The 51,503-nt window shown below is 36.0% G+C and overlaps 1 protein-coding gene across 2 annotated transcripts; it reads right to left on the minus strand.

The window, feature by feature from the left end:
• Positions 1-281: 281 nt before the first annotated feature.
• Positions 282-27,699, minus strand: LOC123559886 (monocarboxylate transporter 14-like). Of its 2 annotated transcripts, none has more exons than XM_045352010.2 (7): positions 27,537-27,699; positions 13,685-14,005; positions 9,455-9,598; positions 8,369-9,100; positions 2,795-3,064; positions 1,986-2,111; positions 282-1,349 (listed from the first exon to the last, which is right to left on the minus strand). In XM_045352010.2, the coding sequence occupies exons 1-7, from the start codon at positions 27,610-27,612 to the stop codon at positions 1,183-1,185; spliced, it is 1,836 nt and encodes a 611-aa protein (XP_045207945.1). In that variant the 5' UTR covers positions 27,613-27,699; the 3' UTR covers positions 282-1,182. The 2 variants fall into 2 exon arrangements, with proteins under 2 accessions (XP_045207945.1, XP_045207947.1); XM_045352012.2 differs by lacking the exon at positions 27,537-27,699 and adding an exon at positions 15,278-15,424.
• Between the last annotated feature and the right edge of the window lie 23,804 nt (positions 27,700-51,503).

Genomic DNA, 51,503 nt, shown 5'->3' on the forward strand with positions numbered 1-51,503 from the left:
TGAACGACTTTTGCTTGCATTCGTTTCTTGTAAAGTGTGAAACGTTGTGGGTATTGTTCATAACATGGCAGTAATAGCTGTAGTACAGGGACACCTGCCGTGACAAATTATGTACACACAAAGGAATTAATTCTACTCAAATGTACCTGTACCAGACATTGATATCGAAATATATTACTACCTAAGTATACTAAAATAGTATTTGGAAACCAGTGAAAATACTCGAGAAGAAATGTGTTCTACTGAACAGATTTTTTTGAAGAAATCGGTGAAAAAACACATTATATTTAACCAGGAGTTTTTAATACTTCACTAAAACGTATATTTCATATCAATTCAATGAAAAACAACTGTTTTTACAACTGATAAAACAGTAAAATGAAATTGCGAAGGGATTATATATATGCATAAAATATATATGAAACATTAAATTCAAATGAACAATAATTGGAATAAATAAATTATCTTCTTCCACTCTTCCTCATTTTCTTCTTTCAGCTGTATGTTTCTGATGAAGGTACAAGTTTATGGCCAGATATAAATGTACAATGGACGCATACTAATGCTTAGTATAGTCACATATTAATAGATAATGCTGATGATGATACAACATACCGACAACAAACTAATATTGTAACATAAAGGTTGAAATCTCCACATAGCGAAGCGTTGAAACAAACGGACATAGACACTGAAACAACATAGACCTGCCCTCATTAAAACGTTGTAACACAACAGTTAGTATAGCTCAATATAAAGCGTCCTCCACCCGCCGATATGTCATTTATCAAGTAGATTCAAATTAAGACTTGCATGTTTTAAACACCACCAAGCCGTTACACCTTATACTCAAGTGACAATTAGTTCGTGTCTACTACTAGTACTCGACACCAATCTTCTTCCAACACAAGCATATAACAGACACCAATTCCGACTCGACCTCTGTAACATAAACTGGCACTGGCCATGGCATCTGTACAATGCCTCGACTTGTAATCAGGAATTGTTTCTTTTTTCAGCAACATTTTGTTGCTTTTACAGAAATCTGTAGACAACTTGGCGTGATGCAGACGCAAGTTAATCGTGTGTTTGACATCACGTGACTTTTACAGTTTGACATACACATTTTGTTGGCACTGTTTGCCTAACTATATATCAATCAAATGTAAAGCCGTGTGGTGGTTAATCTTCCGGCACTTTTTCTATTTTAATGATGATTTCTTCATCTCGTCTGCTTTTACCATGATCAACGCAGAGTAACGCTAAGCAGAAGATGCCGGACAGGAAATACATCCCACCAGCGAAGCTGAATGGCATCAAGTAAGAACTGAACTTCTCATACAGGTAACCTGTAACATAAAATACAATGTACATGTATAAATGAACGCTATATGATAGAAATGTGTCGTTTGGTCCGTCAAGAACAGAAATTTCTTAGTGTTAGTTTTGTCACGAACTATGTATCCCACTGTGCCCCTTAACTGTGACGTCACTGTGTTTTACTTTGTGTATGTATTTTTGTATGCATATCTATTTCATACACTACTACAAAGCTTCGACTGATGGGGCTCTGTCTTGGAGTGTGTAAATGCTATTTTGTTCTAATGCATTAAGAAGTTTATACAGCCTAAACTAGTTTGTGACATGAAATGAGATATCTCAGTTAGTTGAGAACTACGCCAGCAACTCCCACAAAAAAATGTAATCGAAAAATTGGTGCTTATGTATGGGAAAGATTCAAATCTAGTCTTACGGTTTTGTTTTTTTTTTATCTCAACAAGTACTATCTTTCTATAAGAACAAGAAAATGTTTCATTACGTTTATCACAAAAAAAAGAATTTTGTACTTCAACAAAAGCCGCCATCTGAAAGTACAAATGTGACAAGTCACACAGCCAAATGTTTACTCTACTGTAAAGCAGTAGTTATTGAGTGCCATTTAATGATATCAAACATGTTAATTGAACAACCACATATATATTTACCTGCTAATGGAGCGTTTGTGAGAAAGGCAACACCTTGAAACATAGCTACCATTCCAAAACTCTGGGTCAGTTGTTCAATGCCGAGATGGTCTGCCAACACAATTGTTCTCATTGACACTACCGTGGCTGTAGGTAAATGAAATATACATTTCACTTTTATACTGTCGGTAACCGTAAGTATGTACAATGTACTTACTTTTGAACTTGATTGCTATAGCATTTTATAAATAGATTCCGAAATATATGGTACGTATTAAAAAGGATTTGTATCGCTATAGTTTTGCCGTTATCAGCATATTAATTTTGTGTAAGTTTTTCTAATAACAGTCCGCTTGCAATATAAAATTAGTCTACGTTTAAAAAGCTAATTTGACCATGACCATACTTTCAACAAATCTCATCTATTCCATTTGTTTAAATGTTAAATGTTTTTCTATCAATAAGTGGCGATCAAAGGGATCTACTACTTTTATCGAGAAAGAAGATTTGCAATACGTTTATAAATAAGTCTATATTTGTTTTGTTTTTGTTGGGATTAGTGTCACACCAACACAGTGTCTTTTCCAGTGTTTAATGGTGGAGGAAGACCCCAGGTGTCCCTCCGGACATTATTTCTTCACGAGCGAGCACCTAGGTAGAACCACCGACCTTCCGTAAGCTAGCTGGATGGCTTCCTCGCATGAAGAATTCTTCATCCTAAGCGAGGTTTCGAACTCACATCGATGGTTTTCAAGTGATTCGAAGCCATTGACCTTAACCATTCGGCCAATGAGGCCCCTTATTAGTATACATGGAGCCATAAGACATACCCATGCACAAGCCAAATATAGCGCCACATGTAGCAAGGGCGACAAATCCATCACACCAAGGCATCAGAAAGTTCACAACGGACGCTGTAAACAATGCAACTGTATACGTCACAGAACTTCGGATTCGGAACATATCGGTGATTATCCCAGAAATAATTCGACCAAATATGTTTGTAATACCAACGATTGAGATTAGAGTTGCAGCTTGGGCGCTTGGTAGACCCTTAGAGATGGCAAGATCTGGTATGTAGGTCAACGGAACTGATTGTACTGAAAACAAGACAAAAGTGTTCGTTAACAAACATACAAATTACCAATTTCTTTCCTCATAAATTATTAAATTACAATTCGTTTAAAATGATTATTTAATTGTTAAACTTGATACGTAAAAAACCGTTTAAATCCACTAGAAATACAAGAAGTAAATACAAAGATAAGAGTAATGAATGTTTCTTGTTGCGTGTGCAGCTACTTGAGACCGGCCTATATTTTATTTGAAATAATATCCTTGCAACATAACACTACATTTCTTCCCCTTTGTTTGATTGACCAAAGTCCAATGAAATTTCTAACCAAACAGAGATTGGTTGTTTTTTATGCTTTCAACGGTCCTTATAGATTTGATCAATTGATTTTTTTATAAAAACGCTTATAAAAATAATTCTTATGTGTATTCCGTTTGAAACATTGCCCTTAAAGAGGCGATGTGAGAAATAATGTTCATGTATAAATTACTGCCGCATGTTGGCTCCAAGAAACAAACATATCAAATACAAGGTTGAGCCTATACATGTAAATGAAAACTAAAGTATTTAAATAATAATTAATTATCTCAATGTTATTATATTTTCATCAATTTCAAAGTCCCAAAGAATTATTCAGAATGTTCTCCAACTGTTATACCTTTGCAATTCTTTGTAATATTCATTTTAATAATATGTGCTATATATCACTATTAATCAGGCACAGTCTCAAAGTAAACCAATAATTTATTTCTTACCTAAAAATTAAAACATTTATTTTCAATTGTTAAAATACCCTGAGAATGTTACCCATAAAATCGTAAATACACTGATCAAAACTTATAATCAGTCACTTTCAGTACGCAGATATTTTTTCTTACTATTTACTCAAATTTAAACTCTGTATCACATAGAACGCAATCCACTTTTCAGAAATGATCACCATTGCCATGGCGTCAACATCTTTTTGATAAATTATATTACATGTGAGGTGGCTGATTATAAATTTTGCTCACAGTATATTTACTTGTCTGGACATTGAAATTATGCATGATGAAATAAATCACTGTTCAGGGATATTACAAATACTTCTAACATACTAAAATAATAGCATATTTTAAATTGAGAGTTACAATTACTTCAATTCTGTAAAAGTATGGCGCTTCAAAAAAATTAAAAATGATACTCCGGGTGCTGGCTCTAGGTATTCAAACGTCTGATTATTATTATTGTAAAAAGGCATGATGCTTCAAAAATAGTAAAAAGAATGCATATACTTTACTTTGACACCTGATAACGTAAACATAATATGTTTACTGTAATTAACAAATTTGCGCAAGGCAGAAAAATAAAAATTAACATTACTTAAACAAAAACCTTCCGTTTTCATTTTCTTCCTAACAAGAACGTTACTACTGCGGAACCTTAAAAATCAAGAACTTAACTTGAACAGTGATTTATCTTAGCTGCTGAAAACAGTCGAAAGCAAACTTTAGTGAAATTTCATTTAACATAGTTAACCACAGCATTAAATTATCTCCCTTTACATATACCTCATAGAAACCTACAACAAAATCTCGCGGCCCATCCACGTGACCTTGTGAGTGGCCCGGCCTGAAAAAAGAATGCATTGTAACGATATGAGGAGTGATCGATGTCCAAGTGCTAATCTAACATGTGTGCATAAATATGATTGGGTGTAAAAAGTTTCTTATTTTAGATAAGTACCCTACGTATTTTTTTATTTACTAAACGCCAGTTTTTACATAAAGGATCGGTCGTGAACCAGTTCTGATTTATGCAAACTGCGTCCGTTTGTTAGTTCATTCAGTATATTCACGAAAAGGTCATTATATTCACGAAAAGGACGTAAAACGCGGAAATACCCTAAACTTTCTAGGGTCATATTAAACATGTGCAGGTCTCTTGAAAAATGCTTTTGTTTAGAAATTCTTTATATGACGAATCAAGATGGTAAACCGTCTTAAAATGACCAGTATTTGACGAGATTTATCGATCCTGAAACATAGAACTTAAAGAGTATAAAGTATAATATAACACGGCTTGCCTATGACTGATACAGTCCTGAACCAAACCAGGTGCTTTGGTCAGAGAAGTATGTCATAAAGCACTTGTTAGGTTGTCAAGAAAATAACTCTGCGTTGTCAATTTGTATTCCAATGATAAATAGAAACACGAATGCTCCTAAAGACCGGAAAACCACGTGACAAGAAAACCACGTGCTGGACAGAATGAAAAAAACACAACTTTTTAACAGTTTTATACGTTTGTGTAGCATATGTTTACCATCCAGCATCGTTAATATGCAAACAATTATACTTTATTTCAATGGCACTTTTATCCTGATTCAATTTTACTTTCGTAGCGATATTGAGATAAACATAAAACGTGATTTTAACCACTGATTATTACATTATCTAATCTACAGAAAATGTATTTCGTTTGGATGAACAAGCAAAAAGAGTTATATCAAGCTTGCTCATGTTTTACTTTTGTAAGTATTAAGGGTAGATAAATCTCATATCTAAAATAATCTAAAATATTGGTCATTTGGAAATGACTTACCAACTTAAGTCATCTAAAGGAATCCTATTAAAAGCTAATAGCATATTTCTTTTTCAAAGATGCGACCTTGTTAAAAATATTTAGCAGGCATAGGAGAAATTTAAACATGAAGTCAAATTTTGAAACGAACCTGTAGTCAAACATATAATATTTATGTGCTGGACTATGTGATACGTACAGGTTTATTTTACACTATGACGGACAATTATAACATGCAGACACTATCTTTACATGCTTCAATGTCGGTCAACCTTGTGAATTTCAAGGCTGAACTATAGTTAAATGATATAAGTGCAATTTTATTCATAATGAAACGTTACGCTAAACATATTTCCATTGAAATGTTAGTATTGTTTCTAGTCCCCTTTGCAAAACTAACACAGTTCTGAACAAAAAAATTAAATAGAACGGTCAAATGTACTGCTCACTACTATTTCAAACTGTATGTGACAAATTTTGATGTTTCTTATGCTATATGCACTTTAAATAGTGATGTAAATAGGCTTCTCACTAATGGTTTACAAAGAAAATATATGACAGAGCATGCGTTTAATGGTGTCGGGATCTCGCTATGATATATGAGCCGCACCATGAGAAAACCAACATAGTGCATTTGCGACCAGCATGGATCCAGACCAGCCTGCGCATCCGCGCAGTCTGGTCAGGATCCATACTGATCGCTAACAGTTTCTCTAATTGCAATATGGTTTGGAAGCGAACAGCATGGATCCTGACCAGACTGCGCGGATGCGCAGGCTGGTCTGGATCCATGCTGGTCGCAAATGCACTATGTTGGTTTTCTCATGGTGCGGCTCATATCTGAAACTGAAAACGCACGAGTCTTACATATACGGGAATGAAAAACGTTTGAAACTTTTTTCTGTATGAGATCAGGATGTACTTATCGAGTCTAGCACAAATATACTTGGCAATACTTCAACTTTAAACACGACCATGCAGTTGTATAACCATTTTTAAGACAGACTTGATAACTTAAACACTATGATCAACGTGACACTCATTTTTGTCACAGGGTTTGCTTTTGAAACCCTTCATAACGCCTTGACTGAGATTCTGAGAAGGCTAAACTCAGTGAAAATAGATTAACATCTAAACTAAATGACTGGATCCTGCGGTAATGAGTCCTTCTGGAACTTATGGTCCCTCATTTTGAAGAATTGTCCAAAAACAGACGTGAAATGAAGAGAAAAGTAAGGGTTATGCACCTTATAAAAGAGGTTTTTCGTGTCACATTTGCTTCATGCAAAATCACGTCAAAATCATACCACTGTGGCCTGGTATTATTACTCATACTAAATTCACCAAACACAACATTCTCCCTTACTTCTACCAAAATATCAAACAAAACAAAAACATCAGTCGAGCAAAATGAATCAAGTCTAAATATTTTTCAAGTCCTAGGTAAATAAATATGTTGATGAAAATAGACAGTTTTATGCATGGATAAATACATATTTAGATAAACATTTTACTTGTTAGTGTTGTTATGAAAACCAAACGTCCAAGGTTTAGATACATAGGTCACTAACTTGAAGTAGTTCAGACTTAAACAATATATGAGTCAGAACATTATATTTCAAAACAGTCATTACTTCCGACTTGTAACTAAGCTGAGATATTTATCCATGTAGATTGTAACAGGAAATTGAAGTAGATTATCCATAAAGACAGACGCCTTAATACTTTAGAATTTAGGAAAGAATTTATCGCCCCAATTAAACAAAAAAAGGTTACAAGCTGAAATTGTAAAATTATACGAGGTTTACTGAAGTATGATTTCAATTCCACTTCACACATGTGTTCTTAGCGTTTAACACTAGATCACGAAGCGACTGGTGTTTCACTGGCAAACAAACAAATGAACTACCTGGTCTTAACGGTAATACCACTCAGGAGATAATAACGATAATACCACCCAGGAGATAATAACGATAATACAACCTATGAGATCATAACGATAATACCACCCAGGAGATAATAACGATAATACCACCCAGGAGATAATAACGATAATACCACCTATGAGATCATAACGATAATACCTCCCATGAGATCATAACGATAATACTACCCAGATGGTCATAACGATAATACCACCTATGAGATCATAACGATAATACCACCCAGGAGATCATAACGATAATACCACCAAGGAGATCATAACGATAATACCACCCAGGAGATCATAATGATAATACCACCAAGGAGATCATAACAATAATACCACCCTGGACATCATAACGATAATACTACCCAGGAAATCATAACGATAATACAACCGAGGTAATCAAGACGATAATACCACCCAGGGGTGCTGAACTTCTTATTTATGTAGTTGGCCTTTGTGCTGTTAAAACGGTATAAGTAATGGGCTATTAACGAATGTTACACATGTATTGTTTGTGTACTTGTTACATCAGTTTCATATCAGACGTTTCTAACCCCCATATTTATCTAATAAACGTGTGCAAATGACAATTTCCTAACTATGAACCTGCATAATATAACATGACATGTTACATGAAAATGAACAGAATGAACAAAAAGGTTTTCACCTAATATCGGTGATAAATGACAACAAAACACACATTAAAGTATAAATTAGCTTCTACGGCAACTGTATAGTAATAAAAAATGCCAGTCTTGGATGGTATTTTATAAATAAATATGTATTCTAATCTTGCAATGAGTACTATATTGTTTCTGAGTAGATTAAAAATATTACCTGTCCAACAAACATTTGTCAATAGCAGCAAGACGAACACTTTGTTACTAAACAAGGCAAAGTTTCTCTTCAGGACGTCTATAACCATGCGGACTCGAGTCCTCTCCATGTCGTACACCTCTCCCACTGAGCTACTCGCAACATCTTCGTGTGATGAGTCTGTCGTTGAACTACAGTGGTGTGGTAATCGTGCTAACGAACCACTGTAGAAAATATCTTTTCTGGACATTTGATTTGAATCTGGCTTCAAATTATTTCTAAAGTCATGTTGACTCATAAATGTCTTTGCTTTGTTCTCTTCTGCAAGAAGTCTATCTTTGTGAATACACGCAAACTCCGTGCTCATAGCAAGTCGAGGAGGCAAAGCGCTAGTCCGCAAGTAATTAAATGGAGTTTCTTTTTTTGAAAGGAGTGACTTGATTTCTACTACGTCTATTGCTTCAAATGAATTATTAGATGAAGCTTCCTCAGATCTAGAATGTTGAAGTTTAGGTCTCGGAAGAGGGCGAAATAAGGCCCCGCAAACAATACCGTTAAGCAGTATACCGCCGAGTATCAGTATCGTTCCCCTCCAATCATATTTAGAGATAAGAATGTTTGTTAGATATGCATATGCAAATGTTCCTAAGCCACTCCCACTCATGGCTATGCCTGTCGCTATCGCCCTCTTGCGTCTAAAGTACGTTCCAACAACAATGATGGCGGAGACGAAAGACATGCAGAAACCAATACCTGCAAGAAAATTGTTTACAATGTTAGCGCTTTATAAAGCAAGACAGCGGCCCATTTATTATGCTAATGTTCAACATAACTGGGACTGAAAGATCTGTGGTCTTTGTGTTTACATATTGCAATAGCTGAACGCATTTATAATTGCTCGAACAGAACGTAAGACGTGACTTGTCGGGATTTATATGATTGCAATAAAAGGTGTTTAATAACATGTTTATGTTTAATAACACGTAAAAGTACAATAATATGTTTCAAGTTTCTCTATCATTTCTAAATATTAGCTATTATTTGCTGTATTCCTTGGCAGAAGTTGTATAAATTGAATCTTTTGTGCACTGTAAAGTGAAGTCTTACCTCCGATGATACCATAGGTAATTATGAGGATTTCCACGTTTGGAGAAAATGAGCTGATTATGAATCCGACGACAGATAATACTGTTCCAGCTATAGTGATCTGGCGACAACTATACCGCTCTAGTAGCATGCTCACTATTGGTCCTACAATATAAGAGGGACTGATAATGAATCCGATGACAGATAATACTGTTCCAGCTATAGTGATCTGGCGACAACTATACCGCTCTAGTAGCATGCTCACTATTGGTCCTACAATATAAGAGGGACTGATAATGAATCCGATGACAGATAATACTGTTCCAGCTATAGTGATCTGGCGACAACAATACCGCTCTAGCAGCACGCTCACTATTGGTCCTACAATATAAGAAGGACTGATAATAAATCCGACGACACATAATACTATTCTACAGTGATATGGTGACAACTTTACCGCTCTAGTAGCATGCTCACTATTGGTTAGGACTGATAATGAATCCGACGACAGATAATACTGTTTCAGCTATAGTGATCTGGCGACAACTATATCGACGACAAATAATATTGTTCCAACTATAGTGATCTGGCGGCAATTATATACCGCTCTAGTAGCATGCTCACTATTGGTCCTACAATATAAGAAGGACTGAAAATGAATCCGACGACAGATAATACTGTTCCAGCTATAGTGATATAGTGACAACCATACCGCTCTAGTAGCATGCTCACTATTGGTCCTACAATATAAGAAGGACTGATAATGAATCCGACGACAGAAAATACTGTCCCAGCTTTAGTGATCTGGCGGCACCTATACCGCTATAATAGCATGCTTACTATTGGCCCTCCAATACAAAAAGAGCTGATAAAGAAGCCGACGACAGATAATATTATTGTGACCAACACGTGCGTACTCCAATAGCTCGTGATTAAAAGAAATGAACCAATTATGAAAGCAAGGGTAGGAGTTAACGACAAAGAAGTATGCTGCCCCAGTTGGTACTAAAATACGCGGATTGCAAGTATAATGTATAATAAAGTATAATGGGAAAAAAACGACAGAAAACGGTGTCCAATCAGTACATATCTGACTTGACCAGTAAATTGTTCAAAAATATCAATCGTTTTAGTTATTTGATCTTAAAGGATCGCCCTATCCATCAAACTTCGCAATATTGTTATAATACTTTTAAAATGTGATTATGAACAAAACTGCTACCGGACCAGACGCTTGACGGCTGGCTGGTGTGAAGGACGAAGTATCAAATCCTAATACTGTTGCTCATGCTAAGAATGCAATTTCTATTTGTTGATAGGAGAATTCTTAATGTATGTACGGTAGTTTAAGCCACATTTCTGGAACATAGCGTAATTTTCCAGTTAACAATAGTGCAACATGACATTATTCTGTCAAATGTTGGGATGATTCAGGTAAAACCCACATCATAGAATCTGACTCGAGACAGAAAAAAATTCTTCTGAAATAATGCGCAGCGGACAAGCACTGCCTGTGTTCTAGTTTCGCTGATATTTTTGTAAATCAATACCCGCTCAGCAAATGCTGCTTTATCTATGGCGTACCATCTGGGTCAACAGTAAATAGACAAGAGCTCCGCCAAGCGGGGCAATATACGCCCAAAGGGTTACATCAGAGGATTGGAGAAAAAATTAGAGATCTTGACTGTTGAAGCCAAAAGGGCAGGAACAACAAAGGGAAGAAATTCGAAAAAAAATTCTAAGTCTACAAAAAAATCCTTACCAGTTACAGGTATGTCAAAATACACCTAAAAAATGAAGGTATCATCCATGTTGTACCACAGAAAAGTGGCCTCGGTTTTTCCCTGCGGCCAAAAATAAAAAAGTTTCAAAATAAGCTATTTATAGTAACATAAAAGGGAAGTAATTCAAAAACAAATTATTGTAAGTGAACAAAAATAGGATCTGCCGAATAAAAACAACAGCACTGTAATGCAGAGCAATATACACAAAGCAAAGTCATATATGACGTTTGACCCCTAAGAGTGACCTTGACCTTGAAGCGAGTCATCTGAAACATGCGCTCTATACGTCGTCTCAGTGTGGTGAACATTTGTGCCAAGTTTCTTTGAAATCCTTCAAGCAGTTCAAGAGTTAGAGAGCGGACACGAAACAAACTGATATGACCTTTGACCCCTAAGTGTGACCTTGACCTTGAAGCGAGATATCCAAAACATACACTCTGCAAGTCATCTCGGTGTGGTGAACTTTTGTGTCAAGTTTCTTTGAAATCCTTCAAGGGGTTAAAAAGTTACAAAGAGGATACGAAATTGCTAACGGACGGACGGACGGACGGACGGACGTTCCTACATATGGGTATTTATGTGGCTACTCTTTTGTTCTCTCTATTGTTCTTTTAGCCACGTAAAAGAAAAATAGTCACATAAAAGCCTTACGGAATTAATGACATCAAAGAAAAAGTACAGTTACTATTGTTCCTACAGCCACTTAAGTATGCAAATGTGGGCTCAGACAGACGGACGGCAGACGAACACCGGGAGTATAACATAGTACGTCCCTTCGGGCGTATAATAAAACAGAGAGTATTAGAATTGTACATGCAGGTTAAATTTTATGTGCAGGTATAATTTTACAACTGAATATATAAAATATACCAACAAATACAAATCAGAAATATACCTGCATGTAAAAAAAGTATACATTACACCTGTTCGTACAAAATACCTGCATGTACAATTTTATACCTGTAGGTATAGACTTTCAAAGTAACACTACTATCCCCATATGTTTGTTAGCCTAATAATTTTAGTAAATAAACTTTAAAGCTAAATTTTGAAACTATAAAATTATACCTGCACGTACAATTTTTATCTGCAGGTACAAAAACATTTATACATGTAGGTACAAGTGCACTTATTCGACCTCCACACGGATATTTATTCATTATAGCAAACGAAACATGAAAAATAAGCAGTGTTTATTTCACTGATTTTCTCATTTAGAAGGCCGTAAGTATCTATTTCACGAACGGTGAAAGTTTATCTTAATTTTGTAATCTACACGAGTCTGGCATCCAACAAGAAACCCACCTTGTTTAAAAAATCTTACTTGGCTAATCCAATAAAATAGTGTTGCAGATAACATCTTAGACTTACAAAGTCTGTTGAGATCAAATAGTCTGTAATAATATTAATTTCTTCACACTGACACTAAATTATTTTCTCAGAAAAAACATTTTCTCTCTAGGCTCATCTCAGAGACAGAGGAAAGAGATATTGTAAAATTTTTTAGAAAGTGGTATCAGAGAGGATTGATTTTATGGCCAGGTGCTTTACATTCAATGACTCTAACGACTGATGCCAGTCTAATAACATCTTTGGCACACATATTAACTAGTACATTTTCTATCAGGTAACTGTGCCACTGAGCCAGATGAACAAGCGTGATCATTTACTTGTCATGTTTCCTACTATTAACAGTGGCATGAGTATGTTCCAGCGAGTTAAGATATCATATAACAGGAAAGATGCTTCCGGGTTAAAGATTCTTTCTTTAAAGACTTAGATCCGCTTCTGTGTAAGTGTCCACCAAACTCCGCCACCCCTTTCTCCCCGCCCCCGCCTCCTAAAAGACTCCAATATACATATATACAACCCTATCCTTATTTGCTGCTTATCAACAATGATTGTGATAATAATTGTAAATTGTAGGGTAATTATCTGAGAACTGTTTCCAGGTAAAAACGTTATTTTTAGGGCGTATGTCCGCTTCTATAATAAGAGTCTATCCAGCACCGCAAACCCTCTACCCGCCTCACCCCTACCCCCACCCTCAAAAGGATCCAGTGCATACACAAGTTCACCCTTTTCAGACATTGTGGTAATAAGTGTTAATTGTAAGGCAAATACCTCAGATGTGCTTCCGGGTAAAAAAGTCTTTCTTTAAATGCGTAGACCCGCTTCCACCTAACATTGTTTGGTAATTGAGAGAGACAAGTACAACTCATCCATAAACATGCTTGGTACTTGAAATAATAGACGAGTTCAACTCATTCATAAGTATGCTTGGTACTTGAAATAAGAGACGAGTATACTAACCTATGGCTATGAACGTACCTATGAACATGTTTGTAACTTGGGATAAGAGACGAATACAACTCGCCCATAAGTATGCTTGATACTTGAAATAAGGGAAGAGTACAACTCATCTATGAACATACTTGGTACTTAAAAAGAGACGAGAACAACTCACCCATAAACATGCTCATTCCTAACAGAGACGATCCTATCCATGCTGTTTTCGCTTTCCCTTCTCCAAAATAGTCCAGCAATTCGATCAGTAGCACACCAAATGAGAACATGGTACCGTCAAGTATAAAGTTTATTAGAAAGGAGCCGAAGCAAACTGCCCAGCCCCATCCACCATCTGGGGTGTTGTCATCCTCACCCTCAGAACTCACAGAACTACTTTCCGGGCTCTCGTCATTCTTGAGAACTTTTCCCATTTCCTGTATTTTTCTCCACACGTGTTTAACTTTCCGCTGCTGTTCTCCTAACTGCTCACAGATACATTCTGAAAAATAGTTCCGTCACTTTCAGTATACCTGTCATAGGTAACTGTAGTTGAAATGTATGGTGTACCATTTGGGTCAAACGTACAGAGAGAAAACAAGGAGTGTTGATTAATATTGTACTTGAAGGTACAGCTTTATACGTGCCGGTATATTTTACCTTGTAGGTATAAATCAGAAATATACCTGCACGTACAATTTTATACCTTCACGTACAAAAATACCAGCACGAAACCTGCACGTGCAGAAATACCTGCACGTATAACTTAAACATGTAGGTATAAAAATACGTGCGCGTAAAATTAATTTTATACCTATATGTATAAACTTTCAAAAATGCGTACAGGTAAAAATTGTACCAGCACGTGTAAAAATATTCATACCTGCAGGATTAAATTATACCTCCGCATATATTTCTGCTTTGAAGTGTTCTAGGAAGTACAAAAATACACCTGCAGCTACAGCTGTATTACTTCTTGGTATATCTGTTTATTTTTTTACCCAAATGGTACACCATAGAAATGCAAAAACAAATATTAGTATAGTGATCACCCCGTGCTCTAAATTTTCTAGGTACATACCGCGAATCAATTAACGACGGTCTAAAACCAGAACCACTATAGCAACATTTTACCGTTTTAGATTTCATACACCAGAACTGATAACTACATCGTTCTTGAAGAGTGTCAATGGTGGTGTTTTTTTTACATTAATATTCACGTATTATTTTTTGCGTAATTTGTCTGAGGCAATTAGTTCAAGGTTGGAACATATGTTGGTTTCATTATGCTGACTAATAGGCTAGTGCGCAATTACAATACATAACTTTACAAAAAAAATCATACTGCAATACAAAGATGCAACCGTATTCCAATAACAGTGTGATAATACGTTTGATGAGAAAATCATTTTACCATTTGTTTATAAGTATTGTGTATCAAATACTGAGGTTGCTATGACATTTTTCATCATTCTGATCTTGGCAGATATTGATTGCCAATAAAAACAAATTATCCAAGTTTCACTTTTTTATATAGATAGTACTGCAACTCAGTCAAAAATACGCTTAATTGTAACGATAGACTTGAATTAGAACAGTTCGTGTTTTAAGACAAGTTCACTGGATCGAAACAAAATTATACAACATTTTAACATACTTAATAGTGATGTAAAGAAAAAACATGAAACTTGATCAGCTTAGTTGTAAACTAATAAAATCAAACATGTACGTACTTCAAATGCATACGAAAAAGAATAATTTGACAAAAACTCACTCAATTATATATCAGTCCAGGAAATAATTTAGCCACTATTCCAGCAGACGAATGCATTGTTTATTATCAAGGATCTTTATATAAATAGCAAACTCAAACTGACTGGATAAAACCGGCAAAATCAAGAAAATGTAAACATCATAATGGTTTTCATGCTCCATAAACTCTTATGTTAGTACATCATTTATAAGTATATTTTGCGCATTTTATAATAAAAATATTTCCATGCTAAACACCATGTGAAGACACGAAGATAATTATCTACTCGAAGACATTAACATACGTTGCTACGACGTGGTCATTAATCGCACTTTCGCAATTTGCATATTGCCGCTGACATTGTGCCTTCGCATCGTGTTCTCGGGTCTTCGACTTTTAGGCGGTATTGCGAAAGAACGATAATACATCAGACTTTCATACCATACTTTGGTAATTGATCGCGGCCTGTGCGATCATTTTGAATAGGACAAGTATATACGCGCTGGGGAAAATATTTCATGATGGATCTGTGAATTCTTTACTTATGGGTGAAACAGGTCTCATAAGCGTAAATACGACTAGCTTTTACTGATTATAAAACATACCGTACGATTTGTTGTGAATTAACTGTTGTTGTACTTTTAGTAGTTCAACCGCTACCCTTGTTTAAGAGCAACATTTAAAAAACACGTTTTTTCATCCTCAAGTAATAAGTAAGTAGACTCGCCCAGTTTAATCAATCTAGACGCACAATCTAATTTTATACATAGAGCGCGTACTTCACCCGATTTACATTCGGAACATTTCCACGCGTTTCGGGCTTTATCGTATGTTTAACATGGGATTTTTGAACCGTCCAAAGATGTTGGAAATGTTTGTCTCATTGTTTATTTTTTTAATAAAACTGTTACTGCTTTCATTGTCTACCACTTTTTTTCCACCCTTGCCTGAAAAAGCAGTAATGAGTTTGTACACTGTTCAGACAATTGTGCTCTGTTGAATTTTAACCAAACACAAGTTTACCTGCATAAACAGAAAGCATGATATGTCACCATGCGCGGATCCAGAAGGGGGGGTGGGGGGGGACCGGGGGTCCGGACCCCCTCTGGAAAATCTTTAAAAAAGGAAAGAAGACAAGAAGGAAAGAAAATGTTTTTCGAAAAAAAAGCAACATTAGGACTGCATGTAAAGTATATGCGGCTGCTGCTACATACGACCCCGACATAATTCATATTATTTATCTAAAAGAAACTAAGAATTTTACCTTCAAGAAAGCTTGATTTTATCATTTTCCCAAATTTAACAGGTGAGTCCATAAAACTGTCCCAGAATGCAAGTGCTAAATTTCAAAATTAATTTCCAGGGGGGGGGGGGGGGGGGGGGGGGGGGGGGGGCAGGGGATCGGACCCCCTCTGAGAAAATTGGCTGGGTCCGTGCATGGTCACTATACCTGTCCAGTACTGGACATGCCAATTTCGCAACTTCTGTCTGGTTTCTACAAATTTCTGGCCGCGATAAACCATTTGACTTGTTTTACACTTACATTGGGTGTATCATGCTAGCACGATCTAATCATAGACCTAATAATCGAATGCTGACGGATCGCGCTCTCGCGATTCAGTTCCTGCGATACTGAACTCTGACCCGTTGAAAAACACGCACAGGTTTTGTTTATTTGACAAATACATGTATATTGTAATAATATATTAGCTTTGAGATAGAAGCATTTAAGCTCAGGATTTTTTCAATTTGTTCGACTTGATGGACATATCTTGGGTAAGTCAATGGAGATGACAAAATTGAGCCGCGCCATGAGAAAACCAACATAGTGGGTTTGCGACCAGCATGGATCCAGACCAGCCTGCGCATCCGCGCAGTCTGGTCAGGATCCATGCTGTTCGCTAACAGTTTCTCTAATTCAAATAGGCTTTGAAAGCGAACAGCATGGATCCTGACCAGGCTGCGCAGGCTGGTCTGGATCCATGCTGGTCGCAAACCCACTATGTTGGTTTTCCCATGGCGCGGCTCAAATGTTGTTGATGCGTTTATCTTAGTAACTTATGTCACCCAAGGTCATTGCAAATTTTTGTAACAAATAACTCGTACACGTGTAAACTCTTACCATATACCTTCCAAAATCATAGTCGACCTTGCGTTTAATAAACATCAACATGTTTGCCATGGCTGTATAATTGTGACAAACATAGGTGAAAATGTCAAGCTATTTGTAATCTGCTATGAAAAGCATGTATATCTGAAACAGTTTATATTATGTTATTGTATATCTCAATGAAATATTATCGTTCTGCGTTAATTTCAAAACTGTTTTAAATGTATTGATTTACTTAAATATTAGCTAAAAACGTTTTTTTTTTCATATTTACAAGAAAAGTACACACTAAAATAACATAAGGTTTCAGAATTTTGATATCAATGACATCGCAAAAATGTCCAGTGTCTTTGCATTATCCGTGAGTAGTAGTCACAAGTGTTACAATAACAAGATCAAACCCTGAAAGGACTGATAGCCAGTGCTTTTTATTGAGTGATATTTCAACCGATACACCTGAAGAATCAACATTTCATTGTGCATAGACCGGTCATGATTTAACAATGTTGGTAGAGGTGCACTAGACAATATCTAAGCTCTGTGCATTGTGGTTGAAGACAAGAAGATTTTTAAAGGCTTTCCCTATACAACTCTAAAACTCTGTAAAACTAAGTTTGCCCCAGGGTGGGGCCAATTTCAACCTTACCCCTAACCCCTAAAACCTAACCCTAATCCTAACCCTAGAACGGAGTGATTCCGAATATTTCGCAAGTGTATATAAAGTTCATAATTATTCTAGAATCCGTTGCTGCTCGTTTTTGTTGTTAAAAACAATAGTCCTCAGTTGCTCAAACACTCACACAATACCAGTATTATAAAAAACAAATATAGGACTATTTTTTTTACACGTCCAGAATATTTGTGTGATACGGCCACATAGCAATAGAAGGAAAATTCAAACGACGCGGTTTAGAGCTATAGCCAGTTGCTAAAACACTGGCTAAAATAGAGCGTATAGAGCTGATAAAGAGAATCATGCAAGATAACTTGGATTTTCAAAGATACTTCTAGTCAAACAAATCACTATAAAAAAAGGGTACAGTATCCAATTATTCTAACGATTTGAAAGAGAGAAATATTGTAGATCATTTTTAAAAATGTTCCAGGCCTTGGGCTGCATTTTGTCAATGTTGCTAAATCGACATCAGAGTTCTCTTGAAGGAACCTCATGAAAGAGATATAAATAGTTTCAAGACATATCTGTATCAAGAACTAATTTACATATTTACATTTTTTATGATTTTGATGGGTTGCCATTGTTTCGCTTTGATGTTTTCAAGGTGATGGATTCCAAGTGACGCAGTTGGGAAATGTGATTGCAGTAAGTATTTAAATATCTAAATCGTCTGCGTTTTGAAAGTGTGTGTGTGCGAGGGGTGGGGGCGGGGGAGGGGTACCAAAGGGTTATAAACTTTTTAAGAATTTAGATAATGATTCAATTTCACTAAGATATTAATGTAACCGTCTTCAATTTTGAACTCAAAATATTAATAGCGATTAAAGGCTTTGGTAAACAGTTGAGAAGAAGACTTGATATCATAAGCAATGTCATTTATGTAGACAACAAGAAGGGGGTCACACAACTGAATCATGTGTAACATCAAATTTCATTCTTATTCCTACGCCTTGAATTCTTACTGACTGACAAATGAAAATAGTTTAAAAAAAGACTCCATGCTTTGCTTTGTAAAACATATGTAAGCAAGAACTACAAATAGTTTAACTAACAGACTTGATATTTCGTTTTGAAAAATGCATAGGAACTGAAACAGCTAGTAATCATGTCATGCTCTCAGGTTTATTTATCAGCACTATTGGTTGGGTACTTAGTAACTTTGGAGCACTTGTTTATTGGCCTTGTCAAATTTGTATTATCTAACACTATCATACGAATCCAGGAATTGCTACCCTAAATACTTGACCCATGGGTGGTGAGTATTAGATAACAAGTGCGTGAAGTCATTTTATTCTGTTTGAATTTGCACACGTAACATACATTCGTACAGTGAACCAACATGCCACAGTATTCAAGGTACAACATCATTATCTAATCAGTAAGAAACATACGATATTATGTCATTAGATTATCGAATGCACTTTTAAAATCATTATACAGCTGTATGAAATGAGTCGCGCCATGAGAAAACCAACATAGTGCGTTTGCGACCAGCATGGAACCAGACCAGCCTGCGCATCCGCGCAGTCTGGTCTGGATCCATGCTGTTCGATGTTAAAGCCTATTGCAATTAGAGAAACCGTTAGCGAACAGCATGGATCCTGACCAGACTGCGCGGACGCGCAGGCTAGTCTGGATCCATGCTGGTCGCAAACGCACTATGTTGGTTTTCTCATGGCACGGCTCAAATATTTCTGTTGAGATAAAGCTTGCTGAAGAAACAAATGAAATTCGACATGAAAAAAGCAAGAAAAGTATTATGAAACGCATCAGGATTTTAGCTGAAGACATTTTCTATCAAATTCTTAGTTAGTCTTACTAGTTCTACCTTCGTGATGGCTTATTTCTGTGTTGTGTCATCCCTGGTGATCAGAATTAATGTACTATTACATATTATTTGGACAATCAGTGGAGAAGAATGCAAATCGAAGTTCATGGCAACGTCAACCTTCAATCCGATCTCATAACACATGGCAGCTACAGACTGTTATTTATTTATCTATTTATTCATTCATTCATTCGTTTCTTTATTTATTTATTTATATTGAAATAACACTGATGATATCACACAAAAGGGAGAAAAAGTGGTTTTACCAAGCGGCTGTCAGAATGACTAATCAAACAAAGAACTGCTTAACTGGATGTTCCTACATAGAAGATACAAATGTTGCAGGACGCATGTGACGTTATTCAACAATGACGAGGATAAGTAGTGATGACGCCGGAAGGACCGACGACGGTAACGGTCGTAGATTTAACGTTAACGCTAGTGAACGCCGCGAAAGTTAATATCAAATACAGTGCCGTGCTTTATCTATAACATTCATACAGTTTTAGGTGAGGAGTTTATCCATTGGGTGTACTGTCTAGAAATGGATGCTTTAAGAGAAATGTTTTGAAAAGGGCAAAACCCATTTATTGATGATCAGTTGGAAACAACAGCTAGCTAGGTTTCTTCATACAATTTAGTGTAAAATACACTTCTTCATGCTAAATTTTACACTCATGTAGAATTTCTATGATTTTGCTATCACCGGGTACACATATCTTTGAAAGAACTTACCCTTGACTTATTTGATAAAACATTTCACCTGTAAATGATAATTTAACTGTTTGCAATATACCGCTGACTACGTATTTTATCATTTGACCTTGATAAAAAACTTTTTTTTTCATATTGGATTACATTCTATATATTAGTAAAGCTTGTTGATTGACTACGAAAGAAAGCTGGTGAAGCTTGGAATGCTGTTGACAATTTTATCTCTCCTGTCTTGATATTCCTTACTAAAGTGGAAGTGCAATTGCATGCATGACCATAAGGACTTCTAGGTGAGTACATATCGTCTGCCTCTCCATATAGTCTGCCTGAACGATATATTATTTAACCTCGGAACGCTCAATATATAATGCCAATGAAGAAAATCTATTTTAACCTTTTAAGGGTACCATGACATGCGAGAAAATGCGATTATTATAAGAATGTTGAACACAAAATTATTCATAGCGTGATAAACAAAAAGCAATAGACTAAGAAAAAACATTAACCCTTATCATGCTGGACACGACTGATTCTGCCTTTGCGACCAGTGTAGATTATGATGATCAGCCTGCACATCGGTGTAGTCTGAACAAGATCTGCACTGTTCGCCATTCAGTCAGTATCTTTTTGGTAAACACCCATTTTAACAGTTAATGGTACTGTCCAAATTGAAAGATGGATAAGTTCATTATAGAAATGTAGCAGGGTAAGGGTTAAATTATCAGTAAACGTGCATATACATTACTCAAGCGGTTGTACAATATGAAGGCATATTACACAGGCTGTGATTCAACATGAAAACTTACTACACAGCTAGTGGTTCGATCAGTTTGAAAACAAGTTACTCAAGTCTTGGTTTCATATGAAGACAGCATATGTCCTGTTCTTTTCATCTTTCAATTTATCAGTTTAAACACAACGATGTCTTTCGCAATAATTTTAGCATGTTCACACGGCAGACAGGTTTGGCCGAGCCTGTTCGTAAGAGGTAATGAACTTAATAACTGTTCAACATCCTTCACACACCTAGCTAGCACTGAGTAAAACGGAACTCTTTTTTTCACAGAAACATTGAATGGACTGCATGTTCACAAAGGGAAGGACCAGAACATTTGATAGTACGGAGACAGAAAAAATAAACCCTCAAAACCAATAATTGTGTCTAGCAATAAATCCACGTACGAATTGCCAGATCTACATGAACACGTCTCTGAGTTTGTTCCCCTTATAACTATACCATAACTGAAGAAAATAGTCAACCACGAATCACTCCACATGGCAATTACTATAAAGGTACGAGTAGATGTATACACATACACACCGACTAAGCACGTGTATACGTAAATACTAACGAATGTAAAAATGCAAGTTTACACCGAAGTAACAAACAGAAACATGACTTGCAATAAGGAGGAACACAGTGGAACAGCCAGTAGCAGAATCATCACTGTGAAGCTAAATGCAATTTCCTGGTGCCAGTCCCACTCCTCACCTCACCCCACCCACCCATCGGTCCTGTATAACTAAATTTACTCCCACCAGGCGAATTACACGCACACGCAACAGCAACCGTCAACTACTACCTTGAAACTCAAATAAGCTCATGGAACCGAAAGCTCTAAAACTTCAGCGAAGCCAGAGCAACAAAAGATTTAAGAGCAAGCGAAAGGTTACCAAACCAGTCCTTCATCTGAGAGGTGTTTAAGAGTATATGCTTTGTACTATAATTATTAGAAGTTGCATACTATTACCTAAATGCAGTATAAACCTAATACCTCTATATCGGAAACACTTTCATCTTTATCCAAAATAGTTCATCACAAAGATACGTACGTACTTGACTGAAGTCCTGCCTCTTAGGTTTTAAATTATTTTATTTTTCAATGACAACACATGAATCACTCTAATGAAAACAAGTGTTTCTTCTGTTGTGTTGTTATAATAATCAACCATTTCTGAAACGTCATCGGTCCATGTCACGTGTCACTTTAAAGGTAGCAAATCAGGCAATGCTGTTTTAGTATCAAGTATCATTTGCGGCTATCAAATATTCGTTGAACACTTGATGCATGTTAGCTATTGAATTGAAATATTTCTATGATTTGATTTTATGGCCTAATTGCCGAACCAAGACAGAGCTTTTTACATAAGCATAAATTTGATAAAACATATTTGCATACGATTCACTATAGTATGAGAACAATTTACTTTATATCTCTCAGGGTTTTGCGTTGTATTTTTAAATTTAGCAGCCAACCAACAGAAATACGTACTTTATGTCACTTTGTATTTTTTGATTTGACTGTAAATCATTAATTCTAAAGTTGTCAGCAATTCAAAAGTTGCCTATTGTTTTCAGATTGTTGAAATATCACAGCAAACATTATATCAAATAGAAATGCGAAACAAGAAATTTAAGACGAAATAACATTAAAATCTTCGTAGAGGACTTGCTGTGTGATGGAATATATGTAAAATGAAAGTCATTATCTCTTAGCTTACTAGCGGCAATTGTATCTGCCTTTGTGACCAGTGCAGATAAATATCAGCCTGCACATCCATGCAGTCTGATCATGATCTGCACTGTTCGCTGTCCAGTCAGTAAGTATTCAGTAAATACCCCTTTGAACTATAAATGGTTATGTCCAAATTGAAAGATAGAGTAGTCCATTTTAGAAACTTAGCAGGGTAAGCGTTAAAATTGATGTTGAAAAAAATACAGTCGACCACCTTTAAAGGGGAGATCTTATAGTTACTAGTAAATGTATATTCAAGCTGTTGATTGCTAAGATAACACTATCATTATCAACTGATGCACACATCATGAACAATTTACTGGTCGAATAATTTATTATTCATATGAACGTGAAGTTGAAAAGTTCATACATAAGTGCCGCTTGAAAGTAGCGACATAGCATTAAATTCTAATCAGCACAGTCACCAAAACATCATCTGACTAACACAGTAAATAAATAAATAAATAAATAACAACGAAATTATTGTAAGCCAATGAATAAACGACTGCTGGTCCAAATTTTACCAAATTTTAAGAAAAAGCTTAAAGTTAAATTTGTTATTTCAAATGCTTGTTATTTGCCCTTTTGCGTCTTCAATGTTGACTTTTTCACCTGTGTCAGAACCGTATATAACTATTTCATAGATCAAAACACAACAATTCTGAATTTTACACAAAACGATGTGAAGGAATAAGGAATATACTTAAGCAAATACTAAATGTTCAATATATCGTGCTTAAATGGATGACTGAAATAAGAACTGCAGACAAATAGTACTAATCACAGGATAATTAAGCTATAAATACATTGCTACAGAAAAAAATCAACAATAAATGCCATAGCACATTTTTAGAATAACAGACTTAAATTTGGGCCAAATGACATTCCTAATGAACTGCATAATGTATAAAAAAATGACACAACAAATAGGAAAAAATTATCTCTTATTTCGATTGTTGTCCACTTTCTTCATTTTTTTTTCCATTATTGCCCACTGTCTGGTAAACAAATCATTTTTTCTAGATTTTAAAGATTTTTATGCAAATTTCTAAATTTCCCAAAAGTAATTGTACATCTAGTAAATTTACCTGTAATATAAATAAATTATCGCCGGTCCAAAATTTGTGAGACAAACTTAAGTTTTTTTCTGCACTCATCAGTTACCTGAATATAGGTATATATGAGCCGCGCCATGAGAAAACCAACATAGTGGCTTTGCGACCAGCATGGATCCAGACCAGCTTGCGCATCCGCGCAGTCTGGTCAGGATCCATGCTGTTCGCTAACAGTTTCTCTAATTGCAATAGGCTTTGAAAGCGAACAGCATGGATCCTGACCAGACTGCACGGATGCGCAGGCTGGTCTGGATCCATGCTGGTCGCAAAGCCACTATGTTGGTTTTCTCATGGCACGGCTCATATACATTTTTTTAGGTAAACGGTGACCTAGGTCAGGACATTTTTATTGCCATTCCGACCATATGCAGCTGGGTTTTGTTATCAAAATAAGAAAGTAAACAGCTTATTATTGTGACATAATATATTTATCGTGTACAATACAGTATTGTGCACAAATAAATAACACCCGGACCAATGTGAAAGCTACAAAATTCGGGGCTATGTTTTCGAGTCCTGTGTATGAACATATTTTTTATTCCATCTTTAAACTAAAAAAAACGGAAAATTGCCACATTGCCATGATTTATCGTTCATACATTGAAAGAAATATTCTACTTTTCAGCATTTTTCAACGTATATGTCAGTAAACCGTTCTACAGAATGTCGACTAAAATATCTTCTGGATCTGACAAGTGTTAATTCAACGGACAATTCAAGGAACTGGAGTCAGTGATACTAAATAATATGAGCCACGCCATGAGAAAACCAACATAGTGGCATTGCGACCAGCATGGATCCAGACCAGTCTGCGCATCAGCGCAGTCTGGTCAGGATCCATGCTGTTCGCTTTCAAAGTCTATTGCAATTAGAGAAACTGTTAGCGAACAGCATGGATCCTGAACAGACTGCGCGGATGCGCAGGCTGGTCTGGATTCATGCTGGTCGCAAACCCACTATGTTGGTTTTCACATGGCACGGCTCAATTATAAGAGTACATTTAAGTAATATTCATGCAATTATATTTAAAGTCTCCTCTGAATTCAAATCATGGTAACGTGCGTAGAAGTCGGGGAGCTTACCCCTACGCCATCGTGCCATTGGTAAACTATATATCAGCTAATGAGTGCCAGGTCAATATTTACGGACAATACATACATAAAGAAAACATATTATCTGACGTCATGACGTCATACATATGATTGTATACATTGTGTTTGCCTGAAGAAGTATTTTAATACGAACTGCGTTGCAAACTTGAGTTGTCTTCTTTCTTTAACCATATACCGTAAATTCTATAAAATACACAACAAATAGTGTATACATGTTTCAAACAAACAATGAAAAATCTTTAACCGGTCAAACAGTATAATGTATAATAATAATGAAACGGTTCAATATGATATATAACAGCTCAGAGTGTCTACTGTGCCAGGTCAGATGTCTGAAATTTTAATAGTTACTTACATGTGCATGTGCATCATATATTTAGTTTATTTAGTTTGTGTAGAATTAATGTTACATCTCTTCTTCCTCATTATTTACCATTACCTCAACTGAACAGGCTATTTTATCATTTTGAAAAAAGTGAGGTTATATAATAAATTATATACATATATGCCGATCGTGATAATTTTCCGTTTTGGTTAAAATGTAGAATTTAATGAACTGTAAATAAAGTGTTATAATTGCAGGCAACGGCAGACTTTGCCAACGACTGAGCTTTTAAACACAGCTTTCTTCAGCATGTGTAAGGTCCAAGTATTTTGATTGGACCTTGTCCATGATGCTTTCTTCATTGGCGAACTATATAAAACATTGAACTTTGCAGTACTGATCACTTACCACAATATGACGAAACGTTACATTTTTTCATCGTAATTATTTGTTATTGTGAATGCAAATGAGTAGTGATCTTTTTATGAAGTCTCTTATTAACATTTACCTGTATGGAATCTAAAAATCAGTTACGAACAACGTAAAAATGGGCTAAACTCGACAGCATGTCTGTCTGGCATTTAAACTGAATTTTATTTATTTGCAATACACATGTTAAATCCAGTTTCTATTTCTAGATATCGATATTTAGATATTTATTTTTATATATCGATATCTGTACACGATATCGGTAATAATATGAATATTACAGTTTAATACTTGTTAAAGAAATACCTGAATGCTCCGTGGCTCCCAGTGAAAACAATGTCTTTTGGAACCATATGACAAGAGTGGAACAACGGTTAGAATTTTATACTACTGTTAAATATAACCTCTTGGTTGGCTATGATCTTACTTTAACGGCATGTGCATAAAAAAGACACATGTATAGTATACACCTGTATCCAGATATAATAAAAATATAACTATGGTGCTCCATGCCGAAACGGATAGTGCAAATGCCGGTGTCTTGGACCCATTCCACAAACAGGATAAGAACTTTATTTGGAAAGAATCTCTTTCATTTAAGCATTAAAAATGACCTGAATATGACCACTTGGAACAACATTTCACTGCGAATAAAAGGTCAAACAACAATGCAGTCTGATACATGACATCCATTGAACATTGATTTTAAGAGAAATACTGTAATAAAGAAGGGTTAAATGGTGACAGTTCGTTTTCAAATATCGCCTGTGAATAACAAAGGCTTACCTAATTACGATTGAGTCTGCAATAACTACACCATGCTAAGAGGACACGAGAATGCTCATAGTAAACATTTTGAAGTTTTACGGCCTAACTGTAGTTTTAGGGGCTGTCTAAGCGTAAGAACAGTTAAAAACTACAAGGTACTTAAAAGTTTGATCCCAATTAAAAACGAATTCACCCATTCACGCTAAACGTTTTTCAGAGATATACGTCTCAAAAACAGTATGGCGGACGAAAAATAAAACAATATATGTGAGCAATAAATCATTACCGGCATTAAGTATTTGTCATATTACATGCATCTGCATGACTAAAGCATTTCTGGATTCGTCCGATCCAGATACATAATAATGTATAGCAAAGTTAGTGCAAATAAATTGGAAATGAATCATTAGTGTTAAAATTATTAAAATATAAAGGAAGCATTAACCTTTACCATGCTGGACACGATTGATTCTGCCTTTGTGACCTCTGTAGATCATGATCAGCCTGCACATCCGTACAGTCTGATCATGATCTGCACTGTTCGCTATTCAGCCAGTATCTTTTTGGTAAGCACCCCTTTTAACAGTTACTGGTACTGTCCAAACTGGAAGATGGACAAGTTCATTATAGAAATTTAGCATGGTAAGGGTTAAAATTCCAATACAAAAGGCAATATAAATAATTAACCTGGAATTCCGTCACAGTTCGATCCATTATCCTGTATACAAACACAGCACGCAGCCTTTGTAGAATATGCTGACATCACTAAAATCGCACACTGTAAGTTAGTTTAATGTTCGAATTAATAGCCACAGATACTGAACAATCTAAAGATGACCTTAAATGCTGGCCTATATAATGTACAGGAGAAATTGAATGATAGACTTGGTTTATATAAGGCTAAAGTCCCTGCTTTGATATCATAGGGTTAACATCCTAAGTGCGCACGCAGACGCGTGGATGTTTCAATGGGATAAAAAAGAATTTAGGCAAAGCAAAAACATAATTTTGTCACACACTTGTTTGTTGATCTCTCTTTTTATTTTATTTTATGTTTAAATATAGTTGATGCTGTTTATTTAACTTATAATCAATACGATGATACTTTATTTTAACGAAAATGGGAATACGACGTTATATGAATACATGGTATTAAAGTACATACTGTGGCATGAATGATAAATAATTAATTTGCTGGATTTTGAAAGGTAAACAAAAATTCATAGAAAACGTTCGTCAAAGATTTGGTGGCTAATCTAATTACTTATTATATTTATTTCCATTACTATATTTCAGAATATGGTAATGGAAATAAATATATTGTTTGTTTTTCAAGTTTATTTATAGACAACACCGGTTGTCCATGAGCTACTCCTCCAGAAAACTGAGGGAGGATAGTGTAAGACACAGAAGACGCTCAAATTCTAGACGTTTCCCCGGTTCTTTAGAATGCCAGGTGTAAAACACCAACACTGGGGACTCTTTTTCCCAATGTTAGTATTTTTAGTTCAAGGAGCGGAGGCTCGAACACACGACCGCTTGTTTCGCAGTCAAGCAGTGTTACCATTGAACCATTGTGTCCGCTTTCTTGATGCTCTGTGACGATCATGAAGTTAGATATAGAATACAGCTATTTTCATTTCTGATGACATGTTTCATTCTGACATGAAGCGCATAAAAAATTACCATGTCATCTACATAAAAACCGCCTTTCATTTCAGCACGAAATTATCATTTTTGTCTTACGTGACTGCATTGGTAATAACATAACAATGTAACAATTAAATGATACAACATTATATATTTCCTGATAACATATCATGCAATGTGTACATAATTAAACAAACGTCATATCCTATGGAAACAAAATACAAAAACAAAAAACTAAAAACAAAAAAAATAGACAAATTTATATACATAGTGTCTTTTGTATCTCTAGTATTTTTATTTTCACTTTCATGTTGCTTTTGTGAATGAAACAGACCGTAAACCCATTCAAGATTGTCAAGGGTTCCGATTATTCATATTTCCCGTACTGCCATTGGAAATTCATTGCCCTCTGCTATTTGGGGCAGCGTTCTAGAATCTATTGACCGCAGATGATCTATATTGAAGCCCGACGGAATAGTCACGTGATAAATCATAATTACTACAACAGGAAGTTACGTCATGGTTCCTTCGGATTTCTCTAAAATTTTAAAATGTAAATGAAATAAACAGTGTCGCTTGCGTTTTAGCTCGATGAACTTTGATGATGACGTTACCTTAGGATAAGAAGAACGTATACAAGCAGTAATAAAGTCAATGAACAATTTTCGCAACTTTACAAGTTATCAACAATGGTATTTTATCTATCAGAACAAACGTTAACAAAATATGATGAAAGGAATCCCAAATGCAATAGCAGGTCCACCTAAGGTGACACTTGAACGTTGTTTGCCGCGAAAGCACTGACCCCTTGGTCAGTGACCTTTCCTTATGTCTAATGCTCTCCGTTCTGGCGTAAGTTTGCAAGTCTTTTTTTTTCTTCTCTGTCAAGACAGGGCGGGTCATTTCTTATAAGGAATATTAGAAAAGGCAGATACAAAATATTCACGAAATTTGATTTTCATGCAATTCACTTTAAAGCACGTGCTGTAAAACCAACTCATATGCGGAAATCTTTCAAAGATGACATGGACTGCGTCCTATGCGCTAAAATATATTTCCACCAGACACATATATGGATAGGTTATCCTAATGGACTTTGCTAAATGGTCGATAAACATGTTTGTCTCCGCACAAAAACAACCATTCTTCGTATTAGCTACCTCTAGTTTTACAGAAGGCAAAACACTTTAAACGTAAGCTGGATCGGAAGTGGCGTGATTCAGTCTAACAATTACAGCTTATCTGTAAACATTGTGCTAACGTAGGTACTTTTCAAACAGGTTGTAATTGATTATGTAACAGGCCCGGTACCCACCCTTTATCTTAATCTGTACGGATGACACATGTTTCGTCTTAAACCGGTTATGTTCATTCTGGTTTTTGTCATCTGCTACTACGGTGCATTTGGTTGGAAGAACGCTCACCGCTAATAACCAATCGTTCTTACTTATGTCATCTTGTGTATGGTTGGTCAGTTGCAAATACGGAAAGTTACGAAGTCTTGTTTATAATCAGTTCCCTAGGACCAATGCAAAATTTATAATATTTATCATTTAAGAAGCAAAGTGTGCATAAATGGGAAAATGACGAGTGTTGGGGAGGGTCCTTCTCTCGCTTCCAGCACAGGTGTCGAGTTCCCTCACTTAATGCAAAATATGTAGGGTTCATAAATCTTAGTTAGTCTCCGAGCCGGAATTGAACACTGAAATCGTATTTTCTATCTAAAACTAGATCTGTCCCCTAAACCGCGGCTTAGAAAGGCGAAGCCCTTTGCACTGATTATTCCGTCTGGTTGTAACCATGAACTCTTGTCCAAGATAACCATCAAGCTTCTAGGAGACAGTAGAGATGCTGTCCGTCTCTCTCAGGAATTTACACGTAAAATAAGTGATTTTTTCATCCAAAAAATGGAAAGGAAAACACCAGGAATAGGCCAGAATGACTTAGATCCTGTAGAGTTAAATTGTACACGATATCATGAAAGAGTGAAATGTCTTGTTCAGTTGTCTCCTTAAGGTAAAACAAATCATGTCCTCTGAATAAATGTCTTGATGCACTCTTACTATTGATTACAAACATAATTAAATCAGTGGAGCTGCGATATATTTCAAAAGAGTGTAAGAATGCGAGAATGAGAAAAAAACTCGTCTTAAAACAATGTTTTCAAATATTAACAGGCTCGTTTCCAGTCTGGAGCTGCATCTATTCATGAACGATACGAGTCTGCATACAAAACAATTCACTCAGATGAGATGGCTTTAGAGGCACTGACCTCCAGATTCTGGTTAAAAGTGATCTTTCTTTAAAGACCCACCACAACCGAGTGACCTACTTTTTCCTTCCACATCGTGCAAATCATTCTGATAACACCGGTAAAATACAGCTATTCTACAAGATAGCATGTGGACAATTTAGGCCCTCCCTGAATTTATGTGTTCTTACAACTTCATCTACAAACTTATTCGGTCATTGACTTTTCAGTATAGTTTTGAAAACATAGAATAATAACTATCTTACACTGTAGAACCAAAGTGTGGTCTAAACTCAAATTAATACATCAAGTACTGTGCATACTGCTACTATAGCCTCTGTAGTGAAACACATTAGGAATACAGTTATTTTGTGGCGCGTCTTTAATTTTTTTTTTTTATTTGTCAATAGTAGGTTACAGCATATAGCATATAGTATAAGAAATATTCTATAAGCAGGTAATTACATAATGAGTTGTTTGAAAAAGATTGTATTATATAGAACTCGTATAAAGCCCTGACCCTTGCCATGTTAGATTTCTTTAATTCGAACAGTACTATGGAGATTACAAGATGTTTACCGAAAAAATCTGACCAATAGGCGTAAAAAAACAGCACAGATCTTGATCAGACTGCACTGCAGTGCAGGCTAATCAAGATCTACACTGGTCTCAATAACAGAAACCAATTATATTAAACAAAACAAGGGTCAAAGCAATACCATAGTGTAATAAGTACTATTGAGCTACATAAAGGGAAATAATTCTTACAAGTATAATAAGCTAATCAAAACACAGTTATTCATCTTTCTTGTTTGTAATACCTACTTCTTATAACCTTAAAGGCGTACTGGTCCGTGGGCCAAGGCCAAAAAATTTGAAAGTCGTAACCCTGAAATTAGGCAAAGGTTGAGCTATACCATGATGTTATACTATCATTCAGGAAACTTCTAAGGGTGGATGTCGGTCTGAGCGACATGTCAGTAAAATTAAATGACGATTTTAAAAACGTTGGTGTCTAATAAATACGATTTAGCATTGCATAGGGATATCGCCGATTTGGATGGTAAAAGAGACATTTATGCGACATTTCTTATAACAAATCTTATCTTTTAATGTCTGAAATAATCAATAATTTACTTTTGTTGTCAAAGAATGCTACGATATGTATTATATACTGAATAAAATGTAAAAAGTAGGGGTTGATGTACCCCACCCACCACATTAGTACATATATTTAAGCGGGAAATCTTTAGAACTTTTAATCCTTTATAAAGGAACAGAATCCTAATGTTTACAGTAATGAAAACGAAATGAATGAATAATTAACATAAATTTCAGACACCTTTACACTTTAATATCAGTTGGCTAAACCTATGGTTACCTATGTTTATGTTTTATTTCTGAGCGAATTGCATACTGACAGACCTATTCTTTGCTAGTGCAGTAAAAATAATGAAAGTATTGCAAAAACTAAAACGACCGCAAACGTTTTATGGAAGTTCCCTATGGAGAACATCAAAATGGAAGCAGATCCAGCAATATAAGTCTTTATTCAAGATGACAGCTATTTCAAATTAATCCAAAATTATTATACATATGAGTTAATGCAACAAAAGTTTTTATATTTTGATGACTTTAGTTCTCTTCTAGCTTAGGTCTTCTTAGTAGTCATTTTGTACGTAGTTATTAAATCACCCAAAATTTATGTTTGTTAAACTATACAAATTTAGACGGCCACCACTTTCCAAATTTCCAAATAACTGCTTTAAATTTGATCACACATGCACATATGAAAGAGGCGTAGCTCTTTAAAAGTCAAAACTATAACACGAATCACTTGATATTGATTGAAACATGTTACAGAGGATTTTACCGCTCACAAAATGACCACCTGAAATCGGCTGCATGTACAAATATTGATGAGCTACTACTGTTTAGATATTCAGTATTATAAAACAAACCAAATAAGTTTCCAAGGATTGAAGTTTGGTTATCCAGATCAATCTAATAAAGATACTGTCCTGTCATTTTCAAACTGGTCGCCAAAAGTAAGTTTGCAAACATACATATGGATAAGATTTAAGTAATCATTGCTGTAATAGAAGTTAAAATAATTTCAATTGAAAACTTCGCAGCTATAAATTGAGCAAGTCCTGGAATCAAAAAGTCGTGTATCGTATCTGTTTTTTTTTGTTGTATTAGCAATAATTATTGGTATTGTTGTAATTAATATTTAAAGTAACGTATGTTTCAATCCCTTTTAGGATGTAGCTTAATGATTTTACTACGGAATAAAGCACTTAACTAAAAAGAGTTTTTACAGATATGTCATGAAGATATCAAATTACCACTGGCGTTTTCCAAGCAAATAGTACAGACTCTGTATGTACATATGCATTTATATGTGTATGATGAACTTATTCTGATACTGATACCGAAAAGTGACTTCCACGCAACCTCTCATATCAAAATTTAGAGTATATTTCTGTCATATGGTGTACATAGGTGTTATAATGTGTCCTCTTGTGTAGTTCTGAAACATACGTTACCGAAATTAGATTAAGGTAGTTACTAGACTTAATGGTTGAAACACATTTACATACCAAGGTAATCTAAATGTAACAGTTGAAATACACCAATTTTTGAACGAACTAGTTTCTTTGTATTTGTTAATAGTTTTGAAAATAGAATATTGAATTTTAGTAAGAACGCAGAACTGACAATAATGATACCACAATCAGGATATGAACAAGGAGTCTTATTTATGTTTCCGTTAAGGGAATGTAATATGATTTCGTAGTTCAGTAATTCCGTCCCACATTTTAAGTGATATTTGAAAATCATCATGGTCAGAAACAGAACTATTTTAAAAAGCATGTTTTACAAAAAGTGTCATTTGTTTCACTACATGTACCCATGTTGTACTGTATATGTATGATGCTCCATAAGTTCAAAATGTGCCGTGTTTATTTACTTCAGGAATTATATCAGCAACTTTGAACACATAATGCATATAAACCGATAATTTCAGTGATGAATACAATCTTACCTTCCGTGAATATCAAAACAACGCATTAAAATATAAAATCCTCTGTCTTGAAACCGCCTAAGTCCATCGAAACCCCAAAACTATAATAGCTTTAATGTTACTTAATGTAGCTTTAATATTACTTAATGTTCTGTGTAATCTGTATATTATTCATTTCATCTTTGTAATGCTGTAAAAACTGACTGAGTTGGTGCTTTGCGATGCCAGTAAGCATGATTTATGTATTAGCCTAGAATAATTATATACGAAATATAAAATTGAATAGGTGACCTTTAAAACCTAGGTAGGAGAGGTGGTCTAGTGGATAAGGTGCCGGCCGCCGCTCAGTCAAGTGGTTCTGGTTTCGAGCCTCACTAGGATCACGACCATGACCTCTCATATGGCACCAGTATTGGTTTCTCCAGGAAGCGGACTCAAAGAGTGGTTTCGAAAGGCTTGAAGCTTTCATTACAATAGAGCTATAACAAATAAGTATAAACTAAAACCTAGGTAACGAACATTTGATTCTTAGATACCCTCGCATTCTGTATTAATTTTGAATGAAAGACAAAAATATTCAGACTACGTACAAACTGTAACCAAGTCTATTGTTAATTATCAATATGCTTTCTTTTGAAGCAGAATCCATAAAATGCTATTAAATCTATGCTATCTTTACAGTGATGCTGAAAGAGGCACCGTTGTTTTACTGTAGTTTGTCGACATCCTATAATTGAGAATAGTTACAGGGTTAAGTCCAACAAAATTATAACGGTCATGTGTGCATAGTTTATTTTAATTAAAAGCATACAAATGCAATTGCTGGAGTATTTTCAATGTTGCTAATTCTTCAAGGTGGAAAATTTGAGTGGCGGCTGTTACGTGTTACATTTTAAAGTATCTTTATCAAATAAAGGTTAAAATTATACATGTAAGCTTACTTTGACATCTAAAATAGAAGAAAATTATTGGTACCCAAAACCTTTCTGAATGAAACACAAATAGGCTTGATTTATTGAGAAACAGCATGTGATTTATATGTATTACATTTGCATGCACGTTGTCTATAACCTAAAGTGATTGCAATATTTCATATTTTCTCATGGAAAAATATAAAATTGTGAATCTTAACACAATTATTTGATGATGTCTTATTAAAAAATATAGTAATTTTGATAATTTTATGAGTTATTTAAAATGGCAAAAATGTAGCTCGGGTGGGTGGGGTATTTTGACCCCTAAATTTTGGTAGAAATCGTCAAAATTTGGAAAACTTTGTTACAGTGAAGCTTTAATTGATTTAGAACAGTTACATAAGCAAAACTCTAATATCTGAAAGTCAGTATTGAAACAATCTGTTAATAATTCGTGTGTAGCCAACAATACTTTCAAAGAGAGAGAATTCCGCATTTTTCATACACAGGGTTTACTAAAATGGGTATAATTTTTATTTGACATACGGTAGAAAGCGACATCCGGTCTTAAATAATCCCAGAATGAATGTATTAATGGCTGAAGTGGATGAACCTTTGCCTAATTTCTGGGTTACGAAATCGAAAAACTAGAGGACTTTCAGAAACTGGCCCACAGACCATACGCTAGAATTCCCTGTATATGAGATGGGCGAAAATGTTCCCAATAACAGAATTTCTTTAAACTTTCGATATTGAAGGACAATCATCTAAGAAACAAAAATATGCAATAAAAATCATAGGTCACCGGTATCGAAAAAGAGTTATCTGCCCTTGAAAACATCATTTTTGGAGGAAATGCCGTTTTCAAGGGCAGATAACTCTTTTTTCGATACCGGTGACCTATGATTTTTATTGCAGTTTTTTGTTTCTTAGATGATTGTCCTTCAATATCGAAAGTTTAAAGAAATTCTGTCATTAGGAAAATTTTCGCACCAAATTCTAGCATACGTCCTTAATAAAGAACAAAAATAAAAGATACCAGATCGGCATGAGAGGCTATGCAAAAAGCATGAGAGAAAAAAAAAGGGGGAGGGGGAGAAGGGACAGAAACAAAGTAGGGGTTGGTGGTGCAGCACTGGGGAGATTTCGAAATGAGCTGTACAAATGAAAGATCAGTTGTCTAGTGAAAGCAGAGATAGACAATCACTCCATTTTACATTAAATTTGTTTAATTTGTTTTCCTTTTTAGCATTAAAATGTTCAAGTTTCAATAGCATTTCCATTTGTGTTTTGAAAATCTGAAAGCTTCATTTCGCATTTAGTAATATGTTCATTAATGCAATGCTAAAGTTTTCGTTACCTAGAATAATATCTGTCTTTGACCATTCAGTGAAAATATTCGGACAAGTTTCGTTTATCCATCTTTTGACCTCCGTCCAGTATAAGTTACTATAACGGCAATCCTAAAATAAATGTTGTAAAGTTTCAGTTTCTGTATTACAAAAAGAACATAACGAATCATTTCTAAAACCCATTTTTTGGAGAGAGTAATTTGTTGCAATGATTCTATTATTCAGTCTGAACTGAAACCATTGCAACTTTGTATCTTTAGTTGCAATGAAAGGGAATTTATATATATATTTCCAGTTAAAAAGCGCATTTAAATTTAATTTATCAGTCCATTTTCTCCTTGAAGAGAGGATTATTTTTGGCCTGGCAAGTAGGAAAACATAGATTTTTCTACATCCTTTTATTTGACTATTAATTATTTTTACTGCAAATGGTTGTAAAGGTGAGGTTTCCCTTCTTGCATAATGTGGAAATCTAACCTTGTCAATGAACTCTCTTATTGATGCGATGATACTTTGGTATTGTAAAAAGTTTGTCCTGACTTCATATTTATCAATAAAATCATTATACAACAAAAAATTTCCATTTCTATCTAGAAAATCGTTGACTAATAAAACTCCTTTCCTTATGAACATGGGATAGTGAAAACTAGCACCACCAATTTTAAAATTACTGCTGTGCCATACTGGCAGTGCACAAAAATCACTCCAGCTTTTTGGGTGTTGATCATTTATTCGTATGATTCCTTTAAAGACATCATTCCAAAAATAATTTGCAACAGTGTTTAGTTTATTTTTCATAAAATTCATTCCATATTTACTATAGGTTTGAAGAAATCTGTAATAAGTTCAAAATATGTAGTATTATATCTCATATATCTGCGAAGCCAAGTCAGTTTTAAAGCGGTAATGAAAGTATCTAACTCTATCATTTTTATACTTCCATTTTCATAGGACTGAATAATAGTACTTCTTTTTACCTTATCCTGGCCATTCCATAAAAATGTATAAAAAGAATTTTGCAAAGTTTTTATGGTGTCATTTTTTGGATTTGGCAAACTCATAATAAGGTGATTAATTTTTGGTAAAGCTAGTGTTTTTATGACTGTATTTCTACCTATTGGACTGATAACCCTTTTATTCCAGTGAGCAAAGAGCCTTTTAATTTCTTCAATTTTTGGTAAATAGTTAGTATTTGCCATATTTTTGAGGTCATTTGTGAAAGTTACTCCTAGTAATTTAAAACTATGGGACTCCCACTGAAGTCCTAATTCTGGACAAGGTAAAAACCTGCTGTTTTTTAAAGATCCAATCAGAACAGCTTTTGTTTTATCTATGTTTATTTGTAATCCTGATATTCTTGCAAAGAAGTTTAATGTTTGTATTGTGTTTTTTAAGGACTTTTCAGTTCCGTCTAATAATACAGTCGTGTCATCCGCAAACTGTGACAGGAGAAATTCTATATTATTTATTCTTATCCCTTTAATAGTTTTGTTTTGTTTCAATATTGTCGCTAATACTTCCGCACTAAGAATAAAGATATAAGGGGACAGGGGGTCCCCCTGACGGCAACCTCGCTGGACCCTAAACCAGTCTGACAGGTGACCATTTATATTGACACAAGATTGTATATCATTATAAAACAATTTAACCCAGTTTATAAAGTTTTCACCAAAATTACAATACTGTAACACCTTGTACATAAAAGACCATGAAAGGGAATCAAAAGCTGTTGCAAAATCCACTAACAATAACATTCCTGGTATTTGTTGTTCTTCTGTGTGGAACATTACATCATACACTAGTCTTATATTATCTGCAATAAATCTTCCAGGAAGAAAACCAGTTTGGTCTGGACTAATCAAATTTGGTAAGACATTTTTTAATCTTTGAGCAATGCTAGCAGAAGCGATTTTGTACGAAACATTCAAAAGAGAAATGGGACGCCAATTTTTAATGTAACGTTTATCTTTATCTCCCTTTGGGATACAGGTTATAACCCCTTGTTTAAGAGAAACCGAGAGATCCCCCGAATCAAAGGCATAATTAATTGATCTTACTAAGAAATGGCCAATATCTGACCAGAAAAATTTAAAAAAGGCAGTGGTAAACCCACTACTGCCGGGCGCTGTGTCATTTGACATTTTTTTTAGACTATTCAGCATCTCACTGTATGTAAGATGTCCTTCTAAACCTTGTTTCTCATTTTCACTTAATTTTGGGATACTACCATTTTGTAATATATGGTCTAATTCTACTGTTTCAGTCTGTCTTACTGAATATAAGTTTTTGTAATGGTTAACAACCTCATTCATAATTTCCTCTTGCTTTTGCAGGAGAGCTCCTGATGTAGAGTACAAAGAGTTCATTAACTTAGAAACAAAATTCCTTTTTTCTAGGCCGCAAAAGTATTTTGTGGGGTTTTCGCCCTCAGCGATCCACTTAGCCCTAGACCTTATATAGGCACCTTGCATTTTTTTTTTGATCTCAGCTCTACCAATTCTGTTTTTTTACTCTGTAATAAATCAAAGTTAATATTATTTTGTTTTTCAAGGGTACTAATCTCTTTTATAAGTTTCTCTTGTTTATTATCTTCTTGTTTTTTCTTAAAAGAGGAGAAAGCTATACTTTTCCCCTAATCTCCATTAAAAGAACCTCAAAAAAAAGTTTATCATTTATGGTCAATATTAAATCCTCATTACTTATATTTTCTTATTGTTCTTGTGAAGATTGTTCTTCTGAAGCGTATTGTCTTTTAATCTGCATTATAAGCTGCTTAGTTTGTTCAACAAATTGAATATCCCGTAACAAAGAGTTGTTGAATTTCCAGTATGAGGTACCTTTCTTAAACTTTCCGAATTCAAAACTTAATAAAATCATTGAATGGTCAGTTCTATAGCCTGGTAAAATTCACGCATTACTCAAGTCTGTGTCTGTCTTTAAAATTTAAGTATGGTCATATTATGAGCAATAGAACATGAGTTTTTGTTTCCAAACTAGATCTATCTTAAAAATGCCAAATCAAAAAAAAAAGTCGGGAATCGAACCCAGGCCAACTTTCCTACGTTCTTGGAGGAATACGTAATTAAGGACGATTTATAATTAGAGAAGAAGCTTACGTCGAGTAACCCTTTACTTTAAATGTAAAATTTAGTAATAGCAACTAATTCTCATGTGCTTCCATAACATATTCACTCCAGGAGAACTACGTTCCAACGTAAGTCAAGTCTCATCGATATCATGTGACATACCTCAACGATGAAGCTACGGTATCGCTTCGAATGACCTTGTTGATTCACTTATTATGTGTAATTAAGTATATATTTTACGTTTTCATAGCTGAAAAGATAAGTTTGATGTGTAGAAGATATATTAGCTATATGCAGCATCTTGCAAGATACAACGAACTAGTTACAAATACACTTATGTAAGCTACATAAATGTTGCAAGGCCGCAACGATAACATACATTATGTGACAACGTCTCACAAACAGTGTTGCAAAGTCTCAGCATCATAATTACCATTTGAACTTGTAGAAAATTACACTTATTAGATAGTACGTACATGCGTACGCCGGTAATCAATACTTTTAGATACGTAATAAGGAAAAATACACCGGACTGGCCTTTCCGTCGACATTACCAATGCCTGCAAAACCCATCTGGCACCCCATGCGATGGCTCTCGTGCTGGTTATGGCAACTTGTGCTGCTTTGATATTATATGGTATTGTATTTGTGAACTTAGACAATATCATATACCTTGAGACCTTCTCTTCGTCCTATTTTAATACATGTAATATTTTTATCGGTCTGAAATACGTTATTTTACGGAAAGAACATACTGTTACACTTTAAACGATAAAACTAAAGTGGAACTTTGTTATTAATTGTGCTTCACTTGAATGTAATGACGTCACTTCGGCTTACGGACGTTCATTTCCCGCCCTGTGGGTGCATGCTCTGCCATAAGAATGAGTACTGCAAATGAAGTGTTTCTAATTGCTTTTAGATTTCTGTTGTTATTTGTAAAGTACGGCATGCAACAAAAATGATCTGTCAGAATGAAACGCTAATTTTTATACGATATGCAAGAAAAAAAATCAGTTATGTGTTTACGAACTCGACAGAAATATCCGTCCTGAGGGTACATGGCGCAGTGCGCCTCTGGCGCCATAACCATAACGGCCCCGGTGTAACGGTCAGTTTTTTCCCCAGTCAGTTTTTTCCCCGGGGAAAAAACTGACTAGTTATTTTTCTTCCCGGGGGAAAGAAAATGACTAGTCATTTTTTTTCCCGGGAAGAAACTGACTGGTCAGTTCTTTCCCCCCCTAGTCATTTTCCCCCAATCGCAACTGGTTACTCTTGTTCATTCTTATGGGGGGAAAAAACTAACTAGTCAATTCTTTACCCCCTCATCAATTTTCCTGGCTAGTCAATTATTTCCCCTGTTAGTGAATTGGAACTGGTTATTCTTAACTAGCCTGTTTTTTTCATTTCCGATAGTCGGTTTTCATTTAAATTGCATATAAAATAAGACATACATGTATGTTTTTCATATTTAGTGTAAATTAAAGAATGTTTTTTAAATGAACTTATTTTAATTTCTGTTGTGTTTTTAATTTGCCTTTTTCCTGTTTCAATTTCTTCTAAGGGTTTAAGGGAATTACTGCTGGTCGTTTTTTTCCCACGTAGCCAGTACTTGAGCAGTAAGGTTGGGGAAGTAAATTGACCAGTCAGTTCTTTTCCTCCTAGCCTGTACTTGCTCTGTTAGGTGGGGGAAGAAATCGACTGGTCATTCTTCCCCCAACCAGTACTTGACCTGTCGGGTGGGGAAATGAAATTGCCAGTCAGTTCTTTCCCCCCTAGCCAGTACTTGCTTTGTCATGTGGGGGAAGAAATTGACTGGTCAGTTCTTTCCCCCAGCCGGTACTTGCTCTGTTAAGTGGGGAGAAATTGACCGGTCAGTTCTTTCCCTCCTATCATATACTTGACCTGTCAGGTGGGGGAAGAAATTTACGTCCATTCTTTCCCTCTAGCCAGAACTTGCTAGAAAGAATGACCATTTCTTCCTCCTCTAGCCAGTACTTGCTCTGTTAGGTGGGCGAAGAAAAGGGTCTGGTCAGTTCTTTCCCCCCTACCCAGTACTTGCCTGTCGGGTGGGGAGAAGAAAATTGACCGGTCAGTTCTTTTCCCGCTAGCCAGAAACTTGCTTCTGTTAGGTGGGAGAAGAAATTAACCAGTCAGTTCTTTCCCCCTAGCCAGTACTTGACCTGTCAGGTGGGGGAAGAAATTGACCGGTTCAGCTCTTTCCCCCCTACCAGTACTTGCTTTGTCAGGGGGGGGGAAGAAATTGACCGGTCAGTTCTTCCCCCTAGCTAGTTCTTGACCATTGGGGGGGAGAAGAAATTGACCAGTCAGTTCTTTCCCCCTACCAGTACTTGACCTGTCAGGTGGGGAAATGAATTTGACCAGTCAGTTCTTTCCCCCTAGCCAATACTTGACCTATCAGGAGGGAAAAAAAATTGAAAAACTTAAGTTATTTCCCCCCTAGCCAGTACTTGACTGTCAGGTGGGGGAAGAAATTGACCATCAGTTCTTTCCCCCTAGCCAGTACTTGCTTGGTCAGGTGGGGAAGAAATTTGGACCGGTCAGTTTTTTCCCCCCAAGCTAGTTTTTTGCCCTGTTGGGTGGGGAGAAAAAATTTGGGACCAGTCAGTTCTTTCCCCCCTATCCAGTACTTGACCTGTCAGGTGGGGAAGAAATTGACTAGTCAGTTCTTTCCCCCCTAGCCATACTTGCTTTGTCAGATGGGGGAAAAAAATTGACCGGTCAGTTCTTTCCCCCTAGCTAGTTCTTTGACCTGTTGGGTGGGGAGAAGAAATTGACCAGTCCAGTTCTTTCCCCCCTATCCAGTACTTGACCTGTCAGGTGGGGGAAGAAATTGACCGGTCAGTTCTTTCCCCCCTAGCTAGTTCTGACTGTTGGGTGGGGAGAAGAAATTGCCCCAGTCAGTTCTTTCCCCCTATCCAGTACTTGACCTGTCAGGTGGGGCAAGAAATTGACTGGTCAGTTTTTCCCCTCCTAAGCCATACTTGCTCTGTTAGGTGGGGGAAAGAACTGACCGGTCAATTTCTTCCCCATCTAACAGAGCAAGTAATGGCTAGGGGGGAAAGAACGGGACTGGTCAATTTCATTTCCCCACCCGACGGGTCAAGTTCTGGCTAGGGGGGAAAGCACTGACTGGTCAATTTCTTCCCCCACGTGATAGGTCAAATATATGCTAGGGGAGAAAGAACCGACTGGTAAATTTTTCTTCTCCACACCCGACAGGTAAAGTACTGGCTAGGGGGGAAAGAACTGACTGGAAAAATTCTTTCCCCACCTGATATGTCAAGTTTATGCAAGGGAGGGGGGGGGGGAAGAACTGACTAGTAAATTTCTTCCCCAACCTGACAATTCTAGTATAATAGAAAGGGGAAAAAGAACTGCCCAGTCAATTTTTTCCCCCACCTGAAAGGTCAATTTATATGCTAGGGGGGAAAGAACTGACTAGCCCAATTTTTCTTCCCCCACCTGATAGGTCAAGTATATGCAAGGGGGGAAAGAACGACTGGTCATTTTCTTCTCCCCACCCGACAGATCAAGTACTGGCAAAGGGGGGAAAGAACTGCCCGGGTAAATTTTTCTTCCCCCACCCGACAAGTCAATTACTGGCTTGGGGGAAAGAACTGACCAGTCAGTTTCTTCTCCCCCACACCACAGGTCAAGTACTATCTAATATAGGGGGAAAAACACTAGTCAATTTTCTTCCCCCACCTGACAGGTAAAGTACTGGCTAGGGGGGGAAAGACTGACTGGTCAATTTCTTCCCCCACCTGATAGGTCAAGTATAGGGCAAGGGGGGAAAGAGCTGACTAGTCAATTTCTTCCCCCACCTATATGCTAGGGGGAAAGAACTGACTGGTCAATATCTTCCCCACCTGATGGGTGAAATATATGCGGGGGGGAAGAACTGACTGGTCAATTTCTTCCCCACCTGATAGGTCAAGTATATGCTAGGAGGGAAAGAAACTGACCGGTCAATTTCTTCTCCCCAACCCAAAAGGTCAAGTACTGGCTGGGGGGAAAGAACTGACCGGTCAATTTTTCCCCCACCTGATAGGTCAAGTAATATGCTAGGGGGGAAAGAACTGACTAGTCAATTTCTTCCCCCACCTGACAGGTCAAGTATATGCTAGGAGGGAAAGAACTGACTGGTCAATTTTTTCTCCCCTACCGAAAGGTCAAGTACTGGCTAGGGGGAAAGAACTGACCAGCCAATTTATTTCCCCACCTGACGGGTTTCAAGTACTGGCTTGGGGGGAAAGAACTGACTGGTCAATTTCTTCTCCCCACCCGACAGGTCAAGTACTGGCTGGGGGGAAAAAAACTGACTGGTCAATTTCTTCCCCCACCCGACAAGTCAAGTACTGGGGGAAAGAACTGACTGGTAAATTTCTTCTCCCCCACCCGACAGGTCAAGTACTGGCTAGGGGGGAAAGAACTGACTGGCCATTTTCTTCCCCCACCCGACAAGTCAAGTACTGGCTTGTGGGGAAAGAAACTGACCACTCAGTTTTTTTCTTCCCACACCACAGGTCAAGTACTATCTATGTATGGGGGGAAAAAAAAACTGACCAGCCCAATTTCTTCCCTATCTGACAGGTCAATTTACGGCTAGGGGGAAAGAAACTGACTAGTCAATTTCTTTCCCCCTCCTGCAGGTCAAGTATATGCTAGGGGGGAAAAAAACTGACCAGTCAATTTCTTCCCCCACCTGATAGGCCCAAGTATATGCTAGGTGGAATCAACTGACTGGTCAATTTCTTCTCCCCATTCAACAGGTCAAGTACTGACTGGGGAAAGAACTGACAGGCCAATTTTTCCCCCACCTGACAGGTCAATTTACTGGCTTGGGGGGAAAGAACGACTAGTCAATTTCTTCCCACAACCTGACAGTTCAAGTATAATGTAGGGGGAAAGAACGGGACCGGTCAATCTTTTCCCCACCTGATAGGTCAAGTATATGCAAGGGGGAAAGAACTGACTAGTCAATTTCTTCCCCCACCTGATAGGTCAAGTATATCCCAAGGGGGGAAAGAACTCTCCAGTCAATTTCTTCTCCCCACACGACAGGTCAAGTACTGGCTAGGGGGGAAAGAACTGCCCGGTCAATTTTTTCCCCCCACCTGATAGGTCAAGTATATGCTAGAGGGAAGAACTGACTAGTCAATTTCTTCCCCACCTGACAGGTCAAGTGCTAGGAGGGAAAAAAAACTGACAGGTCAATTTTTTCTCACCTACCGACAGGTCAAGTACTGGCTAGGGGGGAAAGAACTGACCGGCCAATTTCTTCCCCCACCTGACAGGTCAAGTACTGGCTTGGAGGGAAGAACTGACTGGTCAATTTTTCCCCCACCTGATAGGTCAAGTATATGCAAGGGGGAAAGAACTGACCAGTAAAATTTCTTCCCCGAAAACTGACAGATTTAAACAGTAATGGCAATCAACAGAAGTTAAAAATTTGATTTGACAAAAAAAACATTGATTAAAGGTACAAAAAAAGAAACATATAGGTTTATTCAAAGGGAAAAACAATACCCGTTTCATCTGAAATTTAAATGGAAAAGAATAGAACTTGTATCCCAAATAACAATACCGAAAGAATCCAGTACTTGAAGGGGGGAAAATTTGGGACTAGGGGAAAGAACGACTGGTCAGTTTTTCCCTGGGGAAAAATCTGACTAACTAGTCGTTTTTTTTCCCTATCAGAAAACTTTTTCCCAAAGGGGGGGAAAAAACTGACTAGGGGGGGGGGAAGAAACTGATAGTCAGTTTTTTCCCGGGGAAAGAATTGACCAGTCAGTTTTTTCCCGGGGAAAGAACTGGCTGGGGGAAAAACTGGGCTGTTACGGGTCGATGTCAAATATTGATGGCATTGTTGATAAAAAAGTAAAACAAATAATTCTTTTAGGTGTTTGGAAAAATATATAAAATGAAAATACCAAAATAAATATGAAGTGAACGTATATTTTTAAAAAAAAAGTGTCTTTAAAACGGCTGGTTGTGCCTTCTAGCCGCAATGGCACACCTAGTTTCATAATGGTCCTCGGAATAAAGCCCTTGGGCGGTTATAAAAACTAGACGTGCCATTATGGCAAGAAAGCACAACCCAGTCGTATATTAACTTCGTAGCAAATTCTTCATGAAATGTTTTTCTTTTCAAACCTAAATTACTTTATGTAAGAAAGTAAAAACTATCAAGGCATTTGATTTTTTACAACAAAGTAGCCCCTTATCCAAATGGTATAGAAACTGAAAAACCCCAGTAAATGCTTGAACAAATGAAAAATGCACTTTAAACTTTTTTACACGATTATAGGTACACGTGTAATAAAACAGGTAAATAGATGGAGAAAAGGTGGGCTTTTTAGAGATAATGGCCCTAAAAGAAAATAATAGCCATCGGGCAATTATCACCTTGGGAAGGGCCATTATTACTGAAAGGCACCACTCTCCTATATTAAAAATGTAAATATTGCAGAAAACGCTTTCATATCGGAGAGTAATGTTTCTAAACGTTTAAATAGAAATAAACGCGTGATGTCTATGACGTACGTCCATGCGCACGATGCGACATCTATTTGAAAGTTTCAAACTTGTGGAAAATATGAATACGCGGCAGCTTGATTTGTTTATTAGATTTTCGGAGAAATTCTTCTCGTATTTTTTCCTGTTTTTTCATACCAGAAAGAGAATTTAGACATAAAGTTATTACTTGATAGTAGGTATGTAATAAAAACGTTTTCAACTTTGTACATAGATATGCACTCGTTCTTTCGCTCCTAAAGTCGCGCAATCTTACTGCTGCAGAACAAGTGCATTATCCACATACAAATAAAAAAGTGGAAACTCCACAGATCGTTTTAACACGACAAAAAAGAAAAAGTTGCAGGCTCGGTTTTGATTGAGCCTGTTATGAGGTGTGGAAATGCATGCTACCGTCCACGCCCTCTAGCCCCGGGTTGAGCAGAACTCAACATTTAAACTTGCTAAAAGTACAAGAGCAATTTAGAGACATCCGCAGATGTATTCATACGGCGGTGCACTGGAACCTTCAATGACACGTGTTGTGGCGTGTTTAAATTTCCCTGAAAAGGGGGCGTATGGTCTCCAGATAAAATAACGGGTTTGCCCCAAACAGAAAACAATGGGCAGAACTAAACAAACTGGAATTTAGAAGGGGGATCTGAGGTTATGGAGCCTGCATATCACAGGAACTGTCACAAGAAAAATTTAAAAGCAGGCACCATATCTAAGGGGTGATTATACAATACCCATGGCTATGAAACCTGGGTATTGGAACCACCCAGGCCGAAACGGTCATGCTGAGAAACTAAGTAGTACCAATAACACGACATAAAAGTCATGCTGAAAAGACTGAGAAGGTCATAACCTATAAATATTGACGTTTTAGTTTTATTTCGGGTGCGATCGTCAATTGTGGCGTCAGTTGAATGGATGTCATAATGTTTTTAAGTTTCTTTAACTTGGACATTTTCAGTTCCACTTTGGGTTAAAGAATAATAATATCTGTTATGTGTTTGCAAATCGGATAGAAATATCCGTCCCGAGGGCACCTGTGGGATTGGGCGGTAATGAGGCTGCGAATTAACCGCCCATGCGCAGGTGGCCGAGGGATAGATATTTACATCCCATTCGTAAACACATGACTGATTTTTTTCTTGCATATCGTATAACTGTTTGCATTTTATTCTGGCAGACGTTTTTTCTTGCATACCGTATTTTACAAAAGGTAGAAATAGTTTCTTTTTAGCATTCTTTCTTATAGTGGAGAATGAACACAAAGCACGCGAAATTAACGTCCGTAAGCAGAAGTGACGACATGATGTTTTGCGTTACGCACAAAAACAAAGTTCCACTTTAGTTTGTCGTTTGTTTGCGTAACGTTATGTTTTTATGGTAAAAATAACGTATTTTGAATCGAGAAATATACTATAAAGGGGAAAGGGAGAAACTATGAAGGTACCTGCTTTTTTCGTATTTTACATAAACAATATATTATTAGTGATGAACCAGTAGTTGTCATTAACAGCACGAGAGTCATCTGACATGGGGGTGCCAGTAGGTTTTGCCGGCATGGGTAAAATAACCGGAAACGCCAGTCCGATATGCAAGAACAACTTTTTTATCAATTTATATAAGGAATAATAAAACCACGTAGTAATTATAAAAAGATTTTTAGATTTGCATGGATAAATAAGCATTCATTCTTCATAAAGTCGCGCAATATGTTTCTATTTCCCGCTGCAGAACGCGTGCATTAGACCTAGATACAAATCTATAACCACGATTCATGCTTACTTCAGGTTTCTTAGTTTTCGTCCCGTGCTTCAAAAGAATCTTTTTACAGACTTAATAATAATTAAGGAGTGCGCATGCAATAGTATAAGTCAACTCCGCGCTACCCCGTACATATTGCTAGTAAGATATCTTGGGGAAACCGTCAAATGATAATAAAAGAAACGGAAAAAATACTAGTACATATGTACATACTTTGGACAAAATTGATTTTCAGTCACAGACTTGCTGGTACATTTCACTCGAATATAGTAATGTTTAGCCGCAAGTCTTCGATGAGTATCCAGTAACGCTTACATGTCGCGTTTAGAGTTGTAACATCATCGGTTAGAGTGAGGAACATGATACTAAATAAATATTGCCTGTTTATGAAAAAGCAGTTGCAGTAATATATTTCTAAGATTTAACTGGCATTGCCTTTAATCGATCATTGACTTCAGTAAGTATTGCTGTTTGAAAAAATGTAGTATATTTGTTTTATTCTGGAAATAGCAAAATGCTTCTATTTTTCTAATAACAGAAAACTGTTTTTAAATTTAAATGTTTTGATAAATTTATGCGATTACTTTTTTGAATCTAATAATGTTCAAGTCAAGACATAAGTAAATATCATAAAAGTAAATTGCTGTATATGAAAATAATATTGCCGTGTCCCTATTGACGATACGGTAACAGAAGTTCTTGAGATATGTCCATGATACGTTGAGAAAATACTTCTTGGACGTAGTTCTCACCGGGGATAATTTAAGTCTTCAGTAATTAAGAAAATTTCTTAAATTTCCTCTTCGTATGATTTTCATCTTTACTTCCTGTTTCCCCCGGATGTAAAATAGGGTTCTGAAAAATATTTTCTACATGAAAAATGAAAATTTACTTTAAACACTACATTTATTTTGCTTTATAAATAGATCTACCCGTCGAGTATAAGTGTATATGCAGATAGAAGGAAGATTTCTGCAAAAATTTCTATTTTTGTATTGATCAAAGCTTTATGATTAATGACAACATTATTATTTGGGGGGGGGTAAAGTGTTTTTTTGGTGAACAAACATTATTGCATTTGGTCAAATGCTTTATGTTTCATGACAAACATTCAATTGCATTTGTCAAATGTTTAAATGATTGTAGACAAATGAAATTTTAACGCAATTTTGATGAAAAAAACACTATATGCTTGGGTTGATAACATACTTCCTGCATAGCTCTATATCAAATGTTCGCTTTGCATACACTTCAATAGTCTGATGCACAAATAAAATCAACTGTTTGCATGTATGACCATACTTTGATTTTGTAAAGTACTTTTTCCATAATGGTGTGCATTAATTAAAATTAATAGAAAAAAAGAATTTCGACACTTGGCCCCAGCGAAAATTTGCACAATCCCCATACATTAATTCCTTGACTTCAACCGCAAATTTGGTAATTTTTAAACCCGCTAGGGCCCCATATGTCCTAAAATAAGGATGTTTCCAGGTTGTTAAAATGCTAAAAGGAACAAAACGACAATTTCTTTAAATTGCCATGTTTTAAAAAAAATTGTTTCTTCCAACTTGCTTACAATCTATCCAACAACATAAGAGTACCTTCCTGTGAAAAAAAACTTACAGAAAATTTTCATAATCGAAAAAGGAAAAAATGTGAAAAAAAAGTAAAGATAGATCTCCGGGTTTAAATTAGCGCGTTCAAACGTGGTTATAAAAACCCGGCCCGGCCAACCCGGAAATGCCGATTCTGATTGACGGAAACCCCCGGAAAATTGGGGGGGTTTTTCGGCGAAGCAATATAATTACGAATGATATCGTTTTCGATATCAACTTACATATTTAGAATTTAGTAAAAAAAAAAAAAAAATACACTGAACTTTATGATGCCGCGAGAACTTCTTGATAATGGTTAAAACTGCGTGTTCTTTCTGGTTGCAAAAACCGTCTTAAATATAATTTGTAAACTTGTACACAGGAAATCGTTATACATAGCTTTGTTTTAACGACCTTCTAATTATTCCCGATTTTGTATCGTTATCATTTATACTATCTTTAATCACGTTTTGTCCAAAAAGTGTTAATATTCGAAAAAAGGGAAATTTCCCTCTGGGCCCAAAGAGTTTTTTTTTCCCCTGTGCATTCCCCAAAGCCTAAATTTTTTTGTGTCCGGTAAACATGCCAAAAAATAGGTAGTAAAAAGCAGGATTTTTATACTTTTTGTTCAATAGACTTTACGGAAATTATTTTAAATGTCAAAAAAATGAATACGAATAATTTCTAATACACTGACCAATTTTTAGAGAATAGAATGAGCATTTTTTAAAACTTTTTATTAAAATTTTTAAAAATCTCAAAGCCATAAACAAATATATAGAACAAATAGTGAGATAGGTTGTTCACGCAGGATTCTGAGTATCTCTTGAACTTAGTCGAACTAAATTTGACGTACGATGAAAGTCCAAATTGAATATATTTGGTCTTGCAGTTTGCGGCATAATGATTAATATTCGCAGTTCCTATAATGGTTTTTTTATATATAAAATATATATAAGTATATATAATATTATATTATATAATATATATTAAATATTTTTTTTTTTTTTTTTTTTTTTTTTTTAAGTTTGCAGTGATCTCTAATAAACGACTTATTTAGTTATATTCAAATTGTTAAAAACTATTAGAGTAGAATCGAGATACAAATTTACCTTTTTTTTTCATTTTTGTACAGATGTCTCGAAAACCCCGGAGGTCGCGGGTTCGAACCCATGTCCGGGATTTGACCGGTTTTCCAACAGTCCCTTTTTTTGGGTGCGAGTACTGGTTACTTTTTTTCAGGAACAGTCATCGAGTGTATTTCACATTATTTGGGTGAACAAAACTGGGCCGAAAAAGAAATCTTTTAATGGAAAAATTTACCATTAAACTGCACTCAATATAAAAAGAACGTTCACACTTTTTTCGTGAAAAAAGACCAAGTAACTTGAACTTGTTAAGGTTCGTTTGGATATTACAATGCTCTACACTTCAGATAGAATTTAGATACTTCAAATTAAACTTCAATGGTTAGACATTTTTGCAAACTTTGCAATTATTTAGGTTAAATTTATATTTATTGTAACAGAATGCCTTTCAGTCAGTTGTAGTGCTCGACATTTTGAACAAACAACGAAAGATCGTTTGACCCCGTAACAAAATTACAAAAAGTCTCGAAAAGCAAACTAAAACTTTGAACGTGTTGTTTCTTAAATCTCACAAATTTCTCATTAGATTTTTTTTTTGTAAATATTACTGCAGACGATTACTCTAACACTGTTTACTTTACTAGGTTAGGACTACACGGAAGTGAACTGTACTGGTTAAAAATTGAGCACTTTAGGCTGTGCATTCTGAGACTTACTTTGTGAGTTTTCATTGAAAACCAAACCTATTGTAATTATGCAAATAAAACTGTTGCTCTTCTTTGTATATACCGAATTGTACGATAGTTTGCCAGTTTTTACGAAAGATCGAGTGTAATTTTCAGCTATAAGGGTTTGTAAACTGCCCATGTGTGGCCAATATCCACAAGCATCTCAGAAAGTTTTAACCTTACATTTTTTTTCAACTTTACGGTAAGAAGTGTAATGAGCGGATTTTCAGAAACAATTCCCTCCTTCATAACTTGCTATAATAAAGTAAAAGTTGGTCTTGCGAATTGCATTGATTGAAACTCCTTACGCAAATCGCGTCGAGAAATCACATTTTAGCTCACCTAAATATATATAGTTGTGACGTTTCTTTTTTAAACGGAGATTAATTTTTTTTTTGGGTTCCATTATATCCAAAAAGTAATTATTTTTCATTTGGTATAGCAGGCCCATTTTTAAAAACCCTATATGTTTTCAAAGGGAATGACAAAGGGTAGTGTGTTCTTTTTTCACAAAAAAACAGGTGGGGTTCACACATGTATGAACACAAGATAAAGTAATTTAATCCTATGTAAAAATTAAGCGCATCGTCTTTTAATCAGTACGAAAGTATCGATCTCTCATAGGGAGACACGAAAAAAGTAA

The sequence above is a fragment of the Mercenaria mercenaria genome, chromosome 10 (genome assembly GCF_021730395.1).
Source record: "Mercenaria mercenaria strain notata chromosome 10, MADL_Memer_1, whole genome shotgun sequence".
NCBI classification, from domain to species: domain Eukaryota; kingdom Metazoa; phylum Mollusca; class Bivalvia; order Venerida; family Veneridae; genus Mercenaria; species Mercenaria mercenaria.

Coding starts and splice junctions, on each gene's coding strand:
- LOC123559886 (XM_045352010.2), bottom strand. CDS start 27,612: ATGTCAGCATATTCTACAAAGGCTGCGTGCTGTGTTTGTATACAGGAT. Junction 2,112..2,794: donor TATATTTGGCTTGTGCATGG/GTATGTCTTATG, acceptor ATTTACCTACAG/CCACGGTAGTGTCAATGAGA. Junction 1,350..1,985: donor CACAAACGCTCCATTAGCAG/GTAAATATATAT, acceptor TTTATGTTACAG/GTTACCTGTATGAGAAGTTC.